Here is a 69,434-nt window from a genome sequence, read left to right as displayed (position 1 = left end):
GTCCCTCTCAGAGAAAAAGACAGCATGGGACATTGTGTTTCCTGTCTGTCCATGTGTCTGTCAGTCTCCCAGTCCCCCTGTCCTGTGCTTGAGGTTAGTCCGTGCCAACGTTGTCCGGAGGCAGTCTAGTGGGAGTGTTTGTTGTAATGACTGTGTCTTGCCAGTAGGGGGCGCAGTAGTTCTTTCACCCTCTACATCCTCTCACAGGTCCTCCATTGGTCCACCACTCCATCCTGCATCATCAAGGGCCGCCCGCTGGCGACCAGGCGTATGACACTCTAAGCCTGGAGAGTTCCGACAGCGTGGAGACCAGCGTCTCCACTGGCAACTCCGCCTGTTCTCCAGAAAGGTGAGAGACTGGCAGACTGGCAACTTGCCTGTTTCCATGGGAACACTCAAGTCTGCCCTATCTCCCTAAAGAAGGGTCACTGTGCTTTGTTCCCTTAACAACATGTTTTGTTAAATGTCTGTTCCCTTGGTAACAATTACACTGCCAGTTGCCATGCCAACTACATCAAGCGGAAGAAAAGTTTACCTGTGCGTTCAAGTTTTTGGGCATTTCCCCGAGGCGGAGTAATAACTGTTTCCTGCCGCTGTACAACCAGTTAGCCGACTAGCGCTCACAGCAAAGAAGAACGCTCGCCTTATTAGGATGTGTTGTTTATCAAGACGTTTGGTTCAGAGGCATGGCTTTGTTTACATTCCTCTCCCAGTCTTGGAGTGAATCTCATTAGAGCTGTTTTTCCTCTGCCTGCGTAGTGGAAGTGGGCTTGAGGCCCTGAGGATCGAGGAGATGGAGAAGATGCTGAAGGAGGCTCAGCAGGAAAAAGCCAGGCTGGTGGAGAGTCGAGTGAGTAATCAAACACGTCCAACAACCGCTCTCTTGGGGCACTCGAAATACTGTATAGATCATGTAGGCCTCACATGCACAAAAACAGGGTCTTGCAATTATTCATTACATTTATTGATTCATTGTATCAACCCCACATTTGAACTGATGCCCTAGCCTTTAAGCTGGTATATTGAGGACAAGCAAAGTACAGAATTGGGGACCTCCCCATTTCCAAATTTCCTGTCACTTGGCTACTGTAGCATTGAACCTTAAATGTCCTTTCTCCTGCCTCACTTACCTTCACACCTACTGACCCTTTTCTACAGTTTTGTTTGTGTCTTTACCCCCACACTATTCACTTATGTTCGCTCCCCTCCTCCTCCTCCCCTCTCTCTCTCCATCTGTTCTCCTTTCTTCTTCCCCCCCCGGCCCCAGGAGAGGGAGGTGCAGGCTCGACGGCAGCTGTTGGAGGAGGAGCGGAGGAGGCGCGAGGAGGCCGAGAGGAGGCTGCTGGATGAGACCGCCCACAGGCAGAGGCTGGTGGAGGAGGAGGTGAAGATGAGAGAGAAGCACTTCTCCCAGGTCAGTGGAGAAGCAGGAGGAGAGGATGGAGGACAGGAGAACGATGAGGGGAAGAGGGGGGAGGGACGTGGAGCGGGAGAGACAGAGAGGATGATAGACAACAAAGTTGAGAGAGAGAGTGGGTATGGAGGAGATCAAAGAGTGCGAGTGAGGGGAGAGCGAGGAGGGAGGGGGGGATATGGAGGCTGAGAGGCAAGTACAGCGAGAAAGAAAGGGGAAAGAAGAGAGCAAAAGATCTGTTTCTATAGTACGACATACACATCATGCTTTTATCTCTGCTGAATGTTTCTAATTGTTTTCCCTTGTATGAATAATTGAACTAAACTAGCAACCTAGAGACAAACAATGAGTACCTGGCCCTATTAATTACACTTATAACATATGATGCTCTATTACCAGCCCAGCCTCTTCACTCAGTACTGTAGCTTGAGGTATTGTACAGCTCCTCCTAACCTCCCTCTCCGCAGGCCCGTCCTATGACACGCTACCTGCCCATCCGGAAGGAGGAGTTTGACTTGCGCGCCCACGTTGAGTCATCGGGCCACAGTGTGGACACCTGCCCCTACGTCATCCTGACGGAGAAGATGTGCAAGGGGCATCTGGTCAAGATGGGGGGCAAGATCAAGTCTTGGAAGAAACGCTGGTTTGTCTTTGACCGCCTCAAGAGGAACTTCTCCTACTACGTAGGTGAGGGACCTCACGTCACGTGATGATGAGGGGTGACCCTTCTCCTCTCAGGCAGGCGTGTGGGGAAGGTTGGAGGTTTCTTTGAATTGTTACGGAATCAAAGGGTGAAGGTGCCTTTGCTCACGATACAAACCGCCCTCAAAGCGTTCAATGCTCTTTCATTCAAGATAACCGCACATGCCGGATTATGAACGAGTTCTCGACCAAGAGCAACAGACACGAAACCTTATTTCCATGATGCCATGCCTCTGCTCTTCAGACCAGAGGTCATCGCTTGTCAGGTCCCATTGGCATGGCTTTATTAGATACTCTCTAATAGGATTCTCAGTAGATACTGTGTATCTGCGTGTTGGCTTAGTGTGCCCACTCCTGCCATCTCCTCCACTGCTCTCCCTCCACTCACTTTCCTAGCCTTTTCACCCACTCACTCCTGATGATGATGATGATGGTGATGATGATGATGATGAAATAAGCTGCAATAGTTTCTCTAGCTGTGCATTTGATATGGGAGAAGGCTAGCTCCTGGCTTGTTCGTGACTAACAAAACGAAACTCACAACATTTCAAAAACATTTATCTCATTACTAAGCAGATTTGGCTGAACAAAAATGCATGGATAAAGAGAAAATACGGGACGGATTTCAAAAGATTGTCTTTAATTGTTGGGGGGGTATTTTTCTTGAGCCAGGCACTTTTAGTGCACATGGAGAATATAAAAATGCAGCACTATTGTTTATTTGAAAGAGAACAACATAAAAAACTTGTAAATAATTAAATTCAAAAACATTTCCAACTATATTCTTTCAAAGATATATGTCATAATACAAGCATTACATATTTAGTACAAAAGATAAGCAAAATTTAAATAGCTATGTGATTTTAATCACATCAACATAGGTGTAGGGTTTTCTCTCAATAAATAAGCATGCACTTTCAGTCTTCAGTGCATTTATTTACATCAATTTACAAGCCAAGGTGAACTACGATCATGTATTTTTACCTGTGTATTTATTTAAAAACTAAATCATTAGATTTCCTTCATGAAAATCCAATGGAAGGGAATGTGTTCATGCTCAGACTACGTGAAGACAGTCGTTGTATTGCATCAGAGTGAAGAGGTAATAAACTGGATCTCTTTTCTCTCCTCTCAGACAAGCATGAGACCAAGCTGAAAGGGCTGATCTACTTCCAAGCTATAGAGGAGGTCTACTACGATCACCTGCGCAGTGCCACAAAGGTAGTGATACAGTTATTATTTTAAGATTGCAGACATTACTTCTGCAGACATTACTTCTATTTATATCTTATAATGCTCATCGGGTATGTTTCTCCAATTAAATAAATCATTGTATACATACTAGTAAAAATATATATATGTTTCTTGAGGCATTGCATAACATTTTCAATGAATGTAACATTGTTAATAACATACTTTAACAGTATATAAATAATGGATTTGTATTTTTTTTTACAAAACAGTTACAACTAGAATTATCTGCTAGTATGCCCTTTATAATTTGTGTCCAAGTGTCAGAAATGCAGGTAATTGACCTGTCACGAATGGCAAAATGTGTACTTTTTTGCCCCCAGAGCCCGAACCCATCCCTGACCTTCTGTGTGAAGACTCACGACCGGCTCTACTTCATGGTGGCACCCTCTCCAGAGGCCATGAGGATCTGGATGGACGTCATAGTAACGGGTGCAGAGGGCTACACACAGTTCATGAGCTGAGGGACAACAGGGTTCCAGACCTGTACGATACCAGGAGATAGCATGGGTCCTCTCCCAAACACCCGCCCTCCGCTCTCCCTCTCGCCAGCCATGTGAAACTCTGAGGACGGGACTCGGGTGATGTGGGATGGACGTCTCCACATACTGTGGCTTCTCTGGTGCTCACACTTGTTGTACCATGAGTCAAAAATACTAAGGAAATGAAAGGGAAGCTTTTTTACTTAATCTGTTCCATAGTCAATCTAAGAGTTGTATTTATACTGCGTGATTGCCATGCCTGGTTAAATGAGTTTATACTACCTGCCAATGAATCCATTAAGTGTATAAAGACTGAAAGTATATAAACAGTATTTCCTTTTTCATTTCAAAGTAATATGTATGCAGTTTCAGTTGCCAATGAACCTAATAGTACATATTTGACTAAATGCTCATTTAATTATTTTATATTAATGTGTTACAGACTATTCTGTTGAAATGTTTGTAACATATACTGTATTCTTTACTGTTTTTCTGTATGTTTGGGCAGTGTCAAGAAATTAATCCGTTTTATATTCTTTAAAAAATACTTTTCATAGGGAGATAATATGAACATGCTTGCATTTCAAACCAGTGTCAGGTTGAAGACAACACAAAACTGAAGTGTAAACAAAGCTTGGTACTTCATTTTATGTCATATGGTAACACTATCTTGTCATAAACAACTTTGAAATAAAACAAATGCACAGGCATTAAGTACCATTTTATTTCAGGCATGTAATTGTACTAGACTATATTTTTTCTCTTGAAACTCATTTCAGTCTTCTCAAAGCTGAAGTTATTATTTACATCATTATCTATCTTCAACACTGGTGCACTAAATGGAAAAATATGCTTTAAAAGTAATTGTGTGCATTTTTTAAGAATAATCCATAAAAAGAACTATATTTGTTTCCCTTGGCCACGATAGTTACACTTCATATGTCTCAGCGCCTGTAACACAAGAAGATTAGCTGTAAGAGCAAAATCCTACCCAGATTAATGTAGAATAACCACTTCGCTTAGTGAAATTCAAATGGAAATGACTGCCAAGTGGATTTCGGCAGTCGGCAGTCAGTTAAGTCTCGAAATGTGAAAGTGACACTTCACCTAGTGATGCGTGTGTTGACAGACCAATGATAACGTGAGACTGGATTCCTTGTGATTAATGCATGATTGAGATCCTATTAGGGTGGTGGGCCTAGAAGAGACGTGCAGGTAACCGCAGGAAACCACCATGCAAAACATTCAGTCGGCTTCATTTGTAGGCTGGAAATGGAGAAAAAGAAAGACATGCTAATGGCCTGATGTTGATAGAAGGATGCGTAGTCGACAGTACCTTCAGCCCCACAGCCGTCTGAAAACACACACACACGCCGCCCTAGAAAACACTGGCCCTTTAATGTCTGTGAACATGACAGAGATGATCAACACAGGTCTTTGTCTGACATTGAGAAGTCCATGCATGCCATACCTGAGAGCCCCTAAGGTGCCGTGCTGAATAATGAACAGCTCTTTGAGAGGGCAGTGGGTGCTCATTACCATGGCGATGAGCGTGAGTGACACCCAGCTTCAGTGTTGGTAAAATATTAATGAGCATCGGGTGATCTCCCTCCAGTTTCACACGCACAGATTGACATGGTCCCCGGGCCTTTAGCACACTAATAGGAAGGTCTGGTACTGAAAATGCAAGGGTCTCACAGGGTGTTGTCAATATTAATGGCAGATATCAAGGAGTGTGTAAAAACAACCTAAAAGAGGAGAAAATGAAGACATCTATGTGCTCTTAGGAGGAGCACAGAGATGATTTTCTGTCAGATGAATTCTGGCACATCATTCAAAACATGTTTTCACAAGTTTCCTTTGGAACATGCAGGCCAGAGATTTTAGCACCACTAAATTATTTTCTATCCCTATATGAGTTCAAAGTGATTTAGAAGAGATACGAGGGGAATGTGCATGCCCATTCCTGACAATCCACACTCGCAGATTTCACACATAAACCCACACACACAAAAGGGAGCTCACATGAAGAATGTGCAAACCAAGAGAAACAATATTTAACCTGCAAAAAGCAGAACAAGAACTGTCAAATAAAACCACACGATACATCCAAAGCATAATACCAATTGTGTCCAGATGAGGGCAATGAATTCCGCTTTTATGAAAGGTTGTACAGCAGTATGTGCTACAGTTTATGAAACAAGCATGCCCTGAAAAGCCACAAATTGCACTGTAACCTTTCAAAACACTGCATGTCTGTCATAATGCATCCAAACAACATTGCAACGTTGGTGATATAAATGACAGGACACATTTTTGGTGACAAAAACAAACCACTTTTTAAAACACCTTTCCTATACATGGTGATTTAACCCAAATTAGCACGTACTGCATGTCTTATTGTGGAGAAGTAAACAATACATTTAATAACAAATTAATCTACCTAGACAATTCCACATGACTATGGGCTTTGATTCATTAGAACAATGGTATATTAACTGTCAAGAACGAGATGAGTGTAGGTTAACTAAATCTTTGTTCTTTGAGAGGACACACCCAGAGTTCAAAGGAAATAGGTAGAGGGCTCCAGGGCTCTTGAGCACCTTGTAAAGAACAACTTGACACTTCACGAGCGCACTGATGACATTGAGGAGCCACTTGAGACTTGATTGCACTTGACTTAGAAACCTTGTTTGACTTGACTGAAAATAAAAAGGATTTTGCTCTGACAGTATTCGCAGTGGCACCTTTGTGGCACATGATTGTTGTTGGTTAAGTTGTTCTGAAGTTTATAGTGCGTCGTCTCCACTGCTTTTAAAATGTATGATACATTAGTATTACTAGAAGAATGAAAAGTAGCATACCTTTGTTGTACCTGTTGCGTAAATTGTTTTCTTAGAGGTGAGAGGCGCAATAATTTTTGGGGATCAAGAGAGCGCCATCCTTACAAATATCCTTACATTCCCAAGGACTATAAAACCACCTGGCCTCTTTATTATAAAACAGCGCTAAATGATCGCCATTTCCTTGTGGAATACAAAATAACGTAACCATACATAAATCTGTGGTTTCACTAATTGAAATAAAAGCTGTTTTTTTTTTAGCGCATGGATAAAAGTGCCGCTCAAGTTTTTGCTTTGAGCTTATAGAATACTGTCTGAAGGTTCGTTGAGACATGTAAGCCTACAGTAGGCTAAGCATGCAGACATAAATATGCAAGCTAAACAGATTAATGGGAAGTGTCCCTACGGACTGCCTGCATTTCTATTCACGAGTCATTCTTCAACTTCAAATGTTTTGATCGTATGTATGTTCAAGGAGGAACGTTGAAGACAACAATGAATTCTGAGAGAGATAGTGATGAAATGGTGATGTAACTCTTACTAATGTGCCATACATGCACATGGCATGCTGCGCTTTCTTTTTGCTTTACTCCAAGTGTAGACTAAATTTTCAACCCATCACTGTTTCAACAGGTTAGCCTACTTGGTATGTAGGCTTTATGTTTCAGATTGTGCTTTATGAGCAACACGTGTGAGGTAATAAAGCCTGAATTGACAGTTACAGATATGCATTAGCCTGTACTTGTTGTGCCACCCCTTTTGATATTAATAGGCATTGATTCAATTACTAATTTATTCATGGTTACCCCTGCGTGCGTAAACCAACTAGGAAGATCCAATATTTGCTGCAACACGCTCTATTAGAAAGAAAGAATTACACAGGAAGGCATTGGGAAAACATGAATACAGGGAAATACGACAGCACAGGCAAGGTGCATGGCTTTCTCACACGCTGCGCAAACAGAAGGCCCTCTGTGGACCAATTAGCGCGGGTCGCGAGAGGAGTCAGCGCTTTCCTGGGAGACATGCTAACTTCAACAACCATTATTATCCAGTCTCGTCTCCGTTACGATCGCGCTTGTGTAGATTGCATCAGGTTTCCCACAACTCGACTCTGAAGCGTCATGCGTTAGATTAGTGTTAGACCAGGGTAACCCACAAAACAACTTCAAAGAACTGCTTTGGTATTGGAGGATGTTGAATAGTTATAAGCAACAACAGGTGTACATAAGTTGTCCATCCCTTGGCTGTAATTATTATAATTGTCCCGCTGAAACGGGGTGTTTCCCCAGATTATAAACGATTTAAATATGCTATTGTAGCAGAAACGATCATTAAGACTAAATCTCTTGCACGTAGGCCTACTGCAGCCCAATCAAGGCTTTATTCTTGGATATTACAATTTATCCAAACAAAACCATCAGCCTTTGTACTAGGCTATAGCCTACCATTTTGGATTCTCTTCTCATACTACACACCATCACATCTAAATCCATAGTTGGTATATTTGCGCTGCTAAATTACAACTTCAGAGATGCAACTCAGCAAGTGAGAAGTGGTAAAGAAACGGATGGAGACAAGAGCGAGAGCGAGCATTGCAAATCCCATGGCAACAGCAAGCACAAAACATGTCTAAAATAGGGGGCAGTGTTCGCTATTACTATAGCAACAGGAAGATACAGCTCCTTCAATCAGCTTTAGGATTTGCTGAAAGGGGGAAAACAAGGCATTATTCTTAGCATAATCGTCATTAGCAAGCATTAACACAATTAATTTGAACTAAGCATCTGCGTCTCACTACTGTAAATAATAAACTACAAAGAGGACTATGAAGTGGCATCCTTTTTTTTTTAACCAAGATCCCCACAGTAATAAAAAAGTCTATAGGCTGCACCTATGTGTCTATACGTTCCAGCATCATACCCTATAAAACACCGCTGCCTACTCATTCTGTAAACTGTAGTACCCTAGCCTACTGAAGAGTCGCGTTTAACATAAACGTAAACAAGGAAACACTTTTACAGAATGCTCAATTTAATAGCCTATAGTGCATTCAAAGGCTACAACTAAACAGTCTACTGGATAAACAAAGATATGAGCTGCGAGAAGTAGCCTGCCTAAGTGGAACATACTAACTGGCCATTCGAGCTAACATCTATCCATATTTCATTTTCGTTAATAGTTATTTCAGAACTGGGTCTATGAATGCTGTTAAACATAATGAAGTTTCACTCATTTCACACTACCAGGAACTTGGCTCCTTTCACTGGGGTTGGATTGTTGACATGGAACATGTGCACAGAGAGCGGTAAACTGAAAACAGTCGAGCTGCAGTGTCTAGCTACAAGTCAGCCAATCGCATACTTGATACATCATTCCCCCAGCCAATGACAGAGCGACAAGTTCGGTCCATCCAGCGAATCTTGCTCTCTGCCTGAAGCCTGATGCAATTCAGTTGCAATAGCAACCACCCATCTCCTGATATTGTATTCTTCCTCGTTGAAAGATAAATCAAGTAGTCCCTTGTAAACAATGAATAAATGCATTGTAGCATCAAACTCTGTTTCATTTTCACATATCAAGCCACAAAGGCTACGCACATCATATAAACCTAGCAGACAAGACGTATTTAACTTTGTCTACCTGTGAGGTATGACCCCCAACGCATGATCTTAATGTGAGTATAAATCGCTACTGTAGTAGTAGGTTTCTTCAACAAAACAGGTCTTTTATGTCACTGACTGTTTTTTTGTGTTTTTTTTTTTACATGGTAGAGGGCGGAGGAATCTACAGAATGGTTGCCCTCGTGACGCAGCCGGTTGCTAGGTGTGAATGAACTGATGCTGCCTCTCAATTAATCGTTCCTCAGTCTTCAAGTTCATCACAACAAAGCTGCAAGCAGACTTGATTTACACTATCCCGGATAATCCGAGGAAGACATGGCTTTCTAAATTGTTTATAACTCCGATCCGAGACAACTCCGTGCTTTGCTCTCGCAACGCACCCCAGACTCACAACATTTTCAGCAAGAATGGAGTAAGTTTAACATGTTGCTTTGTATCCTCACTTTTAGGCTAAGCGTTCAAAACTTTAGACTATTAACGTAGACTCATTTACACCGTTCCATTATGGGTGTCATGCCACATTTCTTTGATATGCATGTATATTTTTTAATATCTAGTTCTTAAAATAATTGAATCGTAGGTTGTGACTACAGGACGTAGTTAAAATTTCAACATGGACATAAGATAACCAAGACAAGTTATTTTGAAAATGACACGTCATCTATTGACATAACTGACATTTGTCGTGATAATCCCTTGTGTGAGATACATTTTTGTGTATGTATTGTACATTTGCGCTTGGAATAACTTCATTAACTTTCTTCAGCTTGTATTCTACGGATAGTGTTATGTTTTATCTTCTGCTGACTATCGCTATCTGCTATTGTCAACATAGGACATATAAGACAACATTATCGATCCAGGACTTTAGCCTTAAGTATGCTCTGTTGTGCTTTTCAAACTAGTGAGATCTAGGCTATATCATTCAAGTCTTGTGAATTATATAGATCATAGGTGAGCACATAGGTGGACACAAAAGTGAGTTTGTGATATTCTCTCAACAGAAGCTATGCATTACGTCATTGGTCTATCCCACGTGTTTGCATCGCATATGTTACTCCACATAATGTTACTCGTTTGTTTTTTTGTTTTTTTACTTTCACCTCCTTTTTGTTTTGCTGTGACATTCTACCAAAGTAACGCTCCTTAAAAAAATGTATGCGTATTCAGCAATGCAGGTAATGCAATTTGCTATTGTGATAGTTATTCTTTGTTTAGCTTTTTTTTTTGAAGAGGTCAGAACAGGACAGAGGTTTGTTCTGGCAATTGTGCCAGAACAAAGTAACTTACTATGACTTGCATTGTGATAAGAATAATGTATCCATACTATGTAGGAAAACTAACTTTATATGCAATGGCATGTTTTATTTGTTTTAAGCATGTAATTACTGGATGGATACGTGAGAAACCTCTATAGCGGTTTAACCCCCTATAACTCTTCACCCCATAGGGTTCATTATGCTCACCCTGCCCTGCACACTGTGGCTCAACTCTCAAACCCAACCGCCTCAAAGCATACCCTCGGACTTGGACTGAATCAAAAGACCCATATACAACATGATGGCAACAACAGCTCCTATTTGGAAGACTCTTCGCGTCTGCCCGGCAGACCCCCTCACTCTCTCTCACCCACAGGCTAACCACAGCCAATCACAGGGGTGCAGGGGGGAGGTGCCAGAGGAGAGTCAGCACTTAATTGGTGAGTTGCAGCGAATACGCTTTTTTATATTTCCACATTTCAGGTGGGAACCGCACTGCAGCACATTCATTCTCCCCGAACAGTAAGTAATAAACTAGTTACCTCTTTTCTGATAAATAGAGCAACTGAAATGTGAAAATATTTTAGTTATCCGCACACAGCATTCTCCACAACCTGGCTTTACAAAATGTTATGCGGTTTTAACATTTGAGATTTAAGGACAATTTAAATACGTTTACCACTAATAGTAAATTATGATGTGTTATGTATTTTTTTTCCTTTTCCTCACAGGTGATGGTCTTTCTGACTGGATGACGGAAGAAGTGGATTTCTCTTCTTACCTCCCAAACCCTCATTCCTCTCCCTCCCCCAATTCCTCCCTCCCCCCATCTCCCCTTCAGAATGATATTCAGGTGCCCTCTGACTTGGAGGTCATGACCTCTCTGCTGCAAGAGGAACTTGCTCAACTGGAGGACTACTTCCTGTCCGAACCACTGCCAGAGAAAGGGGTCAAGTTGGGGAAATGCGACAAGGGTCCACCACCAGTGGGTCCCCAGTCATACTACCAACTGCCCTATGCGTCATACCCTACTTCCAACCAATCGGAATCCAGCCCTCTCCTTGTTACCCTGGCAACAGGGGAACTAGACCTGCTGAGCCTTTGTGGTGGGCCCATCGGTCGATCCAAAAATCCTAGACATGTCCCTTACAGTTGCAGTCGCCCCAGTGGGTGTAGCCGTAAAAGAGTTAATGATGGGGCGAGGTTAGGTGAGGTCTTTGAGAATAGTTTGTGGAGTTCCAAAGGAAATAACTCAGGTAACTCATCAGTGACTCTTCACGGTTACAGTAGTGTAGAAGACGAACGGGTGGTAGGGAAGGGCTACTGTCTGGGCAGTGCAGTCGAGATTAGAAGATGCGCCATTCTTCCAAAGGAGGAGAAACCTTGTCGTTTCACAGAGGAAATTATAGGGGGAGGCAAAGTTGTTGGCGGTGGGTATGGCTTTGGTGGGCCACTAGATGTTCCCCACAAGAAAGATGACCTGTTGATGTATGGCATGCGGGAGGTCAATGATATAGGTCCTGGTAGCAGTGAGATAGAGGTGTTGAGTCATGTCAAAGCTGGTGGTGAGATAGGAAAAGCCACCATTCCTTGGAAGACGGAAGGCAGTGAGGGTTATCTTCAGACAACGCAACCAGTGGCCTATCACAGCTTCCATGGCGCCATCAATGAGCAAGTTAAAGCAGAGAGTTTACAGCTGGGGCGTCAACATGACTTCCACTGTGGTTTCCTTGAGGATCAGGGTTCAAGTTGTCTTTCAGTTGATAGGGAGAGTCTGGACTTGGGGTCCCTAAACCACAGGCAATCGCGGGGTTTAAAGGAAGACTCCTGTTCGGTGAAATCAGAACTTGAGGCCAATACAACAGAGTTCCCCCACGGAGAGCGCAAACAGAAGAAAAGAGATCAGAACAAGACCGCCGCTCACAGGTATGATTCAGCCAAATACACATTCAGTCATTACAAATTATTACACCACGCTATCCATCCTTTGTCTAAAAATCATGATGATGGAGCACAGACACAGGTGATCCTTAGCTACATGTTTTACTGTTTTGATTTTTCTTAATCCAACTTCACCAGGTATCGCCAGCGGAAAAGGGCGGAGTTAGACATATTGGAAGAACAGCTACATGGTCTTGAGGGGCGGAACCGGGAGCTTCGGGACAAGGCAGAATCAGTAGAGCGAGAAATACAGTACGTTAAAGACCTGCTAATTGAAGTCTACAAGGCCCGTAGTCAGCGACTCAAGCAAGATACCAATGGCTAATGCCAAGTGATCATTTTATTTTATTTGTTAATTTTTTTCCGAATGTATTTTATTTTGTATGAGGGGCAAAATTGTATAATTGCATGTTTCAATTGTTTTTTTTAATTTAATTTTAATGTCAAACAACAATATTCTATACTTACAACATACCACAATCTGCACTACTTAAAATCTAACCAAGTAAGTCTGCACTGTGAAGCTGTAATGTTTTAATTGACAATCAATTTTGAATGGGTCTCTTGTTGATTGAATATTCTAACTGGGATGGGCTAGATTTCCATCTGTTATTTTTTATATTCCTGTTAGACTATTTTTAAGTCCACAACGGCCTTATACCGGTCTAGATGTCAGTAACTTAGCCTACTGTATTTTCATCAGTGATTATTCAAACAACAGATATCTTCTTAGAATATTTGTAACAGCTTTAGGCTATTTATGTGTTCCAGATAAGTAATTTAAACTTAAGTAATATGAGGTAAAATTACCTTGAAGGAAGACTTGATGTTTTATATTGATATCGGTTAACTACTGGCTTTTTTTCCTCAGTTGCAAATTGCAATAGAGTACAATCAAATTTGCAGCTCAGGTTATGCAATTCATGTCCCTCAAACGTTAGTGATTTTTGAAAGTAGATGGGACTTTATACATTCTGATGTATCTTTGTTTGCATGGCTAAGACTTCATTGCTACTTAGCTGACACAGCTTCTACATGATTGATACTATTGTACACAGTTTCCATAGCCGCCTGACCTTATATGCTGTCTTTCAGAAAACTCACTTGTCTCTTTAATGTATAGTGATTTCTCTTCTCTCAAACGGAAGATATCGTAAACTTGCTTCTTAGGCAAAAATGTTCAGGGGGGAAGTGATTTTATATACCTGTATTCTCTAATTTGTAAGACTTTTTCAATAGTATGTTGAAGGAAAATGGAAGTTAGCTTTTGCTTATTTCTTTTAGTAAAGTTATTTTTCACTTAAATGTTTATTATACCTTTTCATGTTCTTTCTGGCTTTTTCATCTGATGATGAGGTTTGGACCATTTTTAATTCTCTTACTATTGTATAGATACTATTTTCATTTTCTGTTGGTCATTGAAGTGTTTGACAGACTGCATTTAAATTGTTTTGAATATATCTCAGCTCATTTTTTATTTTAATTCAAAACCCAGTAAGTGTGAAATGTATCATGCATATACACTGATGTTTGGTAAAATGTAACATTTGAATGAGCAGACTGAATGTTTTCTCAAAATAAGCTCAGACATCTTGGCGTTATACAATCAATCATATTCATGAAATAGCCTACAGCTTTTGATGTAATATGTGAGAGACCTGTCATTTTGTAATAGATTATTATATCCAAAGCTTCGTGTAGAGAAAAATGTTTTGACAACGCTCAGCTAAAAGGCCAAGCATTCATTCGCAAATAATTTGACCGTCCTACGTAATATATTTTCTCTTTGTCACATGTCATTCGTTTATTTTGACCAAATAAACAGTTGTGTCTGCATAAACTACCGTTAATTCTTTTTGAACTCATTCATAACACACAGATAATTGCTGGCGAACAACCGGGAGGGATTAACATAAACGGATAGATTAATACTGGTGCGGAACGGGGCTTTAAAAGTAGAACATTTGATGGGTGTTGTTTTTACAAAATAGGGATTACACGCACTAATGCACAGACTCTGGCTTGATGTCAACTGCGTTGAACACTTGCGGTGTTTTGCTCCACAGAGAAACAGACCTTTCTGTTTATTTTTAATCATACCACCACGTTATAACATTTTAAAATAGTTTTGGATGCTGTAATTTACCAGTGGATAACGGGTGATAGCTACGCGAGAAGAATGTGAAAATGTAGGCTACAGTTTTTTTCTACCCCGAAAGGCAATTACGGAGGTCAAAATGTATAGGCTACTTAAACAATTCAATTGTAATTTTTATTATGAAGCTAAATTGCATTTAATTTGTACACTGGATTTTAGGTAGCCTAGGTGTTTCATTGAATGCGTATTGAAGGGAAACGTTCGTTTCAAAAGCGTACATTATAAATTGGTCAGAAAGAAGGGCGTAACTGAGTCTATTCGACTAGTTTTTATGATCAACATTCAGTGGAGAAAAGACTCCAAAGTAAAAAATAAAAACATAAAAAGCGCAATTTATTTGTACAACTAAAAGTTGTAGGCTACTTGTCTCACAATTATGTAACAAACTTGTGCAGGCACGTAAAATTACAATATTGATAATGATTTCGTTTTTTAAATGTATCCTATAGGCCTATATAATTTGCTCTTTGTATTTTAAGAACGGAGAAACCTTCCAGTCAATACATTTACATGTAATGTAATGTTGATCAAAATTCAAATCGAATTTACACATTTGAAGATGACTAATGCAGAAGCAGGCCTACTGTATAATTTCATACTTGATATTTAATCCACAGTTCAATTCTTGCCAAACATTATTAAACTGTCTGACATTTGAACACAGCAACAAATGGAGTTAAAACAAGAAAGAAATCACTTCATAGCCATTCCATTTCAAGTAGTCAGCATTGTGGATAAGAAGTGTTATACCCAAATTATTTGTATACCTTTATAACATGACATGTCAAATTGCTTTTCAAATGATCTGATGTTGTTATACTCAAATTACAAATATGAGGACTGCATTTCTCTAAAGAACCCCCCCAAAAAATTGCAACCACTTCAGAGTACAAGAAGATGTCAGAAAGTAGAATCAAAGCTTAGCAACTGGCTTTTCCATCCTACCACATGGATTTCTCACCCACTCATAGCTGGTCAATGATTTGATGATAGTCACACTGTGGAGGTGCATGCTGTGAAGCCTGGTGAAGTTTCTCAAGTGCATCAAGGGACATCAGAGCCTTAAAAGCATAGATGGGAAGATTTGAGAGATTTCAACATGACTGTGTGAATGTGTGAACGTGTGTGCTGCTTGCAGACAGAGCCAAGCCCAGGGCCAAGATGTAGTTTAACAGTGTTAAAGTGGTTTTTTTAAGAAAATAAATGAGCAAATACACAAAATAACATTATCTTTATCGATTTTGTTTACACTGCTGCTTTTTACAGGAAAAAAAGGAATTATCCTGAACATCATGTGTTAATTTTATATTTAGTTACTTGGAGATTTACTTTAATTTGAAGGAATCCTAATAAGAATGGAAACAAGTAAAATAAAGGAGCTATTTAGACAATGTTATGTTTACTTAGTTTCTATACTGTACCTGTCGTAGTGTATCCTGCTGACTGTACAAGATCAGGGTTGCATTGGCAGCTTGTCTCACTGCATTATGGGAATCAGCACAAGCAGTCTTGAGAAGCAGGCGAGGCACATCTCCCTCTAGCAGTGTGGACACCCCCCTGTCCACGGTAGCCATGTTTCCCAAAGCTGCACAGCAATGCCTTCGTGTGAGGGCATCAGGGTCTGTCATAAGGGACGGCAACATGGTGGACGCCCTCTTGGTCTCTTCAATCCATATATTCATCTCCTCCTTGTCCATTTGCTTCCTGACTAATGAGGATGCATTTCTTCCTGCCCCTACCTGTGCACACACACTATGGTCCTTGCTCTTTATTCCGTCTGGCATGGCACAGGCCCCCACCCTTTTCAGAGTTCCTACCTCTGCTCGTCCTATCAAACCCAGCCAATTCCCCACTGCCCTGCAGGACATCCGCCGGACAGAGGGAGAAGGGTCATGTAGACAGCCAATCATATCTTTGAAGGTGGCAGGTGTCAAAGCTGATTTGGGGTCACTTGTGGACGTTTGCACAAACGGGTCCAGGTGCCCCAGCAGGCTGCATGCAGCAGCTCTGACCCTGTCGTCTGAGTGAACCAGAGCCTGCTGCAGGACCGTGGGCTCCAGCTGGAGCTGGAAGCAGGTGGAGCTGGAAGAGCAGCGGGCTGCCTGGGACAGCAGCGTCAGGAGCTCCACAGCGGAGCCCCACAGGGCCTCTAGCCGCAGGAGGGCAGAGAGCAGAGAGCTCGCGGTTCTATTCTCAGACGCAGGGCCTTGGTCACTGGAGGCATTCTGCTTGCCTTCCCTATCCCTGGGACAGGAAAAGAAGTTACAGGCCCCGGCAGCTGCTGTGAAACAGGGGACAGAGCGCCCTGGGTCGCACAGAAGCAGACGGCACAGCAGAGACAGGGGCAGCTCCAGTAGAGATTGAGGAAGTGCTCGCATCACCTGACAAGGTAGAAAGAAAATAAACAGGATTCAGTGAAGCCGTCAAAGATCAAACACCAGCTTGGAAGCAGCAGAATGTTCTCCCAATGGTACTAAGACAGCAGTGTGGAGTAGCAGTTCGGGAGGATTTGTGTCTAGAGCAAGAGTTATCCTCAGTTGCATCATTCAGATGGAGATACTTTCTACTGTTAGTCAGTCGGAGAGGCACACATTTCAACACAGAGGGAGATCCAACCTGCAGCAGGCCAGAGACGATGCCACAGCTGTGGTACAACTGGAGCAGCTTGGCCATGGTCTCTGAAGGCAAGTCGAGGGCAAATGGGAAACAGAGTAGATGGCAGCTCAACACCGACAGGTTGCTTGAACTGGAGTCCCCCCAACATTGACCAGGACTCTCCTCTGACAGCAATTGAACACTGTGGGGCAGAGGAGACTGTTTAACTTCACACACATCATTACTGTACCAGTATGGATATTTTAAAACAACCATCTGGATGTGAAGACGTTAACAACTACATCATTTACTAACTAATCAGTGTTGAGCAGATGTCCCAGGGTGGCTATGCACTTTGTGTCACTCTCTGAAAACAGAGGAACGCAGGAGTATGGATCCTTGGTGAGGACAAGCAGAGCAATGGACAGGAAGGCATACAGACCTGATAAGGAAAGAGCAGAACGTACATCATAAACACAATAAATTAAAATATACTTAATAGTAGAATGCCATTAGGTTGAGATGGGGGTGTAAAAAAGTCTATACCATTTGATGAACAGACGTTTGTTTTTGGTGTTGTCTTTTCCAGTGAGGTATTAACTCTCTGCCATAGCTGGTTCAAAAGACTTGAATCAATAGATGCTGATAATGGATCGTTTTCATGCTGTAAAGATGGCAATGGGAAAAGCAAACAAGTTCCTTATGATTATTTTACATACAAGGATTGATAGAATTCTAACACAGGCATTACGCTGGATTAATGTAAAGTTAAAATGGCAGATAAAGTGGTAATTAGTAGTACTACTAATTTCAAAGTGAAGAGATAATGCTGACCTCTGAGAGTGTGTGTAGGACCAATGACAGAAGGCCGTCACAATAACCCCAGCCTGGTGGCAAAGTAATGCTGGACTGGGAAAGGAACAGAGGGGAAGACAATGTTCAGGCACAGCCATACAGTACCACCAGTCATATTCCCAGTCGCATCACACGCTACAGCACACACGTATCAGTCCGCCTGGAAACACAGACCTGATCTGAGTCGAGGAGATTTGATATCTGCGGCGTCAGCCTGTCCATACTAATATCCACAGACCCTCCACTGTGGATAAACATGGTCAGAACCGAGGCTGCCAGAGGCTAAAGAACAGGGAGAAAGACACACACACACACACACACACAAACTTATCAACCCGTTTCATATTATTTTCCAATCAGCTTCAACTCTTCAAAGCCTGTAAAAGAGTAGCAGTCTAGAGACATCAAGGATAAATAACATAACAGAAAATGACTCAATTATAAACCTAAACTAGTTTGATACCTACTGCCAAAGAGTTGGGGGTTGGGCGAAGCAAAATCTTGACAAAGGGCTTGGAGGAGTCTTCCAATCTACAGTGTGGAGGTGTGTTGGCAGGTTAATGTGAAATATTGTTAAGCCATAGGAAAGACGTTCCAGTCATGTGAAGACTTTCAGTTGGCTATGCGCCTAACGATGAAAGAAGGACTGTGTGCATCAGGCTTGGCATTAAACCATTCAGAAAATGACTAGATTTTGCATAATCATATACTGACTACTGTGCCCAGCTGAATGTCAAACCTGCTCTCAGCTTGCTCCCCGTGTTTCTCCCAGTACACCAAAAGCACCACCATCACTTCTCCAAGTACACTGTCACACCATGGTTGCTAAGTGAGACAAAACAGAAGACACAGATAGTTCATGTTAACTTTTGCGTTTATCAGTTTACATGTAATATATGGTCATTTTTTGTCAGTGCTAACCTTGGTAACCACTGGGCTCTCGACAATATCTTGAACCAAGTCAAACAGGAAATGAGGTAGCTCAACTTCACGTCCAATGTGGAAGGAGTCCTTTGGGACCGAGGTCAAGATCAGGTTGTTTAAAACCTTCAGTGCCTGTCGAATCTGGCAGGCTCCTTCCAGAATCCCTTCTAACAACTGAACAGGAGGACAGGTTCCGGGGTCAGAGCACAGTAAAATACTAATTTCTTTAGATATATGGGCTTTGTCATCTGGTTGGTTTACCTGAGTTTTGGATGTCAGTAACTTCCTTTTCAATTTAGGAATGATGGTTTGACTACTGGTGTTAGAGGTGTGCCGTCTTGGGTCTGTTTCACGGACCAACTGCTCCCACTCCTCATCACTGTCCACGTCCTAATGACATACACCCATGATGAATGACAGACTGACACAGACTGCTGTGGTGTTCAAAGACCAGCCAGCAAACAATACTGTGGCAATACAGTGATGCCAGCCAGCTGCAGGGGGTCCAGGTCACTGACCTGACTGTGCATCCTCACTGAGCTCAGGCTGCTGCAGCCATCCTCAGGGTGCTTCCGTACCTGCCGAGGTCCAACCTCCACCGAGGGGAACTCTTTCTCATAATCATGGCTGATCTGACCCCTGCACGGTAACAGGAGAAACTCTTCACTGAATGTAAACCTGTACTGAAGCCGCCATCTTTTTTTTTTTTTTTTTTTTCTTTCATCATATAAATAAATCAGTAGGTTGGATGAAATTTCAGGCTGGTCGATCAGAAAGCTCTTGAGTTCATGTTTGAAGTTCCTGGATGCTCCTACTGTACCTCACGGCGGATGTCTCATTGGTTGGCTGCATGGTAGTGAGGCTGAGATTGTCTGCAGCGTGGGCTATGTCCTGATCCAGACACATTAAGGGGGCAGCTGGGGATTCTTGGGAGGGGATCTTTACTGACGGGGCTGTCCTTTGGGGTCCTGCCTTTCCATTTCCAATCTAAAATCAGTTACAAAGCAGTAGTCACTTGCAGAGTTTAGAGTTATTTCCTTCAGAGTATTTCTACGCATGGTTGGGATCACACCCTACCTGTCTGCTCCTCTTTTCCTTGTCTCTTTGTTCCGTGGCCTTGCGCAGCAGCCGGCTCTCACCACCATGCTGCGGTGCCTTCTCTGCCACTTGCTGAAGCTTCAGAGCCTGCATGTCTGGGCTGGGGGTCACTGTCAGAGGGCTGGATGCACTGGGATCTGACAGCACTACCAATGCCACCATTAGGGAACAAAGAGGTTACAATCTGAAAGTTATGTTTACTACGTACAACAATGATACCCGAGATCAGAATTGAATCAACAGAATCAATTCAAGCCTGCTGGCCTCACCTACAACTCCATCTGCAACAAAAGGGTGTTTGAGGAGGTCGGGCCATGACAATCTCTTCTGTGGGTCTTTGGTCAATAATCCCTTCAAGAAACTCTAGGGTGGCAAGATTGAGAAGTTAAATAAAGCATCTCTAGACTTGTCTAGTAACAAGTGTAGGAACTGCACACGTATTAATTACTATCCTAATAATACACAAACGCTATAAAACTGTGATCTGTACCATGCAGGGTTGGCTCATGTTCTCTGGCCACTTGACAGGATCTCTCACTATGAGCCGCACAAGCTGAAAGATAGAGTTAGTGTAGAAAGGTGGCACCCCCGTGTGGAGCTCGTAAAGAATGCAGCCCAAAGACCAAAGGTCAGCAGTGTGGTCATAGGGCTTCTCTTCGACCAGCTCTGGGGACATGTAGAGAGGTGTTCCCTTGATGGAAGTCAGGACCAAAGTAGAAACGCTCATAGCTCGAGCAAACCTGGAACATGTGCAAATAAAACCCCAAATAACATTACCGGCAATATTCTTAGTGGAAAATTGCACAAAATCGACATGTTTAATCAAAGAAAAAGATGAATACATTTGGCAAAAGTGACATTATTGTGTGCACAAAGGAGTAATGCTCACCCAAAATCACACAGCTTTACAACACCACCTTTTCCCAATAGAATGTTTTGTGGTTTCATGTCACGGTGAAGGATCCGATGTGAATGTAAATAATATAAAGCAGACACTAGCTGGTGGGCAATTTCAGCGACCTTGACAAAGAGCAATGCACACAGTGAATAAAGCATTCAAAACAAAAGGTTAATTGTATAGTCTACTTAATCTCAGACACGTTCTGTAATGCAGAGCTCTAACTCTATTAAACATAAACTCCATTACCCAGAGACACTATGGATCCCAACAGAACAAAACTTCCTCATGAATGAATGGGCACTACCTGGCTCTCTGGTAAGTTGCCATCGTCCTCGAGGATCTGGAACAACTCGCCTTCTGCGTACTCAGTAACAACAACCACCTGTAAAGAGCGTCATAGTCAGTAAAACCCAATAAGTAAGCAAGATATAGCTTTTTACTAAATGGAAGCGAATTGCAAACACAGCTACCTCTCTTTCAGTCTCAACACTGTCCAACAAGAGGACAATGTTCGGGTGTCGAAGTCCCTTCATGATGTCAATTTCTCTTTTAAGACTTCGCAACTCTTTCTCAGAGCGACCAACTTTAGGGATAAACTTCAGTGCCACCACCTCAACAAACAAAATAAACACGGTTTCGGTTTACAAACATGCTAGAAGGAAGAAACATGCATTAGGCTGGTCATTTATCAAACTCTTGCTACAATTGTTGTTAGGTTTAACAAGTTATTCTACAGTCTTACAAGCCAACTACAATACAAAATAATGTTGATATAGCGGGACAGCGCCACTTAGCTTGTTTTAGCTAGCTACCTAGCTAAATAGATCTAGATTTAAGCCTAATCTAGTTACAATTTACTTACTTGACCACTGAATTTCTTACGTCCTTTGTAAACTCGCCCAAATGAGCCTTCTCCTATCATCTCCAAAACATGATACAAGTCCATTTTAGCAAGGCTATCAGTCTCGCTAGCTTGTCCTGAAGATGCCTGGCAATCCTTACTGTTTAGCTACAGTACTGTAGGCTACTGTAGTCTAGTTTCTCTGCTAGCAAAACTTTTCGTCATGTGAGAGGAAATGTTCCGTAGCCTCCAAAATGATGTTTGATATGCTTTACCAACTATAAACTACCTCATTATTAAACACAAAGTGACCAACAAAACCCTAGTTTACTTCAACTTTTAGCTATCTTAAACAAAGAGCTTAAAATACCTAGTAGTGTAGCTACTAGCTAGCTATCTAGCAGCATGGCTGTTTGGGTACTGTGTCAGGTGCGCACTAGCAATGTAATCAAACGTTGCTAAGCAACTCTGTGGCCCATAGGTTCAGCAAAGGTTCTCGCGTTCTCTCATCATCCTCAGAATGTCCAAAACAAAGGCGTAGGTCAGGATTGACTTTGACATTGGGGGGGGGGGGACATATTGGCCACTATGAATCAACGTCCATCCCACCACCATAATAGTAACATACAGTATGGTGACGTGGTACAACATAAATGGAATCATAAAACAGCAAAAAAATAAACAAAATCATCTAATAGCACCTCAGACTAGGTGGACAGCACCGCTTCGCTTCAGTCCTGCTTTGTTATACTTCTGACTCCCGTTCTCACTTGACTTGAGTATAGCATGAGTATGACTTGACTTGAGTATAGATCAGACATAAACAGACAGTAGCATTCAATACTTTTAATAATTGTCCACATCACATTGCATGTTATTTCAGTTTGTTTAAAAGTAATATATATATATCAAGTCATACAAATTGTAATACAATTATATAATAAACAATGAAACAATCGTACATAGACTGTATTTTATGTTGATATTTCTATACACAATATACATTTTCAGTATAAAATCAAATATCTTATGTACAATTCTACTTTCAATAATGAATACAAATATACACATTTCCTATGTTCATAAATGTTTAATTCTTAAGTGAGATCTAGAGATCAGGATCTCTAGTCTTCCCAGAACAAAAGTGTCTCTTTAAATGTCCTGACTGACTGAAGCTCTTCCCACACTGGTCACAGTGGTACAGCTTCTCTCCTGAGTGAACACGCTGGTGTTTCTTTAAGCTTCCTGAATGACTGAAGCTCTTCTCACACTGGTCACAGTGGTACAGCTTCTCTCCTGAGTGAACACGCTGGTGTTTCTTTAAGCTTCCTGACTGACTGAAGCTCTTCCCACACTGGTCACAGTGGTACGGTTTCTCTCCTGAGTGAACACGCTGGTGTATCTCTAATTCTCCTGACTGACTGAAGCTCTTCCCACACTGGTCACAGTGGTACGGCTTCTTTCCTGAGTGAACACGCTGGTGTCTCTCTAAGTTGTCTGAATGACTGAAGCTCTTCCCACACTGGCCACAGTGGAACGGCTTCTGTCCTGAGTGAACACGCTGGTGCCTCTCTAAGTTTCCTGAATGAATGAAGCTCTTCCCACACAGGTCACAGTGGTACAGCTTCTCTCCTGAGTGAACACGCTGGTGTATCACTAAGTCTCCTGACCGACTAAAGCTCTTCCCACACTGGTCACAGTGGTACGGCTTCTCTCCTGAGTGAACACGCTGGTGTATCTCTAAGTTTCCCGACCGACTGAAGCTCTTCCCACACTGGTCACAGTGGTACGGCTTCTCTCCTGAGTGAACACGCTGGTGTGTCTTTAAGTGTCCTGAATGTCGGAAGTTCTTCCCACACTGATCACAGTGGTACGGCTTCTCTCCTGAGTGAACACGCTGGTGTCTCTGTAAGTTTCCTGAATGACTGAAGCTCTTCCCACACTGGTCACAGTGGTGATGTCTGGCCTTTTCTGTGTCCATGCTTCCCTGGGTGGGGACCGGGGGGAGGGAGGAAGTGGTGTTGGGGCGTGGTCGAGAGGAGGACAGTGGTCTGAGTCTCTGGTCTCTGGTCTGATTTCTACACTCCTCAGCAGAGAGATGCACAGGTCATGGTGGCACCTCTTGATGTGCTTGTGGAGGTAGATATGGGCGGTGAAGGAGAGGACAATGGGAGCAGGAGAACACCTGGGTCTAGGATGACTCTATCCTTGGTCCTGGAAGAGCGAAAGCAAAAAAATTAATGAAATACAATTAAATACAAACAGCATAGTTAGGATAAGACATAAGAGAGGAGATATGTCAGGAGAGGAGTGAAGAGGAAACTAAGAGGAGGTACCTCTGGAGCTCTTGTTGTCTCAGAGGTAGCTACCGCTAGCTAGCTCGCTACCACGGCCCTTCCCTTCTAAGTCTAGTTACTATATCTAGTCATAAATTATACCTTCTAACTATAGTTAAAATGTCATGGAGATCTGAATCAATTATGTTTTATAGAAAGCGGGCTAACATTTAAAAAACACGTTTTACCATATTTAACGTTACACCATGAGGTGCGACTGATGAAGCAGTCAAATCAACATGCATACGATAAGATGATTATTATCTTTGTAAACGTCAGTTTGTTGAATTTTAACAAAATATTCACTTACACACAATTCCAAACGTCTTGACGAAAATGTCCGATTCACATACACAAGTCAAACGTCTTGAGCCCGCCTCTCCTTCAATTTCATTGGTTGAATCTGTAAACCAATCATTTTCCTTTCTGCCCTCACAACATGTTTGAGTAAGCAAAACTCCTATCTGCGCTTTGCGTGCGTACGCAACGTTTATACATGAGGCCGCTGGATACACAGGGGAGATCACCGTGAGGGCTGCCTGTCACAGGTCCCTCCATGATGAACTTGAGTAAAAAGCCGCACAGCATGAGAGTATAGGGAAAGGTTATAGATTATGGGGTTCCATTAGTGCCAAGAAAGTCGACGCTTTTGTACAATGGATCTTGGCGATTGCTTTGCTCTCAGTCGTTTACTTTGCAGCAGTTCTTGTGATTTGCAGCGTAGCATTTGTGCCAAAAATAAGTCGATGCTTTTGTACACTACGTCCTAAGTGTCTTCCACATCCCCTGCATGGTAAACTATTGCTGTCGAGAACATGTGCAAAAAAAATACTGTTCAGGTCTGAATCTGTCACAATCATATTTATTGACTGACTGATTGGTAATGAAAAGTAGGCCTACATGAATGCAAAAAAAGCTGCTCACAGTAAAATGTGTTTAGATGCACAGTGATTTGATTAGGAGGACCATGGCTAAAAAAAAAAAAATACGTATTAAAAAACACATGCACAAACAAACAAACACACAAGACACAACGTATTACAATTATAATAACAGACTTTCAGTTCACCAATACCATGCACCAAAACGTTCAGGGCACTCCACAATTTCTTGTAAAACATTAGATGACAATTGAGCATCGCTTGCAAAGATAGGTGTATCATATGGAGCAACATTTGTAAAATGTGAGCCATATGTGGGATCCAGCTGCACAGAACCATAATGCGTGTAGGAGAAAAGTGAGGATGGGTGTTGATTGGCTATAGGATGAATGTCCTCCCCTACTGTGTATGGTGAAGTCCAGGTTTCCAACGATGACCTGCAAGTCTGTACCAAAGGAAAAAATATGATGTAAGTATGAACCTTTAAGATAGAGAAGTAGGTCTATGACCAAATCAAATCTAAAATTATTGTGGGCCAACAACTGTAGCATGCTTACTTGTCCTTTGTCTAATTCCTGGTTTGGCAATTTTCCGAAAGGACAGGAATGTTGAAAAGTGAAGTTACAGGGTTCGCGCTTGGCTACAGGTTCCATCTGATGTGTCATGCAGAAATCGTAGCTGTATGTGGAACACTCAGTCCCTTGCGAGGTCGAGTTTCCAGTGTAGGGATGTGGTTGTGTGTTGGATTCTGGAACAGGTCAGCAAATCAGATGAGATTTGGCTATGATTATAAGACTTGTTTGAGTTCTCTTTCTTTGCACTAATTATATTATGCACATTGTACCTACTGTAGTAAGATTGGGAAGTATCTGGAAACGCATGTATGGGATATTCCTGTGAAAATAATCATCCAGAGAATTTTAACAGACATGCCTGATGCATTGTTTAGAGATAAACTAAATATTATAAGGTACTGTTCCAAAGTATATATTTTTTACCTAATGTTGGCATATTTGCATGATAGAGAGTCATATTGGCATGATAGTCTGTTTGTGTGTGTGTGTGCAGATGTATCCTACCGATGCCATTTTTACTCCAGCCTGACAGGCCCTGCGTCTTTCCAGCAACTCTTTGACAGTGATCTTCACTCGTACACCTTGATAGACCTTTGGGTTATCTGTTCCAAGGAATTTAAGGTTAGGTAAATTATGAATTGGATTAACCACGGGCTTCATGTACAGGCTTAAGTTGCAAAAAGCAACGCAATTGGCCCCTATGGCCATTGGATGCTAAAATAAAAGCCATCTTTCCAATTTACCAATGTAAAAAAACAAACCACCGGATTTAAATATTACTGCCACTTTCCTTACATTGACCACGTGACAGCTACCGAGACCACCTGTTGCCTAGTGATCCCGGGACAGCATGTAAGAGAGGTATGATAGAATGATCACTTATGCGTGGTCTTTATCGTAGTCGGACACAACATAACTCGATCCGAATGAGAGAGAAAACAACTCACCCTGTGACATTTCGACGAAATATGCGCGGAAATTTGGAGGATGCAACAGCAAATCAACCAAGCACAAAGTTAAAGTAGCCGATACAGACGTCCTCGCCTCTCAGAGAAGTATGAGCGTAGCCTACTAAACAAGTAAATCATAAAAATAGTTTTGATAGCCTATAGCTGACACTGTGTTTTGTCCTATTTATAGTGTTTGTAACCCGTCGACATATGAAGACAGAGCTGTTGATTTGAATATTCAAATTCATCTAAAAAAGGATGGGCGTCACCCGCGGAACAATAAATTAGTCAATAGCCTTCTAATTGTAGACTTGAGATAGAGCATATTAGGTTAATTGAAGTCCATCCTACTTAAGCACAGTCTAGTAGGCATGAAGGCTGCTGTGTAAACTTACAGTTCTAATTTTATTGTAGTTATAGATCTGTTAGTATAATAGGCTATTATTAAAGCCCTGTCCATTCATTATCTTGTGTTAATCTACAATGTGCATTTTATATGATTGGTCTTTAGCGACCTCTACCGTTTAGAAGTTTCGTTTAGGAATTGTGACACAGGCGGTTATGCAATATACATTTAAACTGTGTGATTGATTTAAAATAATTTTCTTAAAACAATGGACGTAATTTTAGCCATATTTTACTGTCAGTTGACCTAACATTATATTTAAAAGTATGGATGTTTTGGGCCACAGAAAGACAACAGAAACATAGCATACCAGTGAAATGGATCATGTGTTATGTGGGATCTATTGACTGGTAGCAGGTTTACTATTATTTATTACAGCATAACAGGTAACAGCATAGATTTATATTTACATTTGCAATCTTTGCAGTTTTTTTTAAATCATGAATCTCAAACAGGTCAGTTGGTGCTTTGTGTGTTTTGTCCATCCTGTTACAGTATCCATTTCAGTTTATGTCCCATCACAGTATATGATTATCAGTAGGCCTTCCGAGGTTCATATGGCAACCAACTGCCAGGGGCATCCTCCTTGGTCCAGGAAGTATTGCTAAGCTGGACAGCATCACTGCTGTCTTCTGAGGTCACTGGCATGATTTTGATCCCAGCAGATTCTCCCGGAGCAGTCATGTACGAGTAACTGGAGGAGTAGTTGGATGAGGGGGCATATGATGATGGGGAATAGTGCACCTCTTCTAGAGGGTGTAGAGAGTAGGGCTGGGGGCTAGACAGAGTAGGCACACTACGACCAGTGGACATCCTGTAGGAAGATGGGCTTTTGGGATCAGGATTGGTCAGCCCATGGGAGCCTGTGGAGGGGACTGGACCCTCAGAACACAGGACCTCACTTTGGCTCACCGAGTCCTCTTCTGAGTGTTCCCAAGTGTCTCTCTGTCAAAAGAGAGAAGAGAACGAAAGTAAGAGACATACACTTCCAGGATGCAGAATGTACCCTGTTTTAGAAAACAGAATGTTTTTACCAAGAGATGTGGTGCCTCTCCTGAGAGGGGAGGCAGTAAATGGGGTAAAGCCGAGGGGGGGAAAAGGCCCCCCCCGCTAGCAGAGATGGCTGTTGCCCCTCGGTAGTCCCCAAATGTCTCAGGGGTGTAGTAGCTGTCGATGAAGGAGGGGTATGCGGACGGGTGATCATAGGACAAGCCCTTGCTTCCCAGGGCAGGGGTGTATGGGTCTGTCGTGTACTGCTTAGCAGATGGGCAGAGTTCAGAGTCAGTGAGGAAGGGCCTTCGCATGCTGTAGTAACTAGGTAGCATGTGGGATCCTGTAGGAAGAAGCTGAACATGAGATGTCCCGTGTAACATATTACCTGTCCTCTTTGTGAGATGTGACATGGTACTGTAAATTGGTATATTTTATGGAATTGTACTGTTTAATATGGACAATTTTACTACATGTACAGTATGTGCTGAAATGTATGCAGTTCAATAGAAAACATATCAGGTGAACTGTAGTGCAGTGTATGAGTGTTCAGACATAATAAAATTGTTTGTTGACATTGGATGAACAGCCAGTGGCTATATTACAATCTTAAACAATAGACTCACCTGGCATTTGAACAAAAGATTGTTGGGAATGACTTGTTCCAGCCTGAAAAAAAGACCCCAAAAGTTACCACTACACAGGCAGACACTGTGTGCAGGCTCACACATGTATATTAAGGAGAGTCCCAACATAATCCAAAACACCACAGTACATTAAACGTGGGTAAAACAGGCTCATTCCGATGACAGAAAAGGAGGAAGTAGAGAGGAGCAATGGAGACAAAGATAAAGACTGATGGAGGGAAAGCACGAGTGGAGAGTGGACAGAGAGGAATGAAAGGCAGGCAAATGATGTGGCAAGATATTTGAATGTAATTTGCCATTTTGCCAAAGTGTCCTACCCCCTTCAAGTGCAACAGGGCTCTGTGAGGGCTCTGTGTGCACAAGCCCAGCGAACACACTATGGAGCCAAAAATGTACCTGGTAACTGAAGAGTCACCACAGCTAAAACAGAATCAAATTGAATAATAACCATTGTTGCATGACTCATTCACTCATTCAAACTGCAGTTCTCAAAGACAATATCCCAAGTCGCCTGGATATGTAAACTGCTTTGTAAAAATAACATGGAGTATGTTCATAAAGCCTTTTGACCTGAGAATTGCTTCTTTATCTAAAGTATTGCACTTGTTACATATTACCGTTAAAAAAGGTGTGGCATTAAAAGAAGACACTAATAATGAATCATAATAGCACTCAGCACAGACATGCCAGTCACTCATTGATTCATCATTCAGCAAACAACATAAGGCCACTTGTATGTTGGTCAGCAGGTATATCGTATTATACATACTGTAAATAAACCAAGTACCAAGTATTTACATTTACATTTAGTCACTTAGCAGACGCTCTTATCCAGAGCGACTTACAGTAAGTACAGGGACATTCCCTCGAGGCAAGTAGGGTGATAAGCACATTCTATAAACACCAAAAGTATTTTGGTTGTCTTGAACAACCTACTGTATGTTAGTATATACTGTTAATGCCTCAGTGCACTGTTGCATCAGCAATGGAAAAACCCCTCCATGTAACTATATGGCAGGTGAAAAAATATCCAATGACGAATGGCTTCTTCCTTTTTATGCATTTGACAAAAGAATTGAGTCCAAAAGATTCCAATGGAAAGAAAATAATTTAAAATGATTTCTTCTGCAGAAAATCAACATCCATTTAGCTCGATAAAGCCTCCCTCAATGATCTACGTGTTTGTTTTAGGTGAGGGCTTTTGGGGATGGCCATCCCTTGGCTTAACTGTCTGGGGCCAACAATGGCCCACTTGTCTGAGGTCTGCAGTGGAGATGGCTGCTCATTTTGGCAGGTGCGTCTGATTAAGGTCTCTGATAGGTGACCTGCTTGCACAGAAAGCTCTGAGCACAGACCCTCTGTCAACCGGCTACGGTTGGAACATGTCACAGCTAATGGTGTGGGTGGAGGAGTTGTGTGACCATGAAAAGCCATTCATTCGTTTGCTTTGTGTGGTTCCGTGCGGACCCCTCTGGCCTTGCCTTTGTGTAGCCTACTAGGAGCAGGCATACACTGTATTGGTATTTCCTTTGTGTGGTTAGTGGAGATGATTACCCCATAGAAAGTTTGATGAAGAATGTAAATATGAAGAGAACCAACATGGAAAGACACAGAGGGATGAATAATAGCAAGGGATAGCGAGTAAAAGAGAGAGCAGAGCAAAAAAGCAAACTCACATTGAATCTGGGAACGTTTGTCTGCCTCAACCTTTTCTCTGCAAGCAGGTCTTTGACTGTGTGTTTGACTCTGACACCCTGGTAGACTCTTTTGGAGTACTCTGCAAAGAAACCACAAACGAGTTAAAATGGTCTGTTTATTCAAAGAATTAATTCATTGTTACCTTAATGTTCCTGTTCCCAAGCATGTATTTATTGTTGAATATACTAACATTATACTTTTTCTTTGTAGTAATGTACTTATATTTTAGATCATAAATAAACACTAACTTCAACATATAGTGCTGATGGGAAGAGGTAACTTTTAGTTCATTTTGCTTTGACAGCCTAGAGTAGCAATTTGTACAGTAGCAATGTCAGCTGTTTGTACAGTAGCATTGTCATTGTAGCTTTCTGATGTTGTAGTTAAACATTATATATATATATATATATATATATATATATTGTAGTTTCATTTGTGAGTATTTGATACCAAATGATGTACAGCCATTCTTGGATGATTAACCTAATTTATAAATACAGTCTTATAACATACAGTACTGTGCAAAAGTCTTAAAAAAAATGAAAGGTAAAGAAAAAATGCTTTAAGGAATAATGAATAGAAAAGACGAAACAAAAATCTTTGCAAAATTGCCCTTTTATACTGCCGTACAAAAACATTTATATATAAAAGACAATATTCATGTAAAATATCTTGGATGTCTATGACTTTTGCACAGTACTGTATAAAAAATACATACCAATATAAAAAAATAAAAAAATAAACCTGTTTCCATGGCGTTGTTGTCCAAATCAAGACTTGTAATCGTTCTTTTTATATTTTCTCCAGGAACTGAGGCAAACATATTTTAATGCTACTGAACTGGGGACCACACTAATTTTCACGTTGGATGTTCAGATGTTATGCAGCATCATAGCAATGCAGGCAGCCTTTTTGCTTTGTATAAATGCAAATTATTGGCAAGACGTTTCTCAATAATTTGCATTGTCAGATTAGACTACAAAATCTTACCAATGGTATGGATGTGCAAGGTCTGTGCATTACGGTGAATATGGTGAGGGCAATTATAGTGAAGATGCTGATAACAATTATGAAGATGACAACAATTATGAAGATAATGATAATGAGGATAATAATGATGAGAATTTAATGATAATGATAAGAATAATAAAAGGTTACGTTGTTCAGATCAACACTATGAGGCAATAGAAGAGAAATAAAAGAAAATACACCTTAGTTGACACCTATCTTAACTATGTTTTACAAAGAGAACTTGTTCTCGACCTGAGGGTTTTTCCCAGGAATCAAACGGCTGCAGGCACTGAGTGGTTGGTCACACAGGTGCCCACGGAAGCAACCATTTCAACATATGATTTACTAGGTGTTTTATTTGGAATTAAGGGGGGGGGGGGGGGGGGAATCACCACAGTTACAGTGGAGACTGTGGTTAGTCTGACCTTCTCTCCCACTGAACTGGAAACATCCAGGTGTAATGTATTCTGTGCTGCATCTCAGTGTTCATAGCAACATTATCAGACAGGCCATGCTCAGAGTGTGACAGGCTAAACGCAGGGCCTTATCTCCCTCTGGAAACAAAGAGCTACAGTACACAGACTAGGCCGTTCCTTAAAAAAACAAACACATAATAGGCTTCTAATAGGCTCTTCAATTTAATTGTCCTTACAATAATGGCTGTCTAACTGCCTATAACTGAAAAGATATTTGAGTAGGATATACATTTATTTCTTGATTATACTGCACTAATTTGTTGTGATGAAGAAAGTGTTTCGTCCGTCTCTTCATAAACGTAGTGACTAAGTTCAGTTGAGTTCTGGATTTTAATAAGTATTATCAATCTGCAGATTGGGAGAGAAAACCAGACCTCTGACAATAAATGAAAACACCACCAGGCTTAGGTCTCAATCATGTCTCTCTCCGCTCTGAAGGCCGGAGGACCATCTTTTATAGGGCACAAGAATGTAAACATAGATAGTGACAGTCAGGCAGTAATGACGTTACAACAATCTCAGAGAAAGACATTCACAGCTCCCGACCCATGACTACTCTCAGACTACATTTACATTTAGTCATTTAGCAGACGCTCTTATCCAGAGCAACTTACAGTAAGTACAGGGACATACCCCCGAGGCAAGTAGGGTGATGTGCCTTGCCCAAGGACACAACATCATTTGGCACAGCCAGGAATCAAACCGGTAACCTTCAGATTACTAGCCCGACTCCCTTACCGCTCAGCCACCTGACTCCCTGACTAGAGAGATCATAGTTGGAGCTCTCCTTGTAGTCAGGACAAGAGACGTTTAACCAGTACTTTCTCCTGACCCAGAACATCTATTAACCCTGACACATAGACACAACCTACTCTTATTAAAAGCAAGCTCACATGAGAACATATTAACTAGTATCCAATGACTAATTCTATTGATTAGTGAATAATGTAAGCACACAGGAAATCCCAATTTCTTCCACAGTTGTAAGCACTAGTGTATGCTGTAATGTGTTAGATATATACGATACATAGTACTAGTGTATGTTCTCACATAAATAGTGCTCACACATGCACTACAGCAGATCCTTTACTGCCCTCTAGCTAAAGAATAGGAATTAGAACAGAATATTGAAGATACATTTTCACGGAAAAGTTAATTTGTCATTCGCTAAAGAGAAATGGAACAATACAAAAACTGGAGAAATGTTTGTCCTTGTACACTTTTTATAGATGTGGCCCACATACTTAGAAATGAAGTACATTATTCTAGACCACAGTAGCCCACTTAGATAATGAGACAGGTGTATTTCCATAACTGCTGCTTCTTATTTTAGGAGTTGGTTCTCACTAATACGTCCTGCACACAGCACTATTATTCTGCTGTCCGCACTGCAGAGCAAGGGGGAAAATAAAGTTATAAAAAAAAACAAGTGATATTGACTTAAATACACGATAGCAGGCTCCCTATATGTAGACCCACTGCTGACACCACGCCACTGGTCAGTGGCAGTCGAAGGCTGATGATGCTTGGGGATTTGCAAGGTGAACAAAGTGGCCTTTGACAGCCATGTCCTGGCGAGCTTAGGAGCTAGCACTCCTGTCAGCACTCTTAATTAAATACAGGAAGCAGTGCGGGGTCTGCTGGCTCTGTCGATGGCTATCGGGGCGTGCAGGAAGTGGATGGAGATAGTGTCCACGGCCGACGCCTGCGACAGGCAGCCTTTGAGCTTTGAGAGGGCCTGGCAGTACAACACACAAGCCAACTGTGGTGCTCTCCAGAAAGGAGTTTGATCTCAGCTTGGACTCGGAGCACAGTGTGATAAAGGTGCATAATAAATGGTTCAAAAAGATGAATGCTGTAAAGGATGAATGAAATGATTCATTTCTCACCTGTGGATGTGAAACGGGGCTTTGATGTCGTGCTGCGGTGATGGACTTGAGTTGTTGTGACGGAGGGTGATGTCTGTGTTGATGGCTGCAGGAAGGGAGGGGAGAAGACAATCGAGAATTTGTAATGTTTTTTTTTTTTTGGGGGGGGGGGGGGATTTCAGCTCTTCATCAAGTAAAGCTGCAGCTTCAAACACCCTCTCTTCAAAAGAGAAATGTCAGGGAGAAATGATCATGACACTGGAGGAACAACCAAGAAGAGATCAAAGACTTCATCATGAGAGGAGGATATGGAGATTTACCAGTTAATGATTTTGGAAAACTGATCCAAAATGGATGCAGCAAAAAAAAAACACACACACTCATGAGATCCCTGTGTCTATTCAACATTAATTCACATCAGGAAAAAAAACAAGACACAAAGGCCCATTATTATACTTATTAAGTCCAGATCAATGGATACCTTTATGATTAAAAAAGCATATCCTTGGATGAACAAGCATATTCTCTGTGGATGCCTGTGGCATCTCTTCTCTGGTCTCATAATCACCAAAGGCTGGCGTCTGGCTTCAGTGCAGGCAGCAGAGACACTATGGCTGACACCTGAGGTACACTGGGCCCTGTGTCTCTCTCAAACTACAAAGTACCCAACAGGAAATCCCATCCCTGCTCCCTTTTGGCCACCCTCCAACTCTGGCTCCTGATCCATGGTTGTATTATTAAACTATATTGTTAGTGGCCCTTCATAGCTTAGTTACTCACAATAGTGAGTACTGCTCATACCGTGTAATTACACCATATGGACTACGGGCATTCAGTCAGTCAATGCGCAAAATGAAAGCATCAGAACAACATGTTTTGCTGTACCTTGATTTGATTCATTATTACTTCAGGTTTGTGGAACTAGATGACATCTCCTGATTATGGTGTTTTCAAGCCGCTGCTTCCCTGGGGCATTGCTTGTCTGCCAAGTTCCAAACAGTGGGATCACACAAGGTGTTGCTCCTATGAGCAGATGCAGGGGAACCAAGCACAGACTCTGACGCTATACGACCTACCACATTGAGTGTTTATCAACAGAATAGAACGTAGGTAGGTGTTGTCTCTCAGCTGAGTATACCTGCGGCTCATCTGTTCCCACAGGTGTGTTAGCTGTTACCTCACCTGTAGTGGGAAAAAGCTGAAATCACACAGCACTGTCAGCGCCATGTCTGGTAGAGTGCCCATGAGGTGTTCAACATATGACGTGACTTCCATTTCCTGTGTTTGGTGCTTAGTGTTGCTATGCAGTTGTGTTTAGCCAGACCAGATGGTTCATGGTGTTTGGAGAAGCTTGAAGATTTTGTTTTTTGTCTTTCATGTCGGGATTTGTTTTCAGTATTGGTTTACTTTATCTTTCTGTACTTTTCATTGTCACACTTGTGTTTCATTTCTCCACTGGATGTCAGTGTTGGCTTGCTAACGTTGTTGTGGGGCATCAGCAACAGCCCTCTTAATACAGACCCTACAGTACACTGAAGTTAAATCGTTTTTTGTAAACATGTACAGTATAAAATCAATTGAATTACATAACATTTGTAGGTGCTGTCTTTCTGTCTGTCTTAGTACTATTCATTCCTGGCACTGCTATGTGCCCATGCTGTCCTGGGATGCGGGATAGCAGTCATGACATGTGGTGTGTGTGTATGTGTGTTAGATAAGAACAGAAAGAGAGAGAGCCGAGGATGTGGTGTAGCCTGCAAGATCAGGGAATGTCTCCTTCATGTCTGGAGTTCCACTCAGTGAGTTGACCTGCACAGTCAGCCTCCATCACACCTCATCTCTTAGACAAGGATTGACCTAGAGTTTCATATACTACAAGGCAATCTTCTGTCTGTCATTCCGAACATTTGGCTTTTTTCATATTTTCTTATTTATCACCCCCTGTTTCTTTTTTGTTCATCCCTCGTTTCTCTTGTTCCCCTTCAAACCCGACCTCTGTTCATGATATTTTCCTAGGTCTGGTCTGTCTGAGCCACCAGACAGACACAGCTGGTTGAACCTGGCATCCCATCAATCCCAGAACAGGTTGCTCTCCATGTGTGCCACAGGGATGTTTGGGAAATCTGGACAATCATAACTTCCCTCCACGGTGAGAGAGTTAGACTAGGTTTGGTGAGCCTGAGAGACGGTAGGACCCCCCCACCTCATGGAGCTCCATGCAGACGCCTCTGGTCGCTATGAGGACAGACATATAAAATGCCTCTGTTTTATCTGAACTCGTTCCTTTCCAGGGTTCACTGCCGTTTCCTTTCTCGACTGCGATCAGGTAAAAGGATTTCTTCGTCCGGGTTCCAGTGTGACTGTCACATGCAGCACACTCCTGTTAACATGAACTATGATATTGGTATAAGAGACAGATGGCCAGTGAAACCTCAAAGAGATGGAGGACAGATATCTAGAGGGTGAGTTACTCTGTTTAAATCACACATTTATGGTTCGACCGAAGCTTGAACACATGTAGAATGCTATAGCTTAAAGTGAAAGCAGAAAGATTTTACACACATGCACAGTAAATGGGGGTCAGACTAAGGGTCAGATGTCAGATGGTCATTTTTCTTGGTCCAGACATAACCTGGACATTTCCGGTCTTTAAATATATCCTATTAAAAAAGGGGACTGAACGGGATGTCTTTTATAAATCCTCGAATTTGAAGGACAAAAGCGGGCATGGCCGAACGGCAGAGGGTAGGTCTTGGTATCTGTGAAAGCTATCGCAGGGACTTAAAGAGACTTGGGAGAAAGTACACAGATGGTAGTGTCATCAGCTCAGCTACTGGTGACTGGGTGGGAGTCCAGAGCCCAGTAAGGCTCTATCTTATTTATGATGGGAAGGACCATACCTGGCTGCAGCCTCACTCTCCTCCGACAGTCCAGTGTCTGACCTCCCACTTCCTTCCTGCCGTGATGCTGGCTGGTCAATCCCCTCCACCCAGGCCTCAGTTTGTTTACGCGGACATTTTCTGTCACATAAACTAGACAGGACGGACACACAAGATATCCTATAAACCCTGTCATACTACACACCAGGCCCGACATCCAACAGAAATATATAACTCAAATTAATAGCTTGGTGCGAAAAGATGAAATCACATGATGATGATGATACAGTAAACAGGTAGACGGGAAATGGGCATCATCACATTGGAAGGAGAGGGCTTGACGGTGCGGTGGAAGCTCACTGATGAGTTTTTCACCTGAAAATAAGAAGCAGAAGAAGGATCGGAGGTGATCTAGGTTCCAGGGACCTTTTTTAAGAGGACCTGACTGGAGTTCTCCTCTGCCCACTCAGCTGTGAGTAACGATGGGACACTCTCCACCGCCTGTCCCAGAGCAGCGTTTGGCCGCCATGGTAACAAACATTTCCTTGGAAGGGCTGCAGAATGCTTGGCTTTTTACGTCAAAGATTTTGGATCCTGGTTCATTGTGACATTCTTTTATCAGAGACAAAACCCAGCAATTTCTGCTGCTGCTCTGATTCCGAGAGCAGATTGTGATGCCTTATATGGACTGTGCTTGGTCATTCGAGGACCTTGATGGAAATTCTTTGTGTCTTGTCAAGCTACCTTCTCACTATACGGATGGACTTTTCACAGGGACATATTCATCTGTGCATATTATGTCATCACGTGTTACTTGTTAGCTGTATTCTGGAAACTTTAGGATCTTTCTCAACTACCTGGCCTGTTGAAGAAAGGGACACACAGGATCATGTCTATCCTTGTATCAACCCTGTCTGAGTTATATTTATGTAACGTGGGATCACAGAGTGTTTATCTGAGGGTGAAATTGGCTCGGGCAGTCTCCCTATTGGAGGAGTCGAATGAAAGATTAAACATGTTATTTATGAACCCAAAGCTGACACAGGGAGAAGCTTGTGCCCAAACGCCTTCATTTTTCTTCAAATATTTACTCTTATTTTTAGGTCAGGTCCTTGACAGGTTTATTTGATGGAACAAAGCAAATGTCTTTTAAAAGAGAACAAAATACTTCAGTCTTCACCTCATTTAGATGTTTGCTTAAGTCTTTAGATACATTACAGTTTTGGGCAAGACTTCGCATTAAGGTTGCATTAACTACCAGGTAACAACAGAAATATCTATGGTAACAAAATTGTAATTGCATAGAAACGTCATTACAGTGTACACCGTTTTTTCACAAGTGAAACTTGTTAAGGGGAGGTGAGGCTTTCCAGGGTTAAGTGGATGTTAACAATGATCTTGTTTTGGTTACTCAACCTTTATCTTCCCCTTTACAGCATCCCCACCCCTTAGTTGTGACAAAACTCTTGCCCAGTTCTGTTTGCCATTTTCTTCCAAGTAGAATACGTAATGTCTCAAGAACGTGCTAGGCACACAGAGAGCCTAATTTTCACCTGATATAAATGTAGGTGAACTACTGTATTCCCTGCTGCTTTGGGTTTTAGGGGGATGCAAGAAAATGTCAAATATTTCACCTGTCGATAGCAATTGGCGTAGTTGACAAAAGTTGCTTCTACACTTTTAATATATAAATTCCCCCACTTACAAATCGGCTAACAGGCAGATAGGTCTGTTGGAAAATATCACTGTTATTGTGTGATGTTGTCATTTGTGTCAGATTGAGTTTTCCATTTAGTCGCAACGTGCAATGGAAATCAGCAATGGAAAAAATTAGTGCATATACTCATGAAAGAATGGAACACGCAAAAAAATATATAGCCTATCAGTTCTTTTCACAGACGTTGGCCAACCATTGGCATTAGAACACAGTTGTTATGAGATACTTAATACTTGTCACGCAGAATAAAGGACAATTATACCCCATGAAAAATCACACCCTCTGTGAAAGTGGAAAACGCATCCTGCCAGTACAGCTTGAGGCGCAGTATAACAGCTCCAAGATAATGAAATAAACCTATGGGACTAAAATGGCAATCGACTACAAATGTGCTAATACCAATTAAACACACACTTGATTTAAATGATGGCGATATTATCCCTTGAATAATATACTGCATACTGTTGTGGATTAAAGTTGAATTACAATATATTATCTATTGTACATATGTTTAAGTATATAAGAATCTCTGAACAGCAGTTACTGTTTTTGCAAGTCTCGCTCACAGTCTGAGGTTGTTATAATGATGTCTGATTTAAGGCCTCAGTTGAAGGAGTTGAAGGATTACCTCATTGGATTTTGATTAAACACAACTGGCTTTCATCATCATCTGTGTTTGAGATATGGGAGGAAATATGGAGTTTGGGGGGACACAGTGTCGCCAGGACACCTAATCCCTCTCACCTTTACAAACTCTCTGAGGAGAGGCAGCAGCTTCCTGGCTCTCTCCACACGCTGCCCCGGTGCACTGCTACGTGGATGGCTCCATGGCAACGAGGGCAAACATCAGATGACAATAATGAGTAAGTGCATGCTAGAGTCAGGGACAGTGCCAGAATAACGACTCTACTGTTGTGGTAGGAATTATACCTTTCTTGGAAGGAAAATGGAAAAACTGACTCACTGTATATGTTATCTCTGCCACTCTTGACTGAAAGACAGAAGTAGTTTGGTATTCTCAATATCATATATTTTGTCATATTCGTTACATATTATGGGGATGCAGGTAGCAACATGAATGTGAGGTGTTTCATCATGTGGACTTTAACATTTCTATATTGTCTGCTCAAGCATCTATAGAAACCGATGTACATGGTTAAGAATAGTTCTCATGTATATCTCTGAAATATTCAGTGAACCACACTCCAAAGAGTGTAAGGTGAATAGAACGGCTAAAGGAGATCAAAGCTCTTGCATCATCAGACACCCTGTAGGTTTTTGCAAAGGTTTTGCTAGGTTTAGGGTAAGGGTAATCTGTTCATAAAATATTTTTGATAAGAACCCGAGCTTTCACATCAACGTTGTTGTTACAGCGTCCTTATAATCTATAACTGCATTCAATCCACTGTCAGAAAATTATATATATTTTCCTGTAAAGTTACGTAAGAGTTTATAGTCAGCTCCCCAATAATGCAGTCCATGTGGACATCAGACATGATATGTAAGAGCTGTACTCTAAGTCTACCATCTGGATAGCCACTGTATTTATATATATTTAGAGAGAGAAAAAGAGAGAGGGAGATAGAGAAAGAGAACAGTCAGGGTTTCTGGGTAGTGACATGTGCTTGGCAATGCAGATACACTCACGTCCACACTCAAAACATAAACGGCCATAGGTCGTTGGCTTAGCATGTGGTCATTGTCCATCAGTGTTTGGAACAAGGCGTACCCGAGCAAGACCTACAGTATCGACCCACAAGCCTAGTCTCCCAGGCTGCCCTGAGAGGCGGAACACATCGGAGACGTCGCAGGGATGATGGACACCCATTACAACAAAGAAAAGGGGAACTGGGCTCCTCTCCTCTCCATCCCAATAAATCTACAGCAGCACAAAGACTGGGCCAGGATGCCTGGCGTGCCTGCTGTGCTGCAAATTACCCACCCTACCGCAGCCACACAGGCCCAGAAGCCCACACTGTGCTGGGCTCACTGCTACTAACCATCTGCTCCACTGGAGCCTCTGCCTGAGACCATAAAATATGGTGCGCTGTCTAGAGAAGGCCCCACAGGGTTAATTGTGCCCAGGAAGTACAGTCCTGACTTGACAGATCTGTGTCCCAATGCCTAAGGATTGGAATGTGCGGTCTTTGTCCGGTTTGAATGGTCCTGCTGAAGACCCACACACTCACTCAACGTGATCCTGTTAAAACACAACTATTTCCATTGGTTTATCCCCTTCTGTGCAGCCGGTCTATGGTGGACACTTTGTGACCCCATTTATCTTAGTAACATGCTTGGGTCCCAAATCAGAACAACATAAAATTATAAGCAGGTGCTTGGAATCTACCTACACAACATAACCAAGCGGTACTCAGTCAGGTTAGCCAAGGCGTACATCCCTCCCGTCATCTGTTTTTACAGCTGGATCATTTACTGGCATCATATTCATTCTGGGCCCCTCATGGACGAGAACATGATGTCTTGTCCTGAAGCGAAGTCTGCTGTTGCTTCACGGACAGAGACCTGAACTGTACTATGAACGATTTAGGGTAATGGTGAAAAGCCAGGCTGTGTTCACCTTGGCATTTCACCAATCTGACACTGGCACGGCGCTGCATAATGATGGAGAACCGTGATGTCCAACCCACTGTTTACGAACGAGCACAAAGATAATCGAGAAACGATGTGCTTTTTTGCGTATTTACCAAACAGTGTCATCGGGCTTGTTGACATCTGCATGTGGAGGCAGGAGATGTACGAGCAACACCAAAGCAGAGGGGCCTTTTGGAACCCAAGTAAGGACAGCACCTGTCCAGGGATGCAGCAGGGCCAGTAGAGGCTGTTTCTTATTATCTGAACAGAGGAACACGTATCAGATCTGAATCATGCAGCGGCAGAGCCTCTGTCAACCCGTTCGCTACGCGTCGCATATCTGACGTTCCGCCAGTGGATTGCCTCACTCGAGGTCAGGGTCTGGGCTGCTTCAGTTTGTTATTGCTGGACGGGAAAGGCGAGAGGAGGCCCACTGACAGGGCCACTCTGGAGAGTAGAGATCCCCGTGTGCCGTCTGGTAGGATACCTGCCGCTGCTTAGCTTCAGTCGACCGTGTTTACAACCTCAACCATCATCTCCCCCCAAATACAAGTAGGGAGACTGCCGGTGGAAATGAAGGATTAGTCCTTTGATGGAGAAGCCCTCTGTCTTAGTATGACCAAGTTTGTGTCTAGGGACCAACAAAGGAATGATAGACTTACTCTCTAAGAGCTGCTGAAGGCCTGTCTCTCATAAAACTCCCTCTAAGGATCTCATGGGCTTAATCCTGGGAAGCACCTTGACCCATGTCAACACCAAGATCCAGTGTCTGTAGTCGAAGATGAATTGCCGTACTCACCACCATCTAACATTTTCAAGGCCCAGCTAAGATTTAGTCAAGCAGTCCAAAAAAAAAAGCAAAAAAAACAATTAATAGTTGAAATACTGGCAAAAATTGATTTTCATGGTTTTGCAGTGTGCGCATTTATCTTTTTGAGTGAGAAACCCAAAGCTTATGACTTCATTGCTGTTTGATTCAAATAACCGTAGGCCCTTTGGCAAATAACCTGCCTCCGATCAGCCCCTAACAATAGCCATCAGTGTGTTGAAAAGAGGAGATATCTACAGTATAAAGCAAAGCATGTTGTTGGACCAATCTTCCACATTGTATTTTAATGATGCCTATTTCATGGGCAGATTCCATAAGTCACCAACAGCTGCCTCCTTCTGCTAAATCCTCCTCAAAAGAAATTCCTTGGACCCATATGACTCAGTTCCACAGATGGTTTCTTATTACTTGTGTTACACCAACCTTATCCTTTTTATTTGGAATTCTATTATTAAATGGAATTGGCTAATTAGCTGTTCTCTGAAAGCACTGACTTCTATTCTGAGCAAGTGTGTTTTCAATCATTGCAAAGGGTGCATCAAGCTATATAGAGTAGGTCAGACAAAGGTACAATTACTTTGTCACTTGCCTTCAAGTGCTAAAAATATATCTCTAAATGAAAACTGTATTTAATCACCTCTAATCACATGAATAAGTGTCATACAACTGCAGCTGGAATATTTAGCTGGAATCTTCTTTTATTAATTATATTTTCAGAAAAAGACCCCAAAACATTACAATTTTAGTCAAGTGACGTCTTTATTGACTTTCATTAATCAGTCTTATTTCAAATGATTCTAGAGGACAGTACAGACAACACATCATTTAAAGATTAAACTGTAACAATTAGTCAGAGAGTATTACAAAATAAATAGCTTTGTAAGGAAGCTACAACAATAGCACAATACAGACCTTCATTGAAGGGATAGAATGCTTTGAAATGTGATCTACATCTTTTCCTTTAAATTAATTAATTACTGCTGTTTCCCTGTGTGGAAGCCCCAGAACAAACTGACCCAACAAAGAATGACACCTCTACCATTTGCATATCCCTGCATAAGGCATCAATAGTTTGGTGATATATATTGTAAGGGTTTTTATAGACTAATATACTTTAGCTAATCTACAAACAATAATTTTGTTGTTGTTGTTTGTTTGACTATATGCTATTTATATTCTGTCCAGAGAATGAACATGACTCTTATTTCTGTGTAACAATACACAGGTCTGTAATCTATGTTACAAGTCTTCATCTCTATCTCCCCGAGGACTGGAGACCACACCCCTCCCTCTGATCATCTGTGTGAGTTGTGTGGCTAGACAACTACGTACTTAGCCACATTCATGACTGTGTTTGTCTCTAAGCTATTTCAAATGACACATAGTGACTCATCCATCATGACATAGTATACAATTAGGTCAATTGGCACTGTACAAAATATACTCCATTTCAGAGCAACAGAATGAACCAGAGACCATTCTTCTAGTCTACAGCTAACAGATTGGTGTCAATAATAATGTTTAGGCCAAAGTGAAGCATTTTCCATTGGATAAAAATAGATTTTTTCTGTTGATGAAAAAATATGACCACAGTCACACTATTGCCAAGAATAATAAGAAAGAAAACATAGCATGACAAATAAATATAATCCTGTGTTGGTTGCATCCAAGATTGCTCCAGATCACCTTTAAAAAACATTGCTGCAACTAACTGCACCTAGCTCTCAATGCAAAGTGTAACATGTAATTCATTTAGCACACCATTAACTATTCTACACTGTTCATAAAACAACACTTTAAGAAGCAACAGACAGTCAATCAAATCCCAAGGGTAAAATATATATTGTTTCAGATTTATTTTGAAGCTTAATTAGATAGCTGTGACTTGTTAGAGCCGCCAACATTCTAGCCTGAGGTGTTTTGTGGCCAGAGTACACATCCAAACCAGACTCCATTATTCCAGAACTGATGAGTCATGGAAATAACCTTATGAGGAGCTCTGATAAGGCATGATGACATGTCTATATTTTTGAGAAATTCTTATGCTTTGCTAACCAATATCATGGTACCTTGTGTCTACCGTTTAGGAATTTCTCTACCTAATCTGGGATGTGATTCATGTTGACAAAGATGGATCGAGGTATTAAACCACTCCAGAGAATCTCAGCAGGATTTATGTAAAGTTAATGTGCCTTTGATGAACTGCATTTAAATTGCAAACAGAAACTGATTTGAGAGTTGATTTTCACATCCTATGAGGTAGATCTCTATTGGATAACAGAACCTTCAATAGTGGTTTACAAATATAGCTTTGACATCAAGGAAACAAACAATGACAGAAAGTAAACTGTCAAATTCATCTACAGTATTTTCTATGACCAAGCCATGGTTGTAGTTTTGGTCAATATTAGTGAACTGACCGCATGTGACGAGCTGTCCTGCTTGTCTCTGAAGCATGGTCTGGGTGGTCGGGAAAAAGTTGTATGCTGGTTAGTTGCTTACTACACCTACTTCCTAGCCCTACTAACTAGCCCTACTAACTAGCCCTACACTACCTCCCACTGTAATGTACTCCACTGCTGCCTGCTACTAACATTTCTTCTTCTCCTGCCTCCTCGCAGCTCAGCAGTCCAGATAGCTGCATTCAGTGGAGACAACCTCAGGCCTCTTGGCAGGATTGCATTTCTCCATCTCCACTTTCTTGCCTGTGTAGTCCAAACACAGAACAGTGCGATGGCGCAGGCCCACCCCACATGTCCGGGAGCAGGCAGACCAGGGGCCCAGCTGCCAGATGGGGCAGGGCAGGTCTCCACACGGCCGAATGTCCACCGGCCGCAGGTCCTCGTCACAGAAGTAGGACAGGAAGCCCGCCCCGTCGCGACACTCGACACTCCTCCTGGACCAACCAGAACCGCAGCTCTTGGAGCACTCAGACCACTCCCCCAGAACCCAGTCAGCTCCCCCAAAGGGCAGGATGGCGTGCAGGGGGCCCCTGCCCTCGGAGCCTGGCTTGGTGAAGGGCACGTCCCTGGGGAGGAAGAAGGTGTATTTGACCCGGGGCGGGGCGGAGTCTCCGGCGGTGGACAGCAGCTGGACGGTGAGGGCCTGGCGGAGCCGCTGGTAGCTGAGGATCCTCTCCAGGGTGGTGGAGGAGCCGCTGTAGCGCAGCACCGCCCCCGCCACCGGGATGTCCTGCTCCGCCGTCGACACCGAGTAGTTCCCGTTCAGGATGTAGGCTCCTCCTTCTGTCTTCAGAGCCAGGTAGTTGCCGTCGTGTTTGATCCCCCGGTGGCTCTTCTGCTTGATGTCAATGTTGGTGGCCCCCGTCGGGATGGTCACAATGTCGTTATAGCCAAATCTACAATTAACACAGACGACTGGGTCAGAGACACTTTTTATACACTTTCATGCGCTAAAAATGAATTTAGTATGGGATTAAACTAAGCTCAAACTAAATTCAAACTAAACTCTCCCATCAAATACATTCTGCTACTTGGCTAGGTGTTTCATTCAACTCACATGGCGTTGTTCATAGATCCAGTGATCTTCCTGCAAGTGGTTCCATCCCCTCCACACGCTCCACACTTGTCCATCTTCACATTGGACCCTATTACCTGGTCGCAGCCTGCCTTCACGCACTGGCCCTGGACACAGATGGATGTGGTGTCTGGGCCGCAGGTGGTGCCATCTACCACCTGAAGACAAAAATAATCAAAGGAGACCGGCGTGTCACGGTTTGATCACCACATTCTTTCGAAGGAGACAATGACAACAAGTCGACTGGCTCTCTGCACACCTTGGCTTCGAAGACTTTAAATTCACTGCTGCCTCTTGCCCTGCAGAACAGCTTGCACCTGTCCCTGGGTGACACGCCGTTGTACTTAGGGATCCACTCTTTGATGTTGCCATGCATGTCCAGGTACCTCTCACTGTTGTACTTCTCACACTGCTCGTCTCTGAAGCTACTCCCTGGAAGGTGAAACACAGCAGGTTTTATTACTAATCCTTCCCCTGGTAACAGTGTTGGGCTGAGCATAGCTCAGAGGAGTAACATTTGACTGTAGATGAAGAGGCTTTGTGCATTACTTTGGATATGTGTGTTAAAATCTGCTATAAAGCATATCAAATGCGTCTGCTAAAATGCACATATTACCTCACATTAGATGCACTGCATAAAATACTACAATCAGTGCAGTATGTTACACTGTAGGTGACTGTATGCTATACCGTATAGAATTGAATGGTGTTTTGCTGGAGGTTACCGTGGTCATCTTGGCAGGCATGGATGTTGCAGGACTGGTACTGGACTCTCTGGCCCACACAGTAAGCCCCTCCATTCTGTGGCTCAGGTTCAGTACACTCTCTCTGGGAGAACTCCACCCCTCCACCACATGACCTTGAGCATGGCCCCCAGGGGCCCCATCCACCCCAGCCGCCATCCACAGGCTCCTATAGGGGCCAACACAGACCTTTTGTCAACAGTGAGTTAAATCGACAACAGTATTTACAATTTACAAAATCTCTTCTCGACTGATTATCGTCTCGTGTGAAATCATTCAGGTGACAGGAAAGCTGTCTCTTTATCTACTGACAACTCTGTCATTAGAGGGTCAGACGCCAGACTCAATAAGCGCTCGTTTAATACGTTTTTGTTTTCCCATTTGGCGTCTCCTCTGGCGTGTCATCGCCTGCAGTCTGCCACGCGTGTAACTGCCTCCCGTACGGACGTCTAGCTCCACATACGCACAGCTCCTGGCATGTGCAAAGATACTGCCTTTCATTTCTCTGGGGTTTTTACGAGCTGGCCACAAGAAGATCTCTAACAGCCAGGGCGTCTGGGATCACAAGCTAGCCCCCTGGAATAGGCCTGTTTTTAAAGGGCTGCACCAAATATACTTGTGCTTTTTAAAGACCTGTACCAAATATACTTTACCAAGCACTTAGACTGACATTTAGAGACTTGAATAAAAGGGGATTGATTATTTTTGGCTCTCAGGCAAAGGATCCAGACAGGGGCATGTGAAGCGCAACATTCTATTTTTGAAGAAGAGGTATTGAAACATAGCCAGGGTCCAGAAGCTTCCACCCAAACAATTGTCTGAAATCATCTGTCAAGGCCGCTCATACAGGGCATGGTTCGAGAAATTGTCTGTAACAGAAAGAAGGTCTAGAGGCTCAAAGAGAGAGGAGGGCTCCAGCAGACTGCAATATAAACACTGCTATAGCGGTTGATAGTAAATCTTCAGCAAGGTATTTAAACACGTTTTCGAGAGACGTTTACTCTCGGGCAGGTAAGAGCCCTCATAAATCAGAGCAGAGTGACTCAGACTGAATCACCGTGACCGCGTGCCTACCTCTCCCTCAAGGTGCTCCGTCAGGGCACACGTGCCGCGCTGGCAGGTGGCGTTGGCCCCACAGGACGTGCCATCCGCCCAGGGCAGGCTGCCGTTGCGGGTGGTGCAGTGGGGCTGGCCCTCCTCCCGGCACCACAGCTGGCTGCACATCAGATTCTCTGGGGCATCTTGGCACTGGGTGAACTCCTCTCCAAACGCCTGCTGGCACTGGCGGTCGAGGCTGTAGGAGTGGCCTGGAGGCTCCATGGGGAGGGGCATGGTCTGCTCTGGGGGGTCTAACAGGCAGTCACCTAACAGACAAATACAGACACACACACACACTCAGTCACGTTTATTCTGTAAACAGGTGTGTTTCTCAAAGAAAGGACTGGAATATTACGCAATTGTCTTTTTTGGGGTCATGCTACTCATTCACTGTCATTGGCAGGTCATTACTGTACATACAGTACTGTACTATCGGAGGCCATGGGATCTTAAAGTGGCTTAAGCGAGAACACACATAGAACAAAGATTCTATCAATCATTTATGGCAACTGCAAATGCATGCCAGTCCAACCACTGCATGTGGACTGCTGTAAATGCTATGCTGTTTTCAAACTAAAACAGGTGTGCACAATTTTTGCTTGAGGGGCTATTTTCATTACAGTAACGAACTACAGTATGGGCCAAACACATTTCCTTGACAGATCTGTTAGGGAAAGTCTGCTTTGCTAAAGTTATGTTGTCAAAATGTAACAGCTCATGTGGCTTAGTTATGTGATTGACATGTGGAACACACTCAATAACAATCTAATTAACATTTCACTGCTTAAAAGTTTGAAGGGATCAAAGCAATCATTCGTAATGTCTGGTATATTGTACATACCAAAATTATACTAATGTTGGTGATGTGCCAATGTGTCAGGGAAGAATTCAGGGATTTTTTTTAAAAACATTTCTGATATACAGTAGATTGTTGCTTATTTATAGTGTGTCCAGCCATGTAAATCCTGTTTAAAATTCTGCAACATCAGTTCACTATGTACCTGGGGCTAGACCGGTAAAGACAACATGTGCTTGGCTGCACTCGATTTCTCTGTGAGGGAAAACAGTTGTTAAACCAAGAATGTGTGACTCACCAGCAGATGAGTCAAGGAGAGAGAGAGAATGTGAGTGAAGACTGAAATATTGATAGATATAAATCAATGACTCAAATACGCCCGCTATTGCGTAACTCACATACCTTCTAGCTTTCAATTTTACACTCCACGCTCAGAATTGTGTAGTACTGTAGTGGTCTTTAAGAAAGAGCCCAGCTATGCCAGCATCAATCCTGAGCTGCCTTCTGCCAGCAATTTCAGGCATGCCATGTGTGTGTGTGTACAGTACATGTGTGAGTGTGTGCAAGAGAGAGATAGAAAGAGTGTGCCTGTGTATGTGTGTGTGTCCCTGTGTCCCTGTGTGCTTGTCTGTCTGATGTGTCTGATTTGTTTGTCATCTGACTGATCTCCCTGCTGTAGCTCCAGTAACTGTCCATCCCACAAAAGCAGCTCGGAGAAGCGAGAGACACAGAGAGCGGCTTACTCTGTTAGGATTGTTAGTTTTGACACTCTCAGCAAAATTACAAAGTGTGGTTTTTAGACACCATCATTAGTGGTTAGGGGATGGGTTAAGGCAGAGTAGGCATTGTAAAAAGAGAGAGAAAGAAAATAAGCTTGTGAAATGTAGGCTCCACGTGATAGAAGGATTTCTCACCATGCTTTAAGCCCAAAATTACATAGCACATTTTCTGTGGCAGGTTTCCATTAACAACATAATAACATACTGAGCCTTTAGGACAAATGTCTCAAAACTGTTATTGAAAGTTAATGAAACTGCAAACCTTTTTTTTTTTTTTTAAACAGTTTGGTTTTTACAGAATGCTCTCTCTGGTGCCAAAACCAAATAAAAGCTGTGAACCACATATTAACCAATAAAGACTAACAGTCGATACAAGATGTTTGTAAGTAGTGCATTGCAAACCATGAGTCTAACCAATACATCTCCACACACTCCAACAGCAAAGGGGAAATGACAGTGAAAATACAGACTGAGGTTTTGAGATACAGTAGAGCAAGAGAAAGTTATCTCACCATGTCCGTTGTCGAAAAACTCGGTGATGTAGCGGGCACTGCAGGGCGACCAAGGGAGGATCTTGTTGAGGTCTACAATTTCTGATGCCATTAAATGGTGCCCATCCAGGTGCCCAAACCACTTCTTACAGTTTATGGAGTCATCATGTGGCATGCTCAGGACATGACCTGAGGAGACAGTTGGAGAAAGGTGTGAGAACACGTGAAGAATTGGTTCACAAAGGAAGCTGCTGCCAATGTATCAAATCATTGGGTCAAGAGGTAGATATAATGGCCGAGACTGGTGACTCAGGAAGCAAGCATGTTCTGTGAACTCCACGCAAATGTACACCATATGACAAAAACAAGTCTCATGTTCCTCGGGTGTGCTGACATACCGAGCTCATGGGCAACGGTGTAGGCTGCCTGGAGACCATTGTCCTCTATGACAGAACAACTTCTCTTGGGGTCACACATTGTGCCCACGTCGGCCACGCCCAGCGTGGTACAGGTCTTCAATCCACAAATGTCCTGGGAGGAGAGAGAAAAAGCGGCAATAGCATTAGAGAAATTAGCGATAGGAGTTTCGGATTGGGAAAAGGACAGGGAAGGAAAAGGGTTAGAGGAGAGGAGGGAAGGAGTGAGGAAGAGGGGGCTCAGACACTGATATCCAGACATCGGTAGGTTTGTTCCAGACAGAGGGTTTTTTTCCCCAAAAGAGGAGCTCTTGCCAGCAAAACATTTTTGTCAGTGTTTCCATCGTAAAATGAAGCAAATACATGGCAGCCAGCAGACTTGGGAAGAGAGATTTAACTGTGTGGTATCCACAGCACACAGTAAAGGGATATGCACATGCCCATTCAAGCCCATTGACTGCCTGGCATCTCTTTAACCGGTATACATGATCACACATACGCCAGCATTAGAAGAGAACAAGTAACAAGTCCACACCGCCACTTAAAAGACTGGGCAGACCTATCATTTTTGGCGTATGGAGAAGACACGGCTTCTGAATGTGTCACACCCACAGCTGTGACGCCCCCCTCCATACCTGTCTGGTGAACAGGACTGCAGTGTCGTAGTGCTCGGCATGTCTCACGCTGGAAGGGTTGAAGAGCTGTTGCCAGGAACAGAAGTTCCTGAGGGCCACGCCTCCGTTGCTTGATACCTGGGGCCCCACCTCCTCATCCTCCACCACCAGCATCTTCACCACCACCAGGCTCACAGAGTTCTTGAGGCTGGGGTGTCTGTAGATCTGTGCAGCCATGGCCATCAGAGTCAGCAGATAGTGCTGGAGAGGTGACAAACACACATACTATGTCATAGAGATTAACAGCTTCCTTGCCTATGTAACAAGATAAGTACATCTCCATTGCTGAAAATCTACTATATGTTCTCCAATATAAAAACGCCATGGGATGAAAGAGGCCACATTTCTAAAGACAATTCAGTTTAGGTCATCTGACAACATACATACAGGCCTTGGGATACTCGCCCCAAATCCATAAGTCAGTTGGACACAAATGTTTAAACATTTGTGTTTTTCTTTCCATCAATAAAATGGGTGGAAGGACCACAAAAACAAACTCCCTTTGGCTTGTTCCCCTTCCCAGATGGTGCTAACTCAAATACAGACCCTCCGTGCCAACATTCCTGTTTACCCTTTCAGATACAGCCAAAGGAAGTGTTGTCAGTTTGAGTAACGAGATACAGCATGTGTACCTTTACCCTTCTCTGACGTTATTGTGAAGTACAGCATATTAAATTATTATTTTAACTACAGCTGCATGAGCTAGCCTACTTGTTGATCTGTTTATTTCCTTGCATCACTGCTGTTCCTCAGATGGACATTTGGCATGGCTCCCCAGATCCTCATCAACTTCTACAGGTGTGCCAGAGAGACTATCCTGTCCGGCTTCATCACCGCCCAGTATGGCAGCGGCCCTTGACTGTAGCTGCCCTTGACTGTAGCTGCCCTTGACTGTAGCTGCCCTTGACTGCAGCTGCCCTTGACTGCAGCTGCCCATGACTGCAGCTGCCCTTGACTGCAGCTGCCCTTGACTGCAGCTGCCCTTGACTGCAGCTGCCCTTGACTGCAGCTGCCCTTGACTGCAGGGCACTACAGAGGGTGGTGAAAACAACGCAGTACATAACTGGGAGGAAGCTATCAGTACTACAGGATTGTGTGTGGCAGAAGTACTTTTGTTGCACTTTGGAAGGACCTGCTAAAAAGCATTGGATTGCAAAGTATATTCTGCATTTTATAATGAACTTTGATTTGAGTTGTGTAATATTCACTACCAATCTGAGAAAACGTTTGTTTTGCACGGTCCTGATCTACAGTATGCCTTGGACTGAACAACATTCGCCAGATGAGCTGTCAGGCTATCATTCTTATTCAATTACAGGCTGGTAATTCTGTGATATACTTTGATTCACGGGTCCCCCAAACTTTTTACTGCGAGGGACCGATCATTTTTATTTTATTTATTGTGGGGCTGGGTCGGTCTGTAACAGAAAATTACATGGGCCGGAGTGACTACCAGTATTAGGCTCGCGTGCACCTGCTCGATCACTATGGAACGTTATGTTGAATTTACCATTCTGTTGGTGAGTGAATCTAACAAATAATTTGTTTAGTTAAGAATTATAGTTAATAATAACTATAATTTTTGTTTGAAAGCCAACCTTTATTATCAAATACAGATATGATATGATTAAAACATATAGGCCTATTTAAAATTAAATGTTCAAAATATGTCTCTGGCATTGTTCAGAGGGCCGGTCCAAATGTGTGAGCGGGCCACATTTGGCCCGCCGGCCGTAGTTTGGGGACCCCTGCTTTAAGTGAACAAAGACTTCGACTAGGCTACATGTAAAAGGGCGTGTTTAAATTTGCAAAGCTCTTTTCATTCCAAGTTTCTAGCTAGTATTATAATCGAGAAAAAATCTTTCCCGTAAGCATGGGATGAAGGCGAGTCATGGTTGTGATGTAGTGAGATTGTATAAATGACTGGACTAGACTGCAATTGCTTACACAGGCATGCGCCCTCCTGGCTGCCCTGGTTTGACAGATTCATAAACGATTTCAGGAACTTGGTGTGATTCTGTCTGGAAAACTGGAGTGCTTTGGAAACATTCGTGCGTAATGACGCATATGAACATGATCCTCTCAAGCATTGAATGTGGGGAAACAATTGATTGCCTGTGTCAATGTTTTTGTCTAAAAACACGGTTGTACGTAGCGTCATCTTTCATTCAATTTATGTTAGAACTCACCTTGATTTCGTCCCCATAAAACTGTGTCATTGAGGAGTCTGCAACTAGCAGTGTTTCAATGTATCTAGGTGCAGAGACAAAGCGTCGACTCCGCTTCTTTCCCTGAACCTCATCCCCATCGTGATATGACTCGCCGTCATCTGAGTCCATAAACCATCTTGCGTCCTTCAATTGATCAAAAGCAGTCTTTTGAGATTCACGAGGCTGGGTAAAAACTCTCCTTGATATAACGTGCACCTGCGAGGTGTAGCTGCCTGCTTTGCTATGGCCGTTGACTTTGGGTTGAATGACATATTCATCCCCGTGCGTAATGAATGACCCTTGTATGCCGTGACACAAACTAACCGCAACCATAGAGTCCTGATCTGTGTCCACTGTCCCCGAGTAGAAACAGCCTGCATACTCTTCCAGATTCTTCTCCGTCTCCATGACATCGCTGGAAAAATGTCCAGATCCAGAACTGTTGAGAAGAGCAGACAAATGTCTCGCTTGAATTCGCTGAATGCTTAATCTGGGAGAAACAAAATTGTCGTCCGGAGACAAATTCAGCGTGAACTCGCGGCCAAAGGCTTTCAGCCTGATACTTTGTTGATCTTCGTGTCCTCTCCATAGATGGCCGCCTCTAACACTTGTCTTGGCGGGTATTATCTCCTCTGATTGGAACAATTCCGATAGAGCCAAGTTGGTCAAGGAGAGAGTTAAAAAGGTTATGTGAAAAGTTGAAGCCATTGTATGTTTTCATACGCACGGTATCAAAGTTAAGTGCTATGATTCAAAGCGGAAGGTTAACGCGTCCTACAAATATAAACGGAATGGATGAATATCTAAATACAATTCAAAATATACCTAACACTACTAAACATAGGCTTTGACCCCACCGTCGTTTACAATGTACTGCAAATGAATATTTCAAGTGGTAAAAGTTTTAATATAAAACGTAATTTAAAATTGTCTAAGAAAATCAATCCCTAATTTGTGAAGCTGGAGCCTGGGCTCGAGTTCTATTGCTGCGGAGTGAATCAACGGGATTGCTCTGACTGTAGTATTTATAAGCCTGGCTCTTCTAAAACATAAGTGGTTTATTTTTTGATTTCCATCGCTGCTGGTCTCTCCTCCCCCTCGTGTTCATAATAAAAAAAATCTCAAGTAAGATCCAATTGATCCATTGCGACGGGAGAGGCACGCCCCCTCCGTACCACCGACGGTCAAAAACTCTGTATAGAGTTGCGCTATACCCATTTGTTTTTTCAGGGGTGAAAACTCAATGGTATGCCTGTGCCGAATCTGTTAAAGAGACAAGGTGAAGCTTAGCCTCTGGCTGAAAATTCACACATTGTAACACAATACACCACTGGATATAGCCCATGGAGGCATTAGCCGACAGTTGCCCTCAATTAGAACTTGGCCAAAATAGTCCAGTCATTTCCATTTGTATTTTTAATGTATCGCCACATCATAAAAAAAACCTAATCTCTTGAAAATCACGCATCCATAATAGGCTCATAAAGTCTCAAAGTTACTTGATAAATTAAAATGAGCCATATGAAATTATACATAATTACACTATTGAAATCTCATTCTGTCATCATTTGATGTTCATGAATAAAGGAAGTCTGGGGGACAATCACATTAATATTACATATCCTAAAAATGTTTTGCCACAAAGTGGCAGTGTCGACTCACAAAATGTTGAGGATGAAGAAGGCCTACTGGATTTAGGATTTGAAAAAACATTAATTTGCAACAAACAAGTTGAAATCCAGACATGTCTTTTTAACTATTAATTCATTTCGTGATGATACTTGTAATTTATGTTTTACGATAATTTATACAGGCATTTAAATAATTGTGTATTTGGCAAACTGTAGTTTCTGGTTTGCCACAAGATGTCACGCGTGTTTAACGAAATAATGAAGTGATCAATGAATATGCGTTGGAATGCCACAAGGCTGCTCTGGTTAGAACTATTAATTCTTTCTGTGGATTAATACAGGAACAGATAAAATAAACATTTAATGTTCTTTTAATCAACAACAGTAAGCGCAGAAGGTGGAGTGTAAGAGCGCACTTATGATGTTTGACATATTGAAAAGCTGTTTTAATTTAATACTTCTGTCCCGCGTGGGCAGCATCAAATTTAATACTGCTGTCCCGCGTGGGCAGCATCCAAACGTTTTTGATTATGTCTATGCTGCATGTTGGATGCATGGGCTAACAGTTTTTAGTCATTTGCACGCATACTTAGGCTACAGTTACGCTACAGTGCGTAACTGTGTGCAGTTACGCACTCATTTACGCTTGCTATTTGTTATGAATGTTCGAAAATGTATTCAAGAAAGTAAAGTAGACATCAGCAAATGATCAATTGGATTATGCTATTGATTTGGCAATAGATTGTATTACGAGACGCGTTGATTTGGGCGTTTCGTTGGATACAGATGTGCTGTGGAGGTGGAATAAGTTCCACGCGCAAAGCACAGTCGCCAAAGTGGGAGGGAGACCCGGTTTTATGTAGCGGAGGATGATGCTAATACTTGCAGAGATTCGAGTGGTTGCTGAGTAAACCTTGAACCTAGACGCATAACCAATGAGCTTTCCAGAGCACCTCCCCAAAAAACACGCATTACAATGTCTTTATGTTTACACATGACGCCAAATGCATAAAGTCCTCAGAAGGCAGCAATCTCCTCAGAAGACAGGTGGAAGATGGGAACGAGTCACACCCTGGAGGATTTTACTCTGAGAGGACGTACAGCGGCAATGTTTTAAAATATTGCACCTTGGATTATTCTCTCTCGTATTGACCTTTATCTTCGCATATATTGAGCTGCAGAGTCGTTCTTTTCCATTCCAAAACATTACATTTATTGCTAAATACAAACATGCTCATGTTAATAAGGACAGTGTTTCTCTTCTACTTTTTCATAACTTACTCAGAATTTACCCATTGTATGGAGAGTGAACTCTGCTTCCCAACTAAACTGGATGACCAAAACTATGACAATAACGGTTTTGACAACGCTAAGGATATTCTAAAAGGGAGAATTATTCTTAAAATAAATGCTTTCCAGCAGGATTTGGTGCTCGAATTACATCCAGATTCTAATTTCCTTGCCCCCACCATCTCTGCCCAGGACCCTGCCTCAGCGTCCAATGCTGCGGCTGGTGTTGACCTCAGCCGGTGCTTCTACTCCGGCTACGTCAACTCAGACCAGTATTCTTATGCAGCATTGAGTCTGTGCAAGGGTTTGCAAGGGGCATTCGGTTTCAACGGGTGGGAATATTTCATCACCCCGGTCCGTAATGACACCACTTTGGGAAACACTTGGAGCGCGAAGAGCGCGCACTTTCTCCGACGCCGTGCAAACCACAACCTTAGCGGGAATTCAACATCCAGATGCGCAGTGGACACCGGTATGAGCCCCGAGCTCGCCCAGTCTTTGCAGAAATACAAGCACTTAAACGGACACGATGTGGCCGAAACAATGTTAAAGGGCTTGGGTAGATCCAAAAGATTCGCCTCTGTCCCCAGATACGTGGAAGCGCTGATCGTCGCTGATGAGTCCATGGCACAATTCCATGGCGATGATCTCAAACATTACCTCTTAACCCTTATGTCAGTGGCAGCTAGACTCTACAAACACCCTAGTATACTCAACTCCATCAGCATCATAGTTGTCAAGTTCATAGTGTTAAACGAGGATGACAAGGGACCTAAGGTTTCCGGTAACGCAGCCATGACTCTGCGGAACTTTTGCACTTGGCAGAAAAAGATGAACAAGAATAATGACAAGCACCCTGAGTACTGGGATACAGCTATCCTGTTCACGAAGCAGGTAAGACCATACCTCGTTTTTCACATGGGGGTTTCCAGCTAACACTCTGTCCTACACTACCAATAGCCTATGTTTTCTTTTCTGTGTTGAAACTTTATTAATTGGTCAGAATTGTGACAGTCAGTTAATAACAGTGTTGTGAAGTGGTCCTTGTTCTCTCCATGTGTGGAAACTTACGGATAGGTAGCTGGTGTCAACAGGACACAGTCTCATCCAACAGCCATTATGACTCTTTCTCCAATATTATGACAAGTAGATCAGCTTTTAATGTTAACTGGTTTGTACTCAAACACACTCACCACTTCTGGGGAACTGAGACCATCTCCAGCTGTTGAGACACGCCCACCGCGGGGAAGGGACCACCCATCGCTCCGAGCCAAGCGAGACTGGACACGCAGTCGTCCTGCGCTGAGAGACTGTGGATGGATGTGACAGACCTGAGATGACCACACCTGACAAAACCATCTGACTTGGTTTCATTCGAGTTCATTAGAGAAGCAGTTGACAGTATGACACTTAAAAAACGTTTTCTCTGTAACTCGTCATTGTCTCTCAACTCCTTATGCAGGGTCAGAGTTTACATGACCCCTACATTCCTTCCAGAATGTGAAACTCCATGCACACGGTGTAGCTGACATTAGATGAACCACCAGCCAGAACCTGTTCACTCTGTCAGATTTCAGTTAGCTGAGATAGCATATTTGTTGTGCTTGCAGAAAAACAGACCAAAAGACTGACAAGTAATTAAATACACAATAATTAATCATTGGTTAATCATAGTTCTGTCTGTGGTGAGCTGTTCAGGGAGAAAGCAGGCAAGCATTAGTTGGCGAGAGTCACTTGCCACCTCCAATATCAACAGAGGAAACAATTACAGACTCAGAGCTTTCTGCTGGTAATGACAGAGCCAGAGGCTGCGTCAGCCCCTGGCCTCATTGACAATATGTCACATAGAAGATCACGTTATCCAGCAGATTATTTATGTCTCTCTGTGCAATGCCAAAGACATAAGACTAAACTGCAAGATTTACCTGTCAAATAAGTTATGTGTGTTTCTTCCCAACTGAGTAACATCAGAACCCTGAGTTATACAACAAGTGTTTTGATTCTCTGGCTGTCCTTGACTCCAGATGTATGAGACTCCTTTGAGACATTTGTCAGAGTGTTGACCAACATTTGGACTGAATGAGGGGAAACACATCTGAACCTGTAAACAACACAACAACCCCAAATGACACACTGCCAACAACGAAAATAAACTCAAAACACACTTCATCAAGTCCCTAAAATTTACACCCAGTAAAAGAAGATTTAGGAGCACTAGATTGGAGTAGAGTGGCATACTGGGCCATTAAAGTCTGACTCTTTTCTCAAACCCCAAAGTGACCAAATCATTTGTTCCATTCTAATCTGCACCATACAAGCCTGTCAACCTCAAAATCTATTTGGAAAAACCTAACAATGCCATGGCTCAGTGCAAGTACTAGACTTTTTTGTTTGTTTTAATCTAGTTTAGTTTTTACCATACAGGAATATAACATGCAGTATCAATAGATCAATATGCATAATATTTGTGTAGATTGTTTAGAGAGTACTCTAGAAGGTACTTTGTAAAGCGTTGACTGTTTGTTGGTCATGGAGTTGCTATGAAGTAAAAGACCAGTAAACATCAAAAGTACTAAGAATAGTTTTGCATGTGCTATGCTATTGAGTTGTCATTACTGGCAACTGCATGGTTCCGTCAGGTAATCCTTTCCAATCCCGTGCCCATGAAGTAAAGTTAACTCTAATGGGACTTGTTAAAGAAAGCAAAAAAGACTTGATGCAGTCAGTTTCAGTACGCTTCCCCAGGCGTTCAGACCATTTCACAAGAGAAATGAGAATTAGTATTCCATAACATTGAAGTGGACGTGAAAGACTAACAGAACTCACCTTCAGCTGGGAAGCTGTAATTATGAGAGGGGATACTCCCTGTGGGACCCACAGTTACCCAGCTACCCCTCCTCTCAGCTCATTTTTTCTCCTTCCTCTATTGGCAGTAATCCTAACTTCCCTGCACCCCCTCCATCCCCACCTCTCCTCCTCCTCCCTTGTGTCTATACAAATCACAATGTTGATTAAACATGGTAAAACTGAGCGGAGGTTAACAGAGTCATGTCTCTCAGCTGTGAGTCAAAGAGTGGGAGAACAAGAGAAGATCAAAGAGAGAGAAAAAGTTAGAGAGAGAGAGAGAGAGAGATGGGGGGGGGGGGGCACACACACACACACACATGGAACAGTTTGGACTTTATAAAACTCTAATGAAAATCTGATGTTGGTTTCACTGGGTGCCAACTGGGTCAGTGCTGTTTGAGGAGTCTTCTCTGACATAGTGGTGATATGATAGGAGAACATGGCCTGTAATGTGACACACTGGCATGCATACTAATGTCACACTCACCTATTCTGCAGCTACAGTATACTGCGACTCCACAAGTTCCCGCTGAACACGAACATCCCATTTCCTGAAATAACAGGGAGGTGGCTTCTGGAGAACAGCCACATGTGCATCTGCAGTGTGTATGTGGGTGACTTATGTGACATTGAGCGATAAAGCCAATTAGATATGGTTTCCATTCGGCTGCAAAATGACCAGAGGCACAGGCTGTGTCTGATAAAGTGCGTACCCAGCCGTAGTTTGTATGGAGATCCCTCAGTTATCACTGGGAGCGGCCACGGCACTGGTTGTTCTGCAGCTTGCACAACTGTATTGCGATGTGCACAGAATGTGCACCGTATGTGAAAGCCCTTTCTCCAAGAAATTAGTAATGGATTCTTACCGTAAACCTGCCAAAATCATATTTCCCTAGAGAGGGATGGCTGATAGTACCGCTACACTAAGTTTGCTATTCACTTCCATGATAGACACCAGTGTGAGGGGTGGGGGAGGGGGAGAACACACCTAAGTATTTCCAGATCTCATAAAGCCTGACTGTGATATTGGTGCATCGGGCCCATTTTCCAGTGGTCGTCGTAACCTGAAGGTGTGGTGTCCAGTGTGATTTGAATCGTTGCAACATGCTTGCCACTGGCTACTGGCGCTTCAGAAAAAGTGGTCCATGGTTAAATGTTCTGTTCTGAAGGCTAAAGAGACACCACAGAAACATGGTTGCTCGTGGGGCTTTGTTTAGAGCTAGTCAGGATTGGTCGTTGTTATTAAACAGCTGGATCCACAACCAATGGAAAGATATACTGCGGATGCAAGAAGTAGGTCAGAGTTAGGAACACAGTTCCTTTTTAGTCTTGTGTTTTTTGTGTTAATAAGTGTTCCCACACACAGACCTGCACACATGAACACATCTGGTTTGGATTTTCAACGGCCAGCAATTGTGGTCTATACTGTAAATAATTTGTCACAGCACTTTAAGGCTTCACTTTGGATGGGGGTTTTAAATGTAGGATCAAAGTAGTGTAGGGGGGTGATGGGTGCTGAGATTGGGGGATTTGGAGTGTGTTTGTATGGGATTAAAACATGGGTGGAAGTTCTCAAACCACCACACCATCACCACAGGTACAGCAGAGACCTTCTCCAGGTCAAAGGGACGACTCTGGTCTTCAGTGTGCCCTGTACTGATGAAACACAGTCAACTGGTCCAAATGGATGTTAAACATGGTTGCGCCTGAAATATAGGAAATAAATATTTGGAAATTTAGCTGCTGGCTAAAAGGTTTTGCAATCTGAGATATTTATTTCCTCATAGATTTGTTTGGGTGGGTCTCTTCGGTACCGTACCAAACATGGAAGTAGAACACTTGGCATGAATCGAAGAGTCACCTCATTTAGTCCAGTTGAGCTTTTTAATAGTATTGAATTCACTGAATTAAGCGTGTGTCTGTGGTGTGTGTCTTCTGTCCAGGACCTTTGTGGGTCTTCCACCTGTGACACGCTGGGCATGGCCGACGTGGGCACCATGTGCGACCCCAAGAGGAGCTGCTCTGTGATCGAGGATGACGGCCTGCCGTCTGCCTTCACCACCGCCCACGAGCTTGGTGAGTCTGCCATGCTCCGCCCAGCAGGGTGCTCACCAAAACCACACACTTCCTGTCTTTCAACATGGCATCCCAAAACAAACCGGCACAGGTGCTTGTAGTTTGGACGGAAACAAAAGCTGCTAAAGTGTGGACAGATAGTTCATATTAGTATCAGTATTAAATTTGACTCTGCCTTCACCACAGCTGAATATTTCCATTCTATTGACTCAGGCAGCTAACAGGATTTCCCGCTTGCCTGCCTCCTTTCCCCCTCCAGGTCACGTCTTCAACATGCCCCATGACAACGTGAAGGCCTGTGAGGAGGTGTTTGGGAAACTGAAGGACAACCACATGATGTCTCCCACTCTCATCCAGATCAACCGCACCAGCCCCTGGTCTCCCTGCAGCGCCGCCATCATCACTGACTTCTTGGACAGCGGACACGGTGAGTCAGCGCCTGGCCCCTGACCTCTGACCTCTGGCCCCAGGGGTGTGGCAGACACGGGGAAGCAGGGAGAGTGTTTGATATGGAGACGTGAAGCCTTGCTCGAGACACCATCGCCATGGCGCCTGTAGCATCGGTCTGTGTTCATGGGTTGACAACGTAAAAACATCTAATTTTGTGTTGGCAACCGGCTGGTCACATCGAATAAGCACATGCTTATCTTAACACTCTTCACGTAATCACAAAGCTTTCTCTGTTCCTACTCTGGCATGTTTGTCACCAGATCAGTCATAGGGGACCCATGGATGAATGGGGTAATGGCAGAAGTAGCACTTATTTCGGAAGGTGGAAGTATTCCTCTGGTCTAACTATTGTTTCGCCTAAGAGTCCTCAATCGACTTAGAATTTGGATGGAAATCGGCTGTGGATCATCTGCAGACAATTCTGGCACCATAGAGCTGCACATTCTAGTGTAGACTACTATAGAATTGAGTTGCTCTACACTGCCTTCAGACAGCCATTCTCTTGAATGTGGAAAGTGTGCCAAGCAGGGCGAACCCCAAGGTCTGGATTCTGTTCAGTGACAAACTGGTATTTCAAGGCCTGCTATCCTGACCAGCTGTCCCAAATTAAAGGGGATGTTCCACAGAGAACCGCCAAAAAGGTTTGGTCAGTTAGGTGTAGTCCTCACTGTTTCCCACGAAGGTTAAAATAGAATGACGGTCTGCTAGTTTTTGTGCCCTTTTCAGGAAATCTAGACAGAAGCGAGGAATGATTCTCAGACAGGGCTAGAGATGTGGAATGTCACCCTTTAGAGTCTGGTTCCCTGGCCGCTGTGTGAATTCTCCATAGGATGTAAATAGGTTAAATGAAGTTATGTGGTTGCTCCTGATCTACTCTTGTTTGGGTGAGAAGGCGTGTTTCCTCGTCCGACTCGTCCTTTAGTCTTTCATGTTACCTAGCACTGGCTCGTCAAAGCCAGACTATTCATAGGCTGTTCCAGGAAGAAGCCCTGTCTGCTGCTTATCGTAACACTGCTCTCCAGAGCAGACACGACGCAGACCGCTCAGGCACAGCGAGGGGTTAAGCAAGAGCGGCGAGTGTGTGTGTGTGTTTTAGGAGAAAGAGGTGCCCCCCTCCTGTGTGTGTTTTGTGTCTGGCTGTGTGCGCGTGTGTGTGTATGGGGTTGGTCTTCGGCAGCTCTGCGTAATGAACCATCCACAGATTGCGAAGGCCCGTCTTCAAAGGGCCGACGTTGCAAGGTCATGGTTGGGTGACTGACCATGAGGCTTTTCGCTGGTCTAATCAGCACACACACACACGCACGCTCGTACACACACACACTCCTGTGCACACAAGCGACGTGCAATGTGCAAAGTATGCATGTCCACGTCCGCCGAACCATACCAAACGCGTTGAATTTACAAACGTATAAAAGAAAGACAATACAAAGCTAATCCCTTTGGAAGGGTAACTGTTGGTTTGGCTCACGGCTGCTCTGCTGCCTTCCCCAGGCGAGTGTCTGCTGGACCAGCCGCAGAAGCCCCTGGCTCTGCCTGACGTGCTCCCCGGCACCTCCTACAGCCTGGACCGTCAGTGCGAGCTGGCGTTCGGCGAGGGCTCCAAGCCCTGCCCCTTCATGCAGCCCCCCTGCGGCCGCCTGTGGTGCACGGGGAAGACCCGCGGCCAGCTGGTGTGCCAGACGCGGCACTTCCCCTGGGCCGACGGCACCAGCTGCGGGGACGGACAGGTGTGCATGCGGGGGGTCTGCATCAACAGGCGGGACGTTCACACGGCCAAGGTACGACGAGCACGGCACACACACACGCATCAACGCACACACACACACACGCCTCAAACACCTCGTAAAAGCTCATCTTTCAAAGAATTCTCGCGGCGGCGCGAGAAGTGTTGTGTACGTGCGGACAGGAGAGTACCACCAGGGAGCCCTGCGGTGGGGGTGACGTAGCTAGGCTATCATGTTGTTGCGAAACCTGACATAACCCACATGTGGTGTGTGTGTGGTGTGTGTGTGTTTTCCCCAGGTGGATGGAAAATGGGGTAAATGGGGAGCTTTTGGGTCGTGCTCCCGTACTTGCGGAGGAGGCGTCCAGCTGGCTAAGAGAGAATGTGAGAACCCAGTACCATCAAACGGGGGCAGATACTGCCAAGGTGTGCGGGTCAAGTACCGCTCCTGCAACCTGAACCCCTGCCCCGACACAGGTACCACTTGGCTCAAAACAGACAACTATGCTCAATGTTTTCTGGTTCCACCTCAGGCCACTTCACCTTTGACCTTGTGACCCTTTCTTCCCTCTTGTGCAGGTAAGAGCTACCGCGAGGAGCAGTGTGAAGCGTTTAACGGCTTCAGCCTCAACACCAACCGCCTCACACCCTCCGTGGTGTGGGTGCCCAAGTACTCTGGGGTCTCCCCAAAGGACAAGTGCAAGCTGATCTGCAGAGCCAATGGGACTGGCTACTTCTACGTCCTCGCACCCAAGGTTAGCAGCCCTGACTGAAAAACACTGAGAAATATTTCTCTTAATTTCTATGTGAATATGGTTAGGCCGACTGTATGTCACATTAGCAAGCTTACTCTGGCAGACAAACTCTCAACTATGTATTTTAAGATACTGAATATGCACTTTCTAACAATCTAGTATGTGCTGGTTTGGGAAACAGACGTACAGTATCTCCATTGTTGGAAAGTTACATGCATCAGACGACCATCATTATCGGGAAACCGGGCCCACAAACATAACTTCAGCTCAGCCTAACTACTTACAGTTCACAGAAAAGTGAAGAGAGAGAAAGAGGGAGAGAGAGAGAGAGAGAAAGAGGAGAGGAGAGAAGAGAGGAGAGGAGAGAAGAGAGGAGAGGAGAGGAGAGAGGAAGACAGAACTGAAGATAGGATAGAGAGAGGGCTTATCTCTCTCAGATAGCGTGGTGTGGAGTGATCCTGAGCAGGAGCCCCTGTCATGGCCCAGAGCTGTGGTCCATGTCTGACTGTGTCGTCCTGCCAGAGCCTCCAGCCAGGAGACCCACAGGGGGATGGGAGGACGCAGCACTGGGGCACACCACACCAAAGTGGGATTAGCTGCTGACTGGGCTAGCTGTCGAATAAAAAAAGCCAGAGGCAGAAAAGGCTGCCTGGTGGCTTATCTTACAGCACTGTGCTGTATGTCGAACCAGCAGCCTTGTGTCTCCCTTGTCTAGACCTTGGACGTGCCACGTCACGTGATGGAAAAAACGGTGTTGAGGCCATGCTCACAGACACGTTGCGTTATCGGTCACATTTTTCATCAGCCCCGTTGACCCCTGCAGACACAGACATGGGGAGCAGACCGACATGGTCGACTGCCTCCACTCAGACTGGTCATGTGTTAGGGTCCTGTTCAGACAGAGGGGAACCAGGGAGGAATGTAAACACATTGGTTTTTATACCATGTCTCAAGGCTGCTTGCCTAGTGTCAGCGTGGCAGCAGAGTTTTTGTCATATCATCCTGTAGATTTACACTTTATCATGCCCGTCAAAGGGTTCAACCTCAGACCAGCAGGATGAAGCATACCTTTCATCCTGCAGGTGGTGGATGGGACTCCCTGTTCCCCAGACTCCTCGGCCGTGTGTGTCCAGGGGAAGTGCATCAAGGCTGGCTGTGACGGCAAGCTGGGCTCCAGTAAGAAGTTTGACAGGTGTGGCATCTGTGGTGGAGACAACAAGAGCTGCAAGAAGGTGTCGGGCCTCTTCACCAAGCCCATGTGAGTCTGCTGATGCACAGCTGTTGTTTAGAAACTATACCTTGCTAGCAACACGATATTGAATCGTGTTGAACACGATTCAATATCGTGTTGCTAGCAAGGATGACAAGTATACAGTCATACAGTATGTAAACAGTGAATGTATGTGTGACGTGTTCGATGTGTTTCCTCTCAGACATGGCTATAACTTCGTGGTCACGTTGCCCGTGGGAGCCTCCAACATAGACGTCCGTCAGCGGGGCTACAAGGGCATGGTGAGCGATGACAACTACCTGGCCGTGAAGAACCACCATGGCCAGTATCTGCTCAACGGCAACTACGTGGTGTCTGCCGTGGAGAGGGACATCATCGTGAAGGGAAGCCTGCTGCGCTACAGCGGGACGGGGGGCCAGTCAGAGACCCTGCTGGCCGTCAAGCCCATCCGAGAGGCCCTGACTGTGGAGGTTCTCTCCGTGGGCCAGATGACCCCTCCTCGCATCCGCTACTCCTTCTACCTGGCCAGGGAGAGCAAGGAGGAAAAGGCCCTGAAGAAGGAGGGCCGCGCCCGCTCCCACAACAGCGTGCTGGCCGAGGAGGGAGAAGAGGAGAAGGGCGGGGACGTCCTGAAGAAGACCTCCTACAGCAAGGAGGGCTCGCTCCCGGGGAAGTGGTCGTCGGCCGGGTGGGACGAGTGCTCGGTGACGTGCGGCGCCGGGCTCCAGAGGAGGATGGTGCAGTGTCTGGGGCCCGACGGGGAGCCCAGGGCGGACTGCGAGCCCACGCAGAGACCCTCGGCCACCAGGGTGTGCGGGGACCCCTGTCCCATGTGGGATATCGGGGAGTGGTCGCCCTGCTCCAAATCCTGCGGCAAGGGCTTTAAGAGGCGGCCCCTGCGCTGCACCACCCAGACAGGTCTGCTGCTACCCCGTGACCACTGTACCGGGAAACGCAAACCACAGGAGCTGGACTTCTGTTCCCTACCCCCTTGTTAGTGAGCTCCTCTTCCCCTCCCTCTTCACAGCATAACCCCCGCCCTATGGACCAGTACAGCATGCCGGTCAAATAATGTACAGGACAAGGGGAAAAAACAACCTACCAACAACAACAAGGAAATCACTCCCAACAATCAGATCCATGTTTTTGGTACATCGTGAGCATCTGTCTGCAACGTGGGACAGACAAGACGATGAAAAACATGTGTGCAGGGGAGAGACGGTTTTCTGAAGGGTTGTTGACCTTTGGTCACTGATCGGCCAATCAGCCTTCAGAGGTAGAAGTCTACCTCTGACCAACATAATCTGAAAAAAGTTGTGTTCTTATGTTACATGGGATATCCATTTAGCCAGAAAACGGTCGGTTTACTTGGTTGTTGATCATTAATGTTGGTTTCAGGTTATGGTTAGGTTTAGCGGCTATAACAGTGCACTGTTTTAACATATAGATGGCGAGCAAATGGTCCGAAATAATCATCAACAATCAAGATCGTGTTGGGTGATGTAAATCAAACTGACAGTACTGAAAGAACATCTGAAAACTGGACAAAAAAATGCTCTTGTACTGCAAGAACCGTCATCCTGCCTAAACAGTCTACGCTTAAACCCAGGCGTGGAGTGACAACAATAAGCACAATAAGCACCAGGAGACAGGATCTGATTGGTAAATTCAGTGTTATTTTAAAGCATAGAGAAGGCTTTAGTTCAGCTGGGTTATGTTGGAAATGTCTGTGTATGATCTTGGTTCAGTAATTACTGCAGTTGGATACTACAGTATCAAAAATGAGGCATTTGTCTTCTAATGCTTCACTCTTTCCTCTTTTGTTCTATAAAAAAAAACATGCTCACTATTTCTTTAGCAATGACAAAAGTGAGAGGTGTAGTGGACATGGGTGTCCATTCAACTCTCCTTGCAACCTAGGAAAAAAACTACCTGTAGAACTATACAGACTTAATAGTGCAGTAATGGAAACATGTTCGATGTTAAAATGTTAAAACTGTCAGCTCAATTGGACACTGGTGTCTATTGAATAAGCAGGTAAAGTCACGGTATGAGTAGAGAACAGGACAGGAAGATCTGTCCACTTCACCGCTGGTCTGCACCCTGTCAGCTGATACGCTAGCCAGCTCTCAGTGATGTCATCATTCAGCAGGCTCGGCGACAACCCACACTTCAGCTGGTCAGCAGCCATGTTGACTTAGTCTGGTGCCTGAACCTCCCCACGTCCCCCCACACACACGCACACAGACAGACGTGTTTACGTCTCACCTATTGTTCAGTGGGACTGTTTGTCTCTCTCCTTGCTTTCATCACATGACCCAAAGTCATGGTATCTCTTGTCCATTTGTTGAGCCAGTGGTGCAGCTGCTAAATTCCCGCCTGTCCGGCACAGTTGTCATAGCTAAGTTATTATCGTTGAAAGGATCGAGTGGTGAAAACAAGCCCTGGCATGAAGTCTTGGAGGCGGTACAGAATGTGTGTTATACTGGACCTCTATGTTCACATCCCAACAACCTGAAGCGAAACGTTATTTGTACACACTTAATGAAACCCTGTAATCCATTATATACTTCTTGTTTTGGTTCTTAAGAGGGACCACATTGTCCATCTAAAAGATGGTTCCTGTATTACTTGGAATATTTTTTCTTTGTCATATTTTGCAGTTTGTACAGCAAAAGACTTAAACGTCCTGCATGGGCTGCCTTGTATACTATGTATACATTCATTCGGCTGTGCTCAAATAAGTCATGTAAATACTTTTTTCATTTTTTTTGTGTGTATGCTGGCCTTTTGAATTGTCCTTGACTTTAAGATATTTATTCCAAATAAAACCATTTACAAACAAATCTTGAGCTGGTTGAATCGTGTTGTTTGTCCTTGCGCAACCTCAGCGGTCATAGCATGCCTCTCCTTGCAGGGTTGCCCTACAACGAATCACAAAAAAGCACGTACTGTTTACGACATACAAAAGTCCCTTTCTCATGTTCTACTTGTGTCTGTTACTCATGTGTTTATATCATTTTCCAGAGGTTGTTTTAGAAATGTGGGGCAAATTGAAAGCCTGGACTGTTATCAAATGGGCAAGAAAAGGAGAGAGAGAGAGAGAGAGAGAGAGAGAGAGAGAGACCAGAGGGGAAGATGAGGGAGGGGTGAGGAGGAGAGAGGCGAACCAAATTGCAAGCAGGAAAATGTTACATCTGGAGTCTTCCAGAGCAGAGCCTTGTATGGAAGTTTAGCTTTGTGACTGAAGTATATATATAGGCATTGAGAGAAGGGGTCAGGGCCCAGCACAGGAGGTATTGTTGCAGACCAGGGTATTACATCAAGCTGAAGGTATTGTTATGTCGGTGGTACGAAATCTTGATTCACTTGACCTACATAAAGAAGATCGAAATAAACCTGGACGAAAACTGGAGGAGGGTTTTCTTTCTTGGCCCTGTTGACCAAAGTTCAAGTTCATAACAGAGTCAGGTTGCAAGTTTTCTCTGAAAGGCGAAATCATTCTTTATCAAGAAATATTTAGGGCAGTGTCTGCGCAGCAGACGTGAAAAAGAAAACATGCAGACGTTTTCAGGCGAGCTCGTTCCAAGGAACCATATGATAGAGAGGTATTAGTGATTTAAAGTACCGCAATACAGCTTCTCCCCAATAAATCTCAAACATTCCAGGGCCTCAGCTCTATCAGTACTCTTTCTCAAATCTAAAGAGTCTACATCCTGTTCACAGACTGAGGGGATCTTACAGGCAATGATTACATTTGAATTCATCCAGTATCTTCAGTCCAACAGACCCCCAGGGACCAAAAATCGGTTGAATTTTTGAATAGTGCATCTGTTCTGTCACCCGTGGAGGATGAGAGGATGAAAATGGACTGATAAACGTGTAGACCTGACATTACAGTGCTTCATCTGGTCCCATATCTCGTATTTCATTTTGCGGTTATTGTTTCCTTTAGCTGGTGTTCATCCACATTGTGGCACTGAGGCCTGGCCTTCAAACTCTTCCATGGAGCCTGCTGCCAGAGGATGACAGGATGGAATGGGAAGAGAGGGAAGTCTCTGGAAGAGAGGGAAAATCCGACCTCATCAGATCTGTCAGCGTGTATCCTGTTTAAACGAACTGACCCATAAATCCAGCGTTCTCTTGCTTCATTACGGCACCCTTTTTGGGACGACGCAAAAAATCTGATCCTGATTTAGTCCGATGGCTAATAAACCGTCAACAACTGAGGAACCCTGGTCGTAATTACAACGAGGACGGAGATGAGACGTTCTTCATCCCTCCTTTCTGTACGATCAGCACAGGGTTGTTTTTGTGGTTATCTCTGAATCAGAGAAACTGTGCTCCAGAGACAGCTTTAAAGATAATCACTCTCAAAGAAGGGCTTTGTGCGTAAGACTCATATGGCGCTGAGGATTGCATGGTTAAAACCAAATGAGAGGCTGCACACAAGGCCCAAGGCCTGCCTGTCTCCCAGGAGGTCTGCTGACTGGGCTGCCGAAGCCCCCGTAGGACTGCTTACAACGCTGGTGACAGATTCACAGCTGGCTGGAGAAAAGCTCTGCTACACACATACAGTACACATACACACAAGCTCGGCGCTGCACCACAGTGGGCCTTCCAAGTGACACCGCCCACAAGGGTTCACTCCCGTTCCAGGTTCAGAGAGTGTTCAGGCTGAATGTTACTCTTTAACACATTCCATTTCACGGCCCGCTGGGATCTCTTTTACCCTTCAAACAGCATCAACCCAGGTCAAGAGGGTTTGAGAGATAGCTCCGGCCAACTTAAAATCAACTCTCTCCTCCTCATAACCTGCCTTTGGAATTTAGGTGTAGACTAGAAGATAACGCTTGACCCAAAATCTAAGAGGCAGGATTGTTTATTGTATCTGGACGTTTTAACACAAATACTGAAATCGAGGTCATGGGAAACTCTAATGTT

General features: G+C 43.6%; 7 protein-coding genes across 9 annotated transcripts in view; 3 read left to right on the top strand and 4 right to left on the bottom strand.

The window, feature by feature from the left end:
• phldb1a (pleckstrin homology-like domain, family B, member 1a) overlaps positions 1 to 4,675 on the top strand; it is a 24,308-nt gene extending 19,633 nt beyond the window's left edge. For 2 of the 3 annotated variants that reach the window (XM_067256657.1, XM_067256655.1), the window contains 6 exons: positions 208 to 349; positions 760 to 850; positions 1,268 to 1,414; positions 1,882 to 2,101; positions 3,252 to 3,337; positions 3,691 to 4,674. In XM_067256657.1, coding sequence (XP_067112758.1) covers positions 208 to 349; positions 760 to 850; positions 1,268 to 1,414; positions 1,882 to 2,101; positions 3,252 to 3,337; positions 3,691 to 3,831 — 827 coding nt within the window. In that variant the 3' untranslated portion in view covers positions 3,832 to 4,674. Of the gene's footprint in view, positions 1 to 207; positions 350 to 759; positions 851 to 1,267; positions 1,415 to 1,881; positions 2,102 to 3,251; positions 3,338 to 3,690 lie in introns of all 3 variants that reach the window. The other variant, XM_067256654.1, reaches the window with a different exon arrangement.
• A 6,198-nt stretch (positions 4,676 to 10,873) lies between these two features.
• Positions 10,874 to 14,306, top strand: atf5a (activating transcription factor 5a). Its single transcript, XM_067256664.1, has 3 exons — positions 10,874 to 11,015; positions 11,307 to 12,501; positions 12,655 to 14,306. The coding sequence occupies exons 1-3, from the start codon at positions 10,874 to 10,876 to the stop codon at positions 12,839 to 12,841; spliced, it is 1,524 nt and encodes a 507-aa protein (XP_067112765.1). The 3' UTR covers positions 12,842 to 14,306.
• Positions 14,307 to 15,042: 736 nt separating this feature from the next.
• Positions 15,043 to 22,081, bottom strand: stk36 (serine/threonine kinase 36 (fused homolog, Drosophila)). Its single transcript, XM_067256658.1, has 20 exons — positions 21,910 to 22,081; positions 21,518 to 21,658; positions 21,352 to 21,429; positions 21,036 to 21,166; positions 20,637 to 20,886; positions 20,416 to 20,509; positions 20,126 to 20,292; positions 19,869 to 20,035; positions 19,567 to 19,687; positions 19,310 to 19,438; positions 19,046 to 19,222; positions 18,864 to 18,949; positions 18,592 to 18,655; positions 18,299 to 18,406; positions 18,104 to 18,178; positions 17,816 to 17,933; positions 17,585 to 17,711; positions 17,291 to 17,471; positions 16,096 to 17,055; positions 15,043 to 15,735 (listed from the first exon to the last, which is right to left on the bottom strand). The coding sequence occupies exons 1-20, from the start codon at positions 21,991 to 21,993 to the stop codon at positions 15,640 to 15,642; spliced, it is 3,354 nt and encodes a 1,117-aa protein (XP_067112759.1). The 5' UTR covers positions 21,994 to 22,081; the 3' UTR covers positions 15,043 to 15,639.
• An 887-nt stretch (positions 22,082 to 22,968) lies between these two features.
• LOC136962782 (zinc finger protein 180-like) lies at positions 22,969 to 23,908 on the bottom strand. Its single transcript, XM_067256670.1, has one exon. The coding sequence runs from the start codon at positions 23,867 to 23,869 to the stop codon at positions 22,997 to 22,999; it is 873 nt and encodes a 290-aa protein (XP_067112771.1). The 5' UTR covers positions 23,870 to 23,908; the 3' UTR covers positions 22,969 to 22,996.
• Positions 23,909 to 27,389: 3,481 nt separating this feature from the next.
• On the bottom strand, positions 27,390 to 31,231 carry pou2af2 (POU class 2 homeobox associating factor 2). Its single transcript, XM_067256669.1, has 5 exons — positions 31,116 to 31,231; positions 30,350 to 30,450; positions 28,653 to 28,695; positions 28,071 to 28,369; positions 27,390 to 27,981 (listed from the first exon to the last, which is right to left on the bottom strand). The coding sequence occupies exons 1-5, from the start codon at positions 31,192 to 31,194 to the stop codon at positions 27,571 to 27,573; spliced, it is 933 nt and encodes a 310-aa protein (XP_067112770.1). The 5' UTR covers positions 31,195 to 31,231; the 3' UTR covers positions 27,390 to 27,570.
• A 13,134-nt stretch (positions 31,232 to 44,365) lies between these two features.
• On the bottom strand, positions 44,366 to 53,195 carry LOC136962787 (A disintegrin and metalloproteinase with thrombospondin motifs 8-like). The gene is made up of 9 exons (XM_067256676.1): positions 52,467 to 53,195; positions 50,239 to 50,478; positions 49,586 to 49,718; positions 49,209 to 49,376; positions 47,098 to 47,387; positions 46,006 to 46,192; positions 45,540 to 45,712; positions 45,263 to 45,438; positions 44,366 to 45,101 (listed from the first exon to the last, which is right to left on the bottom strand). The coding sequence occupies exons 1-9, from the start codon at positions 53,193 to 53,195 to the stop codon at positions 44,366 to 44,368; spliced, it is 2,832 nt and encodes a 943-aa protein (XP_067112777.1).
• A 1,985-nt stretch (positions 53,196 to 55,180) lies between these two features.
• On the top strand, positions 55,181 to 67,325 carry adamts15a (ADAM metallopeptidase with thrombospondin type 1 motif, 15a). Its single transcript, XM_067256675.1, has 8 exons — positions 55,181 to 56,302; positions 60,199 to 60,331; positions 60,591 to 60,758; positions 62,273 to 62,559; positions 62,804 to 62,981; positions 63,084 to 63,259; positions 64,342 to 64,517; positions 64,693 to 67,325. The coding sequence occupies exons 1-8, from the start codon at positions 55,349 to 55,351 to the stop codon at positions 65,486 to 65,488; spliced, it is 2,868 nt and encodes a 955-aa protein (XP_067112776.1). The 5' UTR covers positions 55,181 to 55,348; the 3' UTR covers positions 65,489 to 67,325.
• The last annotated feature ends 2,109 nt before the right edge of the window (positions 67,326 to 69,434 follow it).

This window comes from Osmerus mordax, chromosome 19 (assembly GCF_038355195.1).
Source record: "Osmerus mordax isolate fOsmMor3 chromosome 19, fOsmMor3.pri, whole genome shotgun sequence".
Lineage (NCBI taxonomy): Eukaryota > Metazoa > Chordata > Actinopteri > Osmeriformes > Osmeridae > Osmerus > Osmerus mordax.
Note: the sequence above shows the minus strand (reverse complement) of the source record. Positions and strands in the feature narration are given on the sequence as shown.

What these genes read in the sequence shown, in the direction of transcription:
- stk36 (XM_067256658.1), bottom strand. Translation starts at nt 21,993, where the DNA reads ATGGACTTGTATCATGTTTTGGAGATGATAGGAGAAGGCTCATTTGGG. An exon ending in ATCTCCTCGACTCAGATCAG is followed by an intron (nt 18,179 to 18,298) that starts GTCTGTGTTTCC and finishes TTCCTTTCCCAG; the next exon opens with TCCAGCATTACTTTGCCACC. An exon ending in TCCTACACACACTCTCAGAG is followed by an intron (nt 17,934 to 18,103) that starts GTCAGCATTATC and finishes CCATCTTTACAG; the next exon opens with CATGAAAACGATCCATTATC.
- pou2af2 (XM_067256669.1), bottom strand. Translation starts at nt 31,194, where the DNA reads ATGTTTGCCTCAGTTCCTGGAGAAAATATAAAAAGAACGATTACAAGT. An exon ending in CAACAACGCCATGGAAACAG is followed by an intron (nt 30,451 to 31,115) that starts GTTTATTTTTTT and finishes GTTTCTTTGCAG; the next exon opens with AGTACTCCAAAAGAGTCTAC. An exon ending in ATCTTTTGTTCAAATGCCAG is followed by an intron (nt 28,370 to 28,652) that starts GTGAGTCTATTG and finishes TTCTTCCTACAG; the next exon opens with GATCCCACATGCTACCTAGT.
- LOC136962787 (XM_067256676.1), bottom strand. Translation starts at nt 53,195, where the DNA reads ATGGCTTCAACTTTTCACATAACCTTTTTAACTCTCTCCTTGACCAAC. An exon ending in CAGTCCTGTTCACCAGACAG is followed by an intron (nt 49,719 to 50,238) that starts GTATGGAGGGGG and finishes CTCTCCTCCCAG; the next exon opens with GACATTTGTGGATTGAAGAC. An exon ending in TGCCTGCCAAGATGACCACG is followed by an intron (nt 45,713 to 46,005) that starts GTAACCTCCAGC and finishes TTCACCTTCCAG; the next exon opens with GGAGTAGCTTCAGAGACGAG.
- atf5a (XM_067256664.1), top strand. Translation starts at nt 10,874, where the DNA reads ATGATGGCAACAACAGCTCCTATTTGGAAGACTCTTCGCGTCTGCCCG. An exon ending in GGAGAGTCAGCACTTAATTG is followed by an intron (nt 11,016 to 11,306) that starts GTGAGTTGCAGC and finishes TTTTCCTCACAG; the next exon opens with GTGATGGTCTTTCTGACTGG. An exon ending in AACAAGACCGCCGCTCACAG is followed by an intron (nt 12,502 to 12,654) that starts GTATGATTCAGC and finishes CAACTTCACCAG; the next exon opens with GTATCGCCAGCGGAAAAGGG.
- LOC136962782 (XM_067256670.1), bottom strand. Translation starts at nt 23,869, where the DNA reads ATGGACACAGAAAAGGCCAGACATCACCACTGTGACCAGTGTGGGAAG.
- adamts15a (XM_067256675.1), top strand. Translation starts at nt 55,349, where the DNA reads ATGCTCATGTTAATAAGGACAGTGTTTCTCTTCTACTTTTTCATAACT. An exon ending in GGGACGTTCACACGGCCAAG is followed by an intron (nt 62,560 to 62,803) that starts GTACGACGAGCA and finishes TGTTTTCCCCAG; the next exon opens with GTGGATGGAAAATGGGGTAA. An exon ending in GGCCTCTTCACCAAGCCCAT is followed by an intron (nt 64,518 to 64,692) that starts GTGAGTCTGCTG and finishes GTTTCCTCTCAG; the next exon opens with ACATGGCTATAACTTCGTGG.